The sequence below is a fragment of the Manis javanica genome, chromosome X (genome assembly GCF_040802235.1).
Source record: "Manis javanica isolate MJ-LG chromosome X, MJ_LKY, whole genome shotgun sequence".
Taxonomy (NCBI): Eukaryota; Metazoa; Chordata; class Mammalia; order Pholidota; family Manidae; genus Manis; species Manis javanica.
In genome coordinates this window covers 9,572,878-9,623,586 of record NC_133174.1, presented here as the reverse complement: position 1 = coordinate 9,623,586, position 50,709 = coordinate 9,572,878, and the positions used below count along the sequence as shown (strand labels likewise).

General features: G+C 42.8%; 1 protein-coding gene across 1 annotated transcript; it reads left to right on the top strand.

The window, feature by feature from the left end:
- The first annotated feature begins 545 nt into the window (after positions 1-545).
- On the top strand, positions 546-28,433 carry ASB9 (ankyrin repeat and SOCS box containing 9). Its single transcript, XM_017675457.3, has 7 exons — positions 546-871; positions 8,162-8,241; positions 19,056-19,163; positions 20,538-20,688; positions 22,460-22,594; positions 24,492-24,680; positions 28,241-28,433. Exons 1-7 carry the CDS (start codon positions 646-648, stop codon positions 28,363-28,365), a joined length of 1,014 nt encoding a protein of 337 aa, XP_017530946.3. The 5' UTR covers positions 546-645; the 3' UTR covers positions 28,366-28,433.
- The last annotated feature ends 22,276 nt before the right edge of the window (positions 28,434-50,709 follow it).

The window sequence follows — 50,709 nt, the reverse complement described above, 5'->3', positions numbered from 1 at the left end:
ACACCCCCATGCCACCTAGCAATCCATTTCTCTAACAGCAACCACTAATTATTTAGGAGTTAAACTACCATGTGTGGAGGAAGGGTGAAGCAGGACAGTTAATGAGATTCTTGCAGTCAGGAGAGAGAAAACAGTGCCTCCAAATGTGCATTTCTGTAACATATAGATACATTTTCCCATAAGGAACTCCGGAGAAAAATTGGAACCACATGTGCAGATGGCCAGGGCGTGCTGGGCAAGCTGCTGTGCCAGCAAATCAGCCGTGCTACAGTGAAACTAACTTTCTCAGCTCTTGAGGTGGGGGTGCCTCTCAACAAGAAGCCTCCAAATAACAGATAACAGCAGAACATGTAAAAAAAAAATGTTACAGCAGGCCTTTCCTTTCCCCACCCTGTTGTCCAGCTCTCCAAAAGTTATAAACTGTGTTTCGTTTCTGATAAACACCAAGGCTACCTCACTGACTGGTCTGTTTTGGAAAGGACGTGACATCAGCAACTTTGCAGACTTGGGGTTGGCGGGGGGGCTGTTGTGGGCTTTGGCCAACCTCCAGCCAGCTAGGTGGAGCATGTGCCTGTGTGTCTGTGTGCACACGTCTGCCCACAGGTAGTGCTCTAATTACCCTCCCTGTGCTGTTCTCTGCTGCAGATGGCTGTTTCTTACCGTCTGACCAGGACAGTGAGGCTCTGGAATTTCCCAGGAGCCGAGGGAGCATGGAATTTGGACTTTCTCAGAGCAACTAAAGTGGAGCACGCAGCTTGCCCAGCCCAGGAGGGCACCATGGACCAAGAACCGCAGTACAGGACTGGCAGCGAGCCCCTGAAGCCAGGGCACCTTCCTGATGCCAGGCCCCTTTCAAACCTGTTGATGGGGGGTAAGTCTGGGGCCTGGGGAATCGGTGCTGGGGAGGTTGGCTAACATACTCAGGGCAGAAGACAGAAGAGGGCCTGGATTTTAGAGGCTCCTCTGAGGTGTGTCCAGGGGAGACTGGACAGATGGCCATAGTTTGCTGATATATATCCTTCACACAGTTAAAAAATGTGTACACCTCTGTCTGCAGAGTCTGCTTGACCATACAGTCGACTGTCACCATTTATTCTGCAGTTAAAACCAAAACTCCAAAGAATAATTCTTCATGGTTCAAACGTGTCACTTACATTACATTAGAGGTTTGAAAGTTACTTACACATAGGACGTGTTTACTGCTAAAACATTCATGAGAAGGTCTTAGGTGTCTGGCATTTAAGTGGGGCTGGACTTATAAATGAGGTTCATAGCTTGAGCACTGATTGATTCACTTTAAACTTTTTAAAAAAACTTTTAGGGAAGTGCCTTACAGGCAGGATTCTCACCTGCCAGGTGGTGTCTTTGCTAATGTGTAGCGTCTCAGGCCTCTGGGCAACTGTCACTTCTTGAGAGCTGCCAGCAGGTGCCTGCTGACCAGACAGGTTCTGAAAACGGGTCTGCCCATTCGAGGAGAGAAGGTGGGTGGATTTGGATCCACGAAGGCAGAACCGAATCAGTCGGCTATACGGATACAAACTGGGAGCAGTAGGAAGCAGAGTGGCACCAAAAAGCACTTTTAAAAATGAACCTGATATATTTTTATAGCAGCAAACCAATCAATATGGGAAAGAATCAGTGATTGGGTTGAGTTCTGCATGAGTATTTCATAGCTAAGTATTATGTTGCTTTTTTTTCCCACCTGAGAGAGGGGCACCAGCCACTTCTTATTGTTGATGGTTTCAAAAGGTCCCGGTCCAGCTCTGGCTGGGGCGGGATGGGTGGGTGGGGATGGGCAGGTGTATATACGCTCACAGGAATGGCACTTAGAAAATGGACACACTGTCCCAACTAGAATGCAGAGGGCCTTAGGGAGTCTCATGAGAACAAGTGTGGAGAGGTGGAACCCAATAATGAAGACTGAAAAACGGGGTGGAGGGGTTTAGCTTTTGGGAGGTGGGGAACTGAGAGCCATCAATGGTTCTGGAGCACTAATGAAGAAAGTGAAGGAATCTGGAAGCACAGTCAGAATGGATTGGGATGGGATCACGGCAAGTTCCTGCACTAATCCACTGGTTCTCAAATCTCCTATGCACCAACATCTCCTGGAGAGTTTGTTAAATGAAGACGGTGGGACCCTCCGCCAGAGCTTCTGATGCTGTAGCAGGCGCTGTAGGGGGACCACACTTTGAGAACCACTGCACTAATGCGAGCATGAAGCTTACATTTGGAACAAACTTTGGAAAAGACAGAAAGGGAAAGTATGGGTGACAATTTCAAATGAAAGAGAAGTCAGGCTGTGTTGCTTAAATACTGGGGCTAAAGGAGAGAAGGCAGCCAAAAGTGTAAAATGTTCAAGCCTAAAGTACTGTCAGGAAAGAGGGCTCGGTGGCAGAGAACTGGGGGAGAGGGCCTGGCTTGGCAGCAGAGTGGGAGAGGGAGAAGCCTGGTATTTTGAACAGAAAAGTGCCAGTGTCCCTGCCCACCACCCAGCACAGCATGGTGGCATGGACGGAGGCTGTGGAGTGACTACAGCTCGGGCATGAGAGACCTCAGAATGTTCTGCACAGGGGCAGTGCTGAAATCCTGGGAAACGAGAAATGGTAGGATGGCCGAGAGCTGAGAGCCGAGCATGGAGCCTGGGGCAGGCCTTTAGTTGAGGACATAGGACAGACAAGCAGATAGAGACTCAGAGGCAGTGATTCCACAGGGGCTAAAGGAAGAGAAGTTTTCCAAGAGGGGGAAGTCACAAGGGCAGATGCCAGGACACCTCATTCTCCTACCACCTCCTCCTCTGCATCTGACTGGCAAACTCTGGTCACCTTCTGTGCCCAGCCGAGCCACCATCCCCATGTGTGCACGAAACCCTCCCAGGCTGTCTCCCTTTCCCCACCTCAGTGCCATCTTTCCCTGCTTTGCATCAGTCCTGCCCCTTGGGCAGAACCTCCGCTGTAGCTGGATTGCATTTGTTTATGCTTTTGAAGTCTTGACCTTAGAGTGTGGAATGTAAGCACTCACAATGCCTTTTCCAAGTGGCCAGGCCGAGAAATTCAGTTTAGGTGGAGCGTATCCCCTGGCACAGGACACAGGACCAGGTCAGAGGGAAAATAGTGCCCAGGTGTGGGTCGTCTGGGGGGAACATTGCTGCTTGCACTCTATGTACAGGCCTTTCTCTGCCTGCTCCTCTGCAGACAGAGAGGAAAGGAGAGGAAACTGTCAACCAACTCTTCACAGAGATTTGTCTAGTACTTGACTCCCCTGCCCCAGGAATAGGAAAAGTATGTCTTTTTCCCCCTGAAAATACCATATTAGGGGTTGAATTGTGTCCCTCTCAAGAAGTATGTTGGAGTCCTAACCCCCAGGACCCCAGAACATGACCTTATCTGCAAAGAGGGTCATTGCAGATGTAATTAGTTAAGATAGGCTTATAATTCAGAGACTAGCGTCCCTACGAGAAGAGAAGAGGAGACCAACAGGGAGGCCATGTGATGAGCGGAACAAGCCAAGAAACAGCAATGATGGGCAGCTGCCACCAGAAGATAGAAGCATCAGGGAAGGGTTCCCCTAGAGCCTGCGTAGAGAGTGTGGCCCCAACACCACCTTCATTTCGGATTTGCAGCCTTCAGAACAGTGAGACAGTGCATTTCTGCAGTAAGCCACCCAGTTTGTGGTATTTTGTTAGGGCTCGAGAACTCTAATCCATACATACCTCGTCAGTGAAATTTTGGGAAATACATTGAAGGGTTGACTAATAGCCACCCAGACTCCCCTGGGCAGGTAACCACTGGTCCCATTTTTAGTGTCTATCCTTCAGGGTTTTGTAGAGAAATTTCTTTCCTGACAAAATGGAGCCCACCCCGTGGAGAGTATTCACATGCAGAAGGCGTGGAAAGGGAGCAACATCATTCTCTGGTGGTGGAGTTGTAGGCACTGGGTCGTTGCCTCAGCAGGGGTGAGTTTTCCAGGGAAACCAGCCTGATCAGACAGAACGGGTGGTGGTGTGAGGTCCCTGTGGGGAAGGCGGCCCAACAGACAGAAGAGGCTGGGGAATGGAACTGGAGAAAGGATTGCAGTGGACAGGCCCCACTTGCCCAAGGGTTGCCTAGTGGGCCTTTCCATTGCCATTTCTGACCATGAGCCTCTGTTTCTCTTCCTCCTCTTCTTCTTTGTCCTAAAATCCACCCGCGGTCCACTGTAATCACGAACACAGCTCCCAGATCCTCTCCAGTGTTCGTGCGCACCTCTGAACCTCCCCCACCACGTCCCAAAGACTGAAGGCAAATGCCGCCCTCCCCCACTCCCCCCTCTCAGAGCAGCCCAACCTCTCTTTCTCCCTCTTGACCTTGCAAAATGTTTCTCAGGGTAGATAGATTTATGCTATTGCCTCAGAGCTTAGAGCTTCGTTAATAGCTCTTGCAGAATGTACCAATTAGTGCATTTTAAATCTCTTCTGAAATAATGGAAATTTAAAAAATCGTTCCAGAAATTGCAATGAAAATGAAATGGCAGCTTTCCTAATGTGCTGCAGGGTTTGATGGAGACTCAATTTAAAAGAAAGGTAAGTTTAATGGTGCTAATTGGAGGACTTGTGGAGTGTTTTTGTTAAAGTTCCCTGCCCCATTTGAGCCATGAGCTACGCTATTGAATCTGTGGCATTGCCAGTGACCCTATTTGACATCTATTTTTTGGCAGTAAAACCAGTATACTCTGGGTGAACAAATGTTGGGGAAGAATCCTTAATACATACCACGGGCTTCGATGATGTGTTGTATACAAATAATGGACTTTGAGTTTCAAAGACTTTGGAGGACCCTTGGCAAAGGGGATTGTGACCTTGAGTGTCCCCTTCATCGATAGTCTCCTACTGTGAGTGTTTCCATGCGCTGGCCGGAAGAGGTCCCCTTTCCTGCTCACTCCACTCTCTCCACTTCTCAGCAGGAAGGCAGGGAAAGCTGCTTCTGGGTTTAATTGCACATGTGTTGGGCCTGTAGCTCATTGCCCACTTGGGGTGTGGGCTCTGGAAAGCCCTGGAGAAAGGTCTCTCCGATCCTCCCAGGCAGGATCAGGCAAGGTGCACTTGTCAGCTCTCTCTTCAGTTTTTGCAGGAGCTAAAGAGAGTGTGTGTGTGTGGACTAATCCATGTTGCAAATTATGGCATCTCCTAAACTCTGTGTGTATGCGTGTGTATCTCCATGCACTCAATGCTAGAAAAAATGTCAACCTATCCATTGTTACAATTTTAAGTTTTTATCTAATCACTCAATTGTTCAGAGACCTGTTGAGACTTAAGTCCTTGTATGAGTTTGAAATGAATCTGGGCTTTACAAGGACCCAAGGTTTTCTTCTCGGCAGGGGTATAGGCACCCTATGATAGGCTCCCCTACCCTAATTTGAAATGACTTTCAATTAGAAAGGGAAGTCTCATACACTGCTGATGGGAATATAAAGTAGTACAGCCACTTTGGAAAATAGTCTGGCTGGCGGTTCCTCACAAGGTTCAACATTGGGTCACCATATCATACAGCTGTTGGGCTCCTGGGTGTGCATCCCAGAGAACTGAAAACATACATCCACTCAAAAATTTGTATGTGAGTATTCATAGCAGCATGATTCATAATAACCAAGAAATAGAAACAACACAGATGCCTAGCAACTGATAAATGGATAATACAATGTGGTCTATCTGTACAATGGATATTATTTGGCCATAAAAAGGGATGAAGTACTGATACACACTATAATGTGCATGAACCCTGAAACGTGCTCAGTGATGGTAGCCAGTCTCAAAAGAGCACATGTTGTGTGATTGCATTTATATGAAATGTCCAGAAAAGGCAAATCCATAGAGACAGAAAGTAGATCAGTGGTTGCCAGGGGTTGGGGGAAGCAGAAGTGGGGAGTGACTGCTAATGGGCAAGGGGTTTCTTTTTGGGGTGATAAAGATGGTCTAAAATTGTGATTGTTGCACAGCCTTGTGAAAATACTGAAAACCATTAAATTGTGCATATTTAAGGGTGCATTAGATAGTATGTGAATTATAACTCAATAAAGCCTTTAGACAGATAGAAATTGTCAGCCCCCACCATGTGTAGTAGGACCACACCTTGTACTTCTCAAAGGCACAGTCTTCACCTGCTCTGTAAATACTACATTCTAATGCAGGGGTACAAACCTCCGGGAGCCCTTTTCTTTTTTTCTCTTAGAGTAGTACCGAATTCTTTATTTGCCCTAAATAGAAGGAGTAATGATTCCATGATGAATGAATAGAAAGTAAAGCCCATTTTTTCTATACTTGATAATATGACTGCTTCATTGTTATGAAATCTGAACAGCGTTACAATTTATGACCCAAGTTACCCGCCTGGAGTGTTTGGGCTGTCAACTCTAATGGTGTGAAGTCGTTTTAAGAAAGGTAGCCGCTGAGCACTTGGAAAAAGAAATGGTTTGATCATCACACACGGTGATCCATTAGGCTACACTTGCAAATTTATTTAAAACTAATTTTCAAAACTTTCTCAACTTTTGGCTCACTCTTCTCACTCAAGATTTTGTGTGGTTGGTGTTTTACATTGGCAGCACCAAAAGGGGAGAAATTAGTTGTCCTTTTAATTGAAAGTTGGAGAGAAATCTTTCCATATCTGCAGTCTAGATTGTGGGCTCCAAGCCCTAAAAGCAGCAGTATTTTTCCTGGGAGAACCAGGAACCCCAGAGAATGCTGTGAGGACCCGAGCATAAGGTTTTGGAGGTAGGACAAGCCATTTCACTAAGCTGCCTCACGCACCTTAGGGACCCCAGAAGGAAAGCATTGCAGGAGCATGACTCAGCTTCCTCCTACCTATAAATGTTTCAGGAATCCATCTGGAAAGATGGTGATTTGCTCACAGGGACAGACTATCCAGGCCATTGATAGCTCCAGGTAGCAGGTCAACCCCAGCCAATGCATGTTAAGTACAGAGTGTTCTAGCCTTGTCCATTATGGCCTTTGAGTTTGCAAGGCATTAAGAACTACCCTGGCTCTCCAGGTCTGCTCAGATTTTAGGAGATCCCCGTTCCTTTACATGGCACAACTGGTACCAGACTCTCCTGCCTTGTCTGTGTGTAGTGTGTTTACTCAAGCAGGCAGAGGTGCAGCTGAAGCAAGTTCAGGCAACCATCCTCACATTATGACTTCCTGCATTTATTTGTTGTGGAAATTAGGTGCTGCTTGAGATGAAAAAAATTCAGATCTATGCTTCATTTAGGTTATATCCGTACTTGATTACAAAGGGAGGAAAGTATTTAATGCGTTAGGATAGGGTTTACAGCTTTCCTTCCTAAGAATGTGTTATCTTTCCGTATGGTTGTAGAATAAATTTGCTATTTTAAATAGCAGTGATTATGGGGTGTCATCAAGACTCTGTGCTTACTGTTAGGGCAGGATAATAATAGTTGCTACTAAGGACTGAGGTGTGGGTAGGTATATTGCTGTCCTCACTTTACAGGGAAGAAAAGTGTGACTCAGAGTCTGTCTAGGGACCCACAACTTAGAAGAAGCCACACAGGTCTGAGTTCAGGGCTTTCTCTTGGCCACACTGGCACGTTGCCTTTGAGGGGTAAATACTACCCCCCAAAGCCAGACTGAACTCTGATTTGTGCTTGATGTTGGGACAGAAGGTAATCCATAAATAGATATGGTTCTGTTTAGGTTTGATTCCAAGCCTAATAGTGTATGCAATTACATGATGACTATGATTAGTATATGGCACTGTTTGCTGAGGTGCCACAGTTGGCTTCTCGTGCAGGAAATGAGACTGGCAACCACAGCTAACACACTAATGCTGGTCATTAGCGAAGGTCTCACTTAGCTAAATGGACCATTTGCCTTTGAAACAGGTGTGTAAATGGAAGTACAGTAACCTACTTGTCATCTCAATCCACCTCTTTTGCCCTCAGTTTGGACACTGGCTGTAGTTCCTTCTTTAGCTGTTGAGACATCACAAATAAATGGTGTGCAGGCAATGTCAATGAAGTGGAAGTGGTGAAGTTCTGATGGGAGTTTTGGTAGATGGACTTCTGTGTCTCTGTCCACTAAGACCTGGGAGGTTCTCACTAGGGGCTGGGGTGAGTCCACGGGCCTAGTGTGTGCCAGAAGGGTGTGACCCGTTGCTCCCTTTCCATGCAGATGATGTGTCAGATTGGTCTCCTTTGTATGAAGCTGCCATCCATGGACGTGTGCTGTCTCTCAGGAATCTCATCAGCCAGGTAGGTAGCTTTTTGGAAAACAACAAAGCGAAATACTAAGAACATCCTATCAGTCACCTCACTGAGAAAAAAACCATAGCCTGGTATTAAGATAAAAATTTTCTCTTCAGCAAAATGAGGTGAATCCTATTCTGTCAAAACATTTCTGTATATAGAAGCTGGCATAACACTATAGTTTAGCACAAGTCCATGTACACAGTAGGTACTACAATAAATATTTATTGACTGAATAACAGGCCAATTCATGCATTCAAGTTGCCTTCACTGTATTCAATAGACTGTGTTCTTGAAAATTATCATGTGAAACAGTGGTTCTCAACTGGGGCAGTTTCATCCCTTAAGGGATGTTTGACAATGTCTGGAGGCATTTTTAATTGTCACAACTGGGAGCAGGGAGGGGGGAATGATACTGGTGTCTAGTAGCTAGAGACCAAGGATGTTACTAAACGTCCTACATTGCACAGGACAGCCTTCCACATAAAACAACTATCTAGCCTCACATGTCAGTAGTGCTGATGTTGAAAACACCTGATGCGAAAGAAACCCTTGAAAGTGTCTTTTTAAAATCTGTAATCGTACAGTTTCACAGACATTTTCAGTTCTGTTGAATCTCCAGCTGACAGTGGTTCTCCCGGTTTGATTCACGGGTCTCTGCTCATCAGGTGTAATTCCTAGTACATGTTAATTTGAGCTTTGCTGGTCTAAAATTACTGGAAAGTTAACCACAGGCACCTTGAAGAGAGGGTTTAAATCAGCACTCAAAATTCTAATAAAGTTTTTGCTCAGAATGTTCTGTTTCCTGAAAAGAGTGCAGCTCTTTTAAGTTAGGAGCTCTTGGCCCTTTCTGTACCGCTGACCCCTGCGGGCAGCATGGCAGAGTCTGCAGACCCTTTCTCAGACTGATGTTTTAAATGCATAAAACACAATACTGAGATGACTTCTCAAAATATGAAAACAAGTGTGACATAGTAATATATGGACTTCTTTATTAGTGCATTAAAAATGAAGATTTACTGGCAATTCTAATAACCACCATAGTTTCTAAATAGGATGACTGCATATTTTGAGATATTTTAGATATCTGCAACAATTGTAATGCAGTAAAAAAATATCTGTGATTCCTCTCAACAATAGTCCTCTGTACTGCTATTACTACTGTGGTGTGTTGTCTATATTAATAATTGAAGGACATCATAAATTTCAGGTAGTGGTTAGTGAAAATGTTTTAATTTAAAAAAATCGAAATATAGTTGATTCATGATATATTGGTTTCAGATGAACAACATAGTGATTCCACAATATAATAATTGTTCTAAATTTTTTAAAAATGCCAATCTCATGGGTGAGGCTCAGAACCTCACCCCCCCTGCTTTGAGAGAAATCTTCTGCATCCGTGGATGTTTTGCTGCCCTTGTCTAGCCTGGATTAATACTTAGTCCATAGGCACACACCTGATCATCTGATCATCTACATTTGCCTTCTTACAGCACTAAACTATGTTTTCTACCTTTATCTTGCATCTACCTACCACTTCAGCATTTTATTAAAAATAAAAATAATAATAATAATAGGAGAAATGTGGGATCAACATATAAATCAAGTACAAAAATCAAATGAATATTCATATTTGACCTGATGGTTTATAGGTCATATTGCATGATCAAAACCGAAAGTTTCTGTGATGACTGCCCTTGTACTGTTCACCATGTAAGAATTTATTCACTCTGTAAGAATTCGTTCACCATGTAAGAACTTGTTCGTTATGCTTCAGAAGATTGGAGACTGACGAGAATTAGGCTTGAGATGGATTAATGATTGTACATTGAGCATTGACCCCCCTATACTGAATTTTATTGTTGTTAACAACCATTTGATCAATAAATATGAGAGATGCCCTCTAAAAAAAAAAAAAAAAAAAAAAAAAAAAAAAAAAATACTGAATTGTATGTTTGAAAGTTGCTAAGAGTAGATCTTCAATTTCTCAATATATGAGCACACAAAGTGTAATATGTGAGGTGATAGATGTGTAACTAAACTTATTGTGGTAATCATTTCATTATATATATATATATATATATATATATATATATCAAATCAGCACTTTGTACACCTTAAAACTTACACAATATTATATGGCAATTATAGCTCAATAAAGCTGGAAAATTTTTTCAATTAAAAAAAAAAAAAAAAAAAAAAAATGCCAATCTCATGGACCTATCTAGACTAAGAAATCCCCTGTAAGAAAATTTTTAGAGAGAATTTGCAGACCACCCTAAGCCACTATCTCAAGCAGTGTATGATAACAGCAGCCTATTATACATTGAAATATAGATAGTAGCACATAATTCCAGCTACAAGAAGTTAAGCTGCTTCCCAGATAAAATAAAATATACCTTATTTTTGATAGGATGGAAAATGATCATTGCAGCTTTTATATATCACTTATTAAATTGGACTGATATTCATTTCAGTATTATAGATTAACTGAAGATCAGCTGCAACCATGTCTTTAGCTAATAAGCTCAATCACATTATTTGAGCAAGCTCTGTCTTCTCGGAACCTCAGTTTTTGCCTTCATAAAATGAGCATTCTAATACCTACCTGTAGTAGATCTTGCTGTGCAGTAGCCCACACGAAATCCAGTGGCATAATACCATAAACATTTATTTCTTGCTAACAAGTCTTTGGGTCAGCCAGTCTAGGCTGGGCTTGGCTCTAAGCTGTGCATTGGGTGCAGCTCTGCTCACATGTCTCCCATCCTTTGAGCAATGGCTCCTTAAGGAATTTTCTTTTCATGGCAAAAGGCTGGAGCACTGTAGGCCAAGCCCAACTAGGCAAGAATATTTCTAATCTGTTTATATCACATCTACTAACGTCCCATTGGTCAAAGCAAGTCAGACAACCAAGTCCAAAGTCAAGGGTCAAGGAAGTATGTTTTGTCAACTATGAGGTGATGTCAAGGGTGTGATTGTAAGCAATGCTATAGGAGAGTAAAGATTTGAGAACCAAAATTCAATCCATTATGTTACCTTATATGGTGTGAGAGAATTAACTGAGATGACATTGTGTAAATTACCTATTCCAGTGACTGTCATCACAAATGTTATTTATTCTCCCATTACAATCTACACAGCACCTCAGAGAGCCAAAGAATACTGGAAAACACTGTTGCTAAACTAAACCAAGTTATATTTTGCATTCGTAATTTTGCAAACTGCATTTGGAGATGGAAGGAAGAAGAGGATGGAGTTAGTGAAAGAGAAAGAAAAATGGCCGTCAGAGGTCAGAGATAGAGCTGCTTCTAGGTAGAGCTCTGTTTCAGAAGCCACATGAGAGGTTTTATGAGGTCAAGATGAAAACAGCAAATTCAGAGGTGGAAGGAGGTGGAAGATGGAGCAATGTGTATTGGTTTAAGAAGGAGGAACTCACTGGTGATCATTCAATAGAAAGACCTTGAAAGCCAAAGGAAAGTATGCCGGAAGAGGAGAGCGCTGGGACGCAGTGAGCAGCGCTGGGTGAGGGAGATAAGGCGTGCTGAGGGACCGGCACGGTCATGGTTGCTGGTGCCAGTGCCCACATTTCTTCCTCAAAGAAAGGAGCAGTGAAGGAAAAGAAGATCAGAGACATGCAGAGCGGTGTAGAGGTGGGGAGGAAGGGGATGTGGGAAGCCCTGCCGTCAGATGGCTTTGATCTCCTTGGTAAAGTGGAAGGGAATGTGTTCTGATGAATGTGAGATGTGCACTCATGACTTTCCTTTCTGCCGAGTGTACAGAAGGGTGTGTTCATCACAGACAGGACAAAGGAAAAAGCCTAACCTTGTAGTTGGTTCAGTCTTGGTGGGCATATGATTTGGGGCTGGGACAGAAAACTGCCAGGTACTGAGCACAGTGTCACCCATGGGTGCTCTGATAGTGCACAGCCCCATGGAACCATCAGAAAGAGCTTCTGAGTATAGGTTATGATTAGAGGACAACTGATTACAGAAAAATTAAAGATAAAGCCAGTCAATCCTGTTTTTTGTTTTTTGTTTTTAAAAAAACTGCAAACCCACTGTGGATTGAACCTTGTGTGAAGTAATGGGTTAAAAATTACCTTAAAATATTATATGATTCAGACTTGTCAAGAATTCAGACAAATCACCACAGTTCATTTAAAGTAGAACTGTAGTTCAATGATGAACTGTAAATGCAGTCTTAAATTTGCCAAGGGAACCTTGATGTAAAAGAACCTTTTTGTAATGTGAATGTGTGATGTGTGGTGTAAACTTTTCGTATTGTGAATTTTCTTTTGCATTTTCATTTGCCTGGACTTATGTGGGAGCATCTACATGATAGTGTAGAAATGGCAGTGGTGACTGGAGGATGACGTTTATAACAACAGGATAACTAATAATTCCTTTACAGCATAGTCTTTTGTCTCATGATCTGTTGCACAGAGAAAAATGCAGTTAAAAATTCGGAGTTATATGCTCTGAATTTCTGGTGTACACTGTAGCAGTATGAGCGGAAGGGATTGGACAAATACAGAGTGCTGAGGAGGAAAAAAGGATTTGAGAACACATCTTTAAAGGGATGCCACCAAAAAATAAGAAAATAATGACTAATAAAATGAAATAGCAGATGCCACATTGTAAAGTCATGGGCAGTACTTGTGAAGGGGTAAATGCGATAACTCAAATTCTTTTTGAGTTGGGGGGGTCAGTCAACATATATTAGGTGTCTATTAGGTACAGATGGGATTTGAGGTTATGAAGTAAGGAAAGACACAGTTCCTTCCCTGCCTGAAAACTGAAGAGCTGGGTGGCAAAATACTGTCCAGGACACTGGAATTTCTCATTTCTAAGCGGGTTATGTCAGGCCTCCCAGAACCCCTTCCAAGGCCCCCCCAAAGGAAGGCTCTGGGTTCGAGATCTCAGAGACCCAGGTGTATGGACAGAGTGATTGGCTATCTCAGAAAGTATGAGCTTGCCCACCAAGTTTGAAAAGCCAAAAGGCCAGGATGGTTTGGGGACTGATTTATAAAAGTAGAAGTGCTTAGGAATGATGGTGAGTGAGTATTGGAATGATTTTAGGCAAATTTTAACTATTCTGGAAAGAAAGGCACAATATATTACCAAGTCATTAATTAAACTAGCTGTACTTTTAACTGATGTATCCCAAGATAAAGAACTTTTTTTGCACCTGGTTTTCTCCTGTTAAGGATAATGGATTCTAAGATCAGGAAACCTATAGACCCTCTCCTGGAGTTTTCTCCATGTTCTGCTTGGATTGGGCTCATGACCCCTCTCCTGGAGAGCACATTTTCCTAGAGGTTGATGAACCCCAGGGCCTTTCAGATACTTGCTTCTTCAGACCTAGAGCACCTAGAGGAAGAACGTAATTGTCCATCTGCCTTGAGACTCTCTGTGTCTCTCTGTCTGTGGAGGATCACCTAATGCTTTGGCCCCGTATTAACCATCTCTTGCTGGGTCACAATTTACCCCCAAACTTGCAGCTTAAAGTAACATGTAGCTCACAGTGCCTGTGAGTCAGGAATGCCAAGACAGTTTACCTGGGTCAGGGGCCCTTAGGAGACTGCAGTCACAGTGGGGGCCAGAGCTGCAGGCATTTTAAGACTCATCTGAAGGTGGATGCAAGTCCAGACTTAACGCTGTCAGCAAGATTCACTGCCTCCACAGTGGTTGGACTGGGGCCTCAGTTCCTCGTCATGGACTTCGTCAGCACGATGATCCACCGAGAGGACAGGAGAGAGTAAGAGCGCGCTGAAGCCCAATCTTGAGTGTATATACCCAAGAGCCAAATGGCTGGGTTGTAGGTAAGTTTATCATCAACTCTCAGAGACAGTGTCAAACCATTTTCCTGAGTGGGTGTGTGGTATTACACTTGCACTAGCAGTGTGAAAGTCCCTTGTTTGTTGGTTTGTTTATGTCATTGTCAGCACCTTGGTGTACTTGCAGATTTTGAGGCAGATTAACTATTTTTTTTTCGGTATCATAACTCTACAATTACATGAGGACCATTATGTTTCCTAGACTCCCCCCATCACCAAGTTCCCCCCACAAACTCCATTGCAGTCATTGTCCATCAGCGTACTAAGATGTTGTAGAATCACTACTTGTCTTCTCTGTGTTGCACAGCCCTCCCTGTCCGCCCATCCACATTATGCATGCTAATTGTAAGGCCCGCTTTCTTCTCCCCCCCTTATCCCTCCCTTCCCACCCATCCCTCCAGTCCCTTTCCCTTTAGTAACTCTTAGTCCATTCTTGGATTCTGTGATTCTGCTGCTGTTTCGTTCCTTCAGATTTTCTTTGTTCTTATACTCCACAGATGAGTGAAATCATTTGGTGCTTGTCTTTCTCCTCCTGGCTTATTTCACTGAGCATAATACCCTCTAGCTCCATCCATGTTGTTGCAAATGGTAGGATTTGTTTTCTTCTTATGGCTGAATAATATTCCATTGTGTATATGTACCACATCTTCTTTATCCATTCATCTACTGATGGACACTTAGGTTGCTTCCATTTCTTGGCTATTGTAAATAGTGCTGCGATAAACATAGAGGTGCATCTGTCTTTTTCAAACTGGGCTGCTGCATTCTTAGGGTAAATTCCTAGGAGTGGAATTACTGGGTCAAATGGTATTTCTTTGAGTTTTTTGAGGAACCTCCATACTGCTTTCCACGATGGGTGAACTAGTTTACATTCCCACCAGCAGTGTAGGATGGTTCACCTTTCTCCACAACCTCGCCAACATTTGTTGTTGTTTGTCTTTTGGATGGTGGCAATCCTTACTGGTGTGAGGTGATATCTCACTGTGGTTTTAATTTGCATTTCTCTGATGACTAGGGATGTGGAGCATCTTTTCATGTGTCCATTGGCCATCTGAATTTCTTCTTTGGAGAACTGTCTGTTCAGCTCCTCTGACCATTTTTTAATTGGATTATTTTCTTTTTGTTTGTTGAGGTACGTGAGCTCTTTATATATTTTGGATGTCAACCCTTTATCAGATCTGTCATTTATGAATATATTCTCTACATACTGTAGGATGCCTTTTTATTCTATTGGTGGTATCATTTGCTGTACAGAAGCTTTTCAGTTTGATGTAGTGCCACTTGTTCATTTTTGCTTTTGTTTCCCTTGCCTGGGGAGATATTAATGAAGTATAGTTCATGAAGAAGTTGCTCATGTTTATGTCCAAGAGATTTTTGCCTGTGTTGTTTTCTAAGAGTTTTATGGTTTCATGACTTACATTCAAGTCTTTGATCCATTTCAAATTTACTTTTGTGTATGGGGTTAGACAGTGATCCAGTTTCATTCTCTTACATGTAACTGTTCAGTTTTGCCAACACCAGCTGTTGAAGAGGCTGTCATTTCCCCATTGTATGTCCATGGCTCCTTTATCATATATTAATTGACCATATATGGTTGGGTTTATATCAGGGCTCTCTAGTCTGTTCCATTGGTCTATGGGTCTGTTCTTGTGCCAGTACCAAATTGTCTTGATTACTGTGGCTTTGTAGTAGAGCTTAAAGTTGGGAAGCGAGATCCCCCCTGCTTTATTCTTCTTTCTCAGGATTTCTTTGGCTATTTGGGGTCTTTGGTGGTTCCATATGAATTTTAAAACTATTTGTTCCAGTTTTTTGAAGAATGCTGTTGGTATTTTAATAGGCATTGCATTGAATCTGTAGATTGCTTTAGGCAGGATGGCCATTTTGACAATATTAATTCTTCCTAGCCAAGAGCATGGGATGACTTTCCATTTGTTACTGTCTTCTTTAATTTCTCTTAAGAGTGTCTTGCAGTTTTCAGGGTATAGGTCTTTCACTTCCTTGGTTAGGTTTATTCCTAGGTATTTTATTCTTTCTGATGCAATTGTGAATGGAATTGTTTTCCTGATTTCTCTCTCTGCTAGTTCATTGTTAGTGTATAGCAATGCCACAGATTTCTGTGTATTAATTTTGTAGCCTGCAACTTTGCTGAATTCAGATAGATCTAATAGTTTTGGAGTGGATTCTTTAGGGTTTTTTTTGTACAATATCATGTTGTCTGCAAATAGTGACAGTTTGACTTCTTCTTTACCAGTCTGGATTCCTTGTATTTCTTTGTTTTGTCTGATTTCCATGGCTAGGACCTCCAGTACTATGTTGAATAACAGTGGGGAGAGTGGGCATCCCTGTCTTGTTCTCTATCTTAGAGGAAAAGCTTTCAGCTTCTCGCTGTTAAGTATGATGTTAGGTGTGGGTTTGTCATATATGGCCTTTATTATGTTGATGTACTTGCCCTCTATACCCATTTTATTGAGAGTTTTTATGATGAATGGATGTTGAATTTTGCCAAATGCTTTTTCAGCATCTATGGAGATGATTATGTGGTTTTTGTCCTTCTTTTTGTTGATGTGGTGGATGATGTTGATGGATTTTCGAATGTTGTACCATCCTTGCATCTCTGGCATAAATCCTACTTGATCATGATGGATGATCTTTTTGATGTATTTTTGAATTCAGTTTACTAGTATTTTGTTGAGTATTTTTGCGTCTACGTTCATCAGGGATATTAGTCTGTAATTTTCTTTTTTTGTGGTGTCTTTGCCTGGTTTTGGTGTTAGAGTGATACTGCCCTCATAGAATGAGTTTGGAAGTACTCCCTCCTCTTCTATTTTTTGGAAACCCTTAAGGAGAATGGGTATTAGGTCTTCACTAAATGTTTGATAAAATTCAGCAGTGAAGCCATGTGGTCCGGGAGTTTTGTTCTTAGGTAGGTTTTTGACTACCACTTCAATTTCATTGCTGGTAATTGGTCTATTCAGATTTTCTGTTTCTTCCTTGGTCAGCCTTGGAAGGTTGTATTTTTCTAGAAACTTGTCCATTTCTTCTAGGTTATCCAGTTTGTTAACATATAATTTTTCATAGTATTCTCCAATAATTCTTTGTATTTCTGTTGTATCCATACTGATTTTTCCTTTCTCTTTTCTGATTCTATTTATGTGCATATACTCTCTTTTTTCTTGATAAGTCTGGCTAGGGGTTTATCTATTTTTTAAAAATTTTCTTGAAGGTCCACCAGCTCTTGCTTTCATTGATTCTTTCTATTGTTTTATTCATCTGAATTTTATTTATTTCTGCTCTTATCTTTATTATGTCGCTCTTTCTACTGACTTTGGGCCTTTTTTGTTGTTCTTTTTCTAGTTTCATTAATTGTGAGTTTAGACTGCTTATATGGGATCGTTCTTCTTTCTTGAGGTAGGCCTGTATTGCAATACACTTTCCTCTTAGCACAGCGTTGGCTGCATCCCACAGATTTTTGTGGTGTTGAATTATTGTTTTCATTTGTCTCCATATATTGTTTGATCTCTGTTTTTATTTGGTCATTGATCCATTGATTATTTAGGACCATGTTGTTAAGCCTCCATGTGTTTGTGAGCCTTTTTGTTTTCTTTGTACTGTTTATTTCTAGTTTTATGCCTTTGTGGTCTGAGAAATTGGTTGGTAGAATTTCAATCATTTTGAATTTACTGAGGCTCTTTTTGTGGCCCTAGTATTTGGTCTATTCTGGAAAATATTCCATGTGCACTTGAGAAGAAAGTGTATCCTGCTGCTTTTGGGTGTAGAGTTCTGTAGTTATCTGTTAAGTCCATCTGCTCTAGTGTGTTGTTCAGTGCCTTCTGTTCTTACTTATTTTCTGTCTGGTTGATCTGTCCTTTATAGTGAGTGGTGTGTTGAAGTCTCCTAGAATGAATGCATTGCATTCTATTTCCTCCTTTAATTCTGTTAGTATTTGTTTCACATATGTTGGTGCTCCTGTATTGGGTGCATCTATATTTATAATGGTTATATCCTCTTGTTGGACTGACCCCTTTATCATTATATAATGTCCTTCTTTATCTCTTGTTACTTTCTTTGTTTTGAAGTCTATTTTGTCTGATTCAAGTACTGCAACACCTGCTTTTTTCTCCCTATTGTTTGCATGAAATATCTTTTTCCATCCCTTGACTTTTAGTCTGTGCATGTCTTTGGGTTTGAGGTGAGTCTCTTGAAAGCAGCATATAGATGCGTCTTGCTTTTTTATCCATTCTATTACTCTGTGTCTTTTGATTGGTGTATTCAGTCCATTTACATTTAGGGTGATTATTGAAATATATGTACTTATTGCCATTGCAGGCTTTAGATTTGTGGTTATCAAAGGTTCAAGGGTAGCTTCTTTACTATCTAACCATCTAACTTAACTCTCTTATTAAGCTATTATAAACACAGTCTGATGATTCTTTATGTCTCTCCCTTCTTATTCCTCCTCCTCCATTCTTTATATGTTAGGTGTTTTATTTTGTGCTCTCTTGTGTTTCCTTGACTGCTTTTGTGAGTAGTTGATTTTCTTTTTTGCCTTTAGTTAGTATTTGGTTTGTCTGCTTTCTTTGTTGTGATTTTATTTTCTCTGTTGACATGTATTTACCCTTAGGAGTATTTCCATCTAGAGAAGTCCCTTTAAAATACTCTGTAGAGGTGGTTTGTGGGAGGCAAATTCCCTCAACTTTTGCTTGTCTCGGAATTGTTTAATCCCTCCTTCATATTTAAATGATAGTCATGCTGGATACAGTATTCTTGGTTCAAGGCCCTTCTGTTTCATTGCATTAAATATATCGTGCCATTCTCTTCTGGCCTGTAAGGTTTCTGTTGAGAAGTCTGATGATAGCCTAGTTGGTTTTCCTTGAGGCAGATTAACTTTTGAAAGAGTTGTCATAGTATGAGGTTTGTGGCTGAAGAGCAACATTATGGAGCTGTTGCTTTGTACCCCTTACCCTGCCCATTTCCCCTCCTCCAGGGGTGGCCGGTGAACCTCCTCACGGCAGATCACGTGTCCCCACTCCATGACGCCTGTCTCGGAGGACATCCCTCTTGTGTAAACATTTTATTAAAGCATGGAGCTCAGGTAAGTTCAGCTCAAGTAACATCTTAGAAACCATGAATGCAAATGACTATTTCTATCCCTTCTGAATAATTTCTGGCATTTTGGATTAGTCTGATTTGAAATATGAAGAGAAGTGTTGTTCAAAGGTATTATGTCCATCAAGCTTATTTGCTTTCGCGATAGATGAAATACTGAGTTTTTAGCTAGAAAGTCATGGCTCAAGTTTAACAGCCACTACCAATAAATAGTGGTTAGATTTCCTGCCTTCATTCTGTGGCTGGAAGGTAGTGAAATATTGTAAAAACATAGGACATTTGCCTCCATAAGACCTGAGAAATGGTCCCAGACCATGTCTAACATTTACTAATATTGGAAACTTGGGCAAGTTGCTTAGCCTCTGAGATTTAGAGTCTGTATCTGAGAAAAGAGGAAAATGAACAAAAACGTTGCTTAGTTTGTTGCAGTGTGAGGATTGAGAGAGATTCGGTATATGCTTGTTGTTTAGAGCATGAGAATCAGGATGGCATAATGAGATACTGGAGAAGGAAGATACAAAGGCATTGAATTTGGAAGTGGGGAGCAGTAAGTCTCTTATTAACGAAGTCCTTTCATGCTCAAAAGGGATAGAAAAATCTAATCAGAAAATTGTGGGTTTCTCATATTCTCTCAAGCAGTATTTACTGAGCATTTAGATGTGCCTAACTCTAACGATTTTAAGAATTTACAAATTCCTGAAATCTCAGTAGCCTAATGCAATGAAAGCTTATTTCTTGCTCAGCTGAAACTCCAGTGTAGGTGTTCCCGCCAGAGAGGCTGTTTCCCAGAGGTGATTTGAGTACACAGGCTCCCTTCATCCTGTTGCTCTGCTGTCTTCAACAAGTGGCTTTTATGTGTGCTTGAGGGGTCATCTGTGTTCCAGGTGGCTGTAAGGGGAAGAAAACATGCAGGACTGTGAGTGGAAGAATTTTAAGGAGCAGTCTTAGCAGTGACACATATCATTTTGCCCACATCCCATTGGCCAGAATTCAGGCCATGTCTAGCTGCCAGGGAGGCTGGGGAGTGTTGTGTGGCTGTGTGCCCCAGACAGAGCAAATAGGTGGGGCAGGCTGGATCACGATGCCTTTGGCCAGGATGGCTGGGATGTCTGCAGAGACAGAAAATCTCTATGTGACCCCTCATCCTTTAGCAGGCAGCCTGGGCTTGCTCACATGGTAGCAGGGATTCCGAGAGAGCAGAAGAAAGGGCAAGCACTCTGCTTGCATCATGTTGGTGACTGTCCCATTGGCCAAAGCCTGTCGTCACGTGGATAAGCCCAGATTCAAGGATGGGAAAACTAGTCTCCATATTGTGATGGGAGGAATTGCAAAGGCTTCATACTGGAGCTTTCCTTTCCAGGTGAACGGCGTCACTACCGAGTGGCACACCCCCTTGTTTAATGCTTGCGTCAGTGGCAGCCAGGACTGTGTGAATTTGCTTCTGCAGCATGGAGCCAGCCCCAGCCCTGTGAGTGATCTGGCATCCCCCATCCATGAAGCTGCTAAGAGAGGTAAATCTGTTGAGAATTGAAGTTTTCTACTCCTCCTCCAAGGGATATCTTACTGTTGAAAGGAAGAGGGAAAAGGAGGTCTATTTTAGAGCAATAGTTGGCTATGTGGGGTCCTGGGACCAGAAACATCCACTTGACCTGGCTGCAAATGCAGATTCTTGGGCCCTACTCCAGGCCCATTATTAAATCAGTAACTCTGGGGGTGGGACCCAGCTGTCTGTGTTTTGTTTACCAAGCCTTCTAGGTGATTCTGATGCACAATAAGTTTGAGAACCATCCTTTTAGAGCATTTGGAATGTTGTTTACTGCTATCTTTTTGGAACAGGGCCTGGCACATAGAAGACTGTCAATATTTGTGGAAAATATTGTTGAATCTATGAGACCATAAAAATGAAGTTATTTTATAGAACAAATTATATTCTTCTATTTTAGGGCCTTAAAGAATATTGTCTCAGGGTCATCTAGGTTTGCTAAGTGAAGCAAACTTTTGAATTTTTAGAAATATGTTATATACACTTTGGAGTAATTCTTCCCCACCCCAAGCTTTATTGAGGTATGATTGACAGATAAAATGGTATATTTGGTATACATATACATTGTGAAATGATTACCACAATCGAGTTAATCAACACACTTATCACCTCACAGTTAACCATTTTTTTATTGAAGTATACTTGATATACAATTTTACATTGGTTTCAAGTATACAACAGTGGTTCACCAGTTACCTGTATTATTAAATCCTTATCCCAACTTATGCAGTTACTATCTGTCAACATAGGAGGAAGTTACAGAATCACTGGCTATATTCTCCATGCTGTACTGCTATTCCCATGACCACCTTATATTATGACTGAGAATTTTTGTGCCCCTTTATCCCTTCATCCTCCCTCCCTTCCCCCGCAGACCCCCCCACGTGGTAACCACTGGTCACTTCTCAGTGTCCGTGAGTCTACTGCTATTTTGTTCATTTTGTTTTGTTTGGTTTTCAGATTCCACAGGTAAGTGAAATCAGCTGGTTGTCACGTATTTTTGCGGCTTTCTGTTTCCCCAGGGACTTTTTACAGACTGGCTTCCTGTGATCCTTACAGCATGTGACACCCATATTATAATTACCTCCCCAAACATTGACATTTATTCATTAAGAGACATGCTAACTCATCATATTCATGGGATACATAGAACTAAAATGGTATAACAAGAGAAACACCAAGGAGCAGTATTTAAATCAAGACGTTCTCAACCAGGGGAGAGTGATTCAGCTTTTACCAAGTTCGGTTTACTAGACTGGGCCCCGCGCATGCTGGATGTGACAGCTTCTTCCAAGTGTCCCTGTACCCAGGGTGACCTGCTCCCCCTGGGGCCTGCCCTTGGTGGGGTCGGAAGTTTCCATCCCGCCCCATGGCCCACACTGGGCCCCTACTTGTACAGGACCACCTCCAATCCCTGTTCCTCTGTGCCTCTCCCAACTCTCACTTCAATTTCTGTCCCCAGACTGAGTACAAAGCTACAGACAATTGAAAAAGGTGGATGGTTGCTGACTGTGGCTAGTCAACTCCCGTGGCGTTCCTTCCAGAGCTGCAGAGCGCATCTCACGATCAAGCTGTTAACTGATGGCAGAGTTTACAACCATTCCCTAGTCAAACTAAAGGAAATACCTTTCCTTAGTGGATAAGTTGGTGGCAAATTTCAACACAAAAAATGGGGAAGTGTTGTTTCCCTAGCTAAGAGAATTTGTGCTGTAACCGTTTTCTTTTGCTTTGGGCTGCAGGCCACATGGAGTGCATCGAGTCCCTTGTTGACCATGGAGGTGACATTGACTGTAACATCAGCCACCTGGGCACACCACTGTATTTGGCTTGTGAAAACCACCAGGTGGCCTGTGCCAAGAAGCTTCTGCAGTCAGGTAAAACATAAAACAAAATGAAACAAGGAAAGAAAATGAAAAGTAAGTTAAATGTATTGTCAAGCTCTTTGTATTGCAGCAGAAGGAAGAGGCGGGCAGTGGAGTTGGGCAAGATCTGGGTTCACATGGGCTGTGTTTACAGGGGGAGTTATTTTACTCTGTCTGCACTTTAGGTTTCTCACTTATCGGGAAGGGTGAGGATCACGATGCTGGCATCCCCTCCTAGGGTGGGCCTTGGTGATGCCCTCCCTTCCCCCCGCCTCACTCCTCCCGCCAGCCACATTATTAGCCTGCATTCCTCTCGCAGCTGCTGGATTAGGGCTGAGTTTCCCTCCATAACCAATTCTCTTTACCTTAGAAATGAACTTGTCCCATTTGTAGTAAATTCGAGGTTTTCTTTGAAGAGGCATATGTGGCATCATTCTTTCCTACTTCTCTGCTCATGTCCTGTCCCTTCTTCAGTGTTGGAACACCATTTCATCACCTCTAATTATTTGAATCCTGGTTATTTTTTAAAACTCCAGTAATCTTTCACCCCTTGAATGTTCTTGTAGTTCTTTTTGCCTTCTACTGACTTGGTAGCCATTGCCATGAGTTAGGAGATCTTCTCTTTCTCTCTCTTTTCCTCTTTCTCGTGCCTCTAAGTATATTTTAAGCTTCTTAGTCAGGAAAGGGCCAGGTTTGGCATTCAAAAGGGCCAGGTTCAGTGTCCTGCACAAAGCCAAGAACAATACAAGAACAATTCAGGTAACATTTGTTGAGTAAACACGGATGCCCATTTTACTAGAGGGACAGCCACTCAAGCCAAGCCACATGTCCCCTTATGTCCCAGTGGGAGCCAGCATCCAGGCTGCAGTGGGGATTTGTTGAGAATACACAGATGGAACTGGCTGGGTCTGGTCCTGGAAACCCACCTTACTCCTGAAGAGGATTTTGTCATGTTCCCTGTGGTCTCAGGATTGCCCACCCCAATCTAAGAGATGCTTCCCAAGTTGATTACTCTTCACAGTCCAGATCATAGTCCCAAATCCCAGGTTTTAAACCACGTGGCAGTTGCTCAGTGTGTGAATATGGCTGCTTGCTATAGACGGGATTTCACCGTCTAACGTCACTTCCGGTCTGTACTGGCTAATACTTTGGCTCCATTAATAATGAGTGTGCCATTTTCATGCCACCAGGATTTTTCTTACATGTATCACATCTGTGCATAGTGTTCAAAGGTGAGGTTTTATTTTATTTTTTTATTAAAGTGTCATTGATATACAATCTCATGATGGTTTCACATAAACAACACAGTGGCTTCAACATTCACCCATATTATCAAGTCCTCACCACCCTCCCATTGCAGTCACTGTCCATCAGCGTAGTAAGATGCTATAGTCATAGAGTCATTACTTGTATTCTCTGTGCTGTACTGCTTCCCCATGACCTGCCTATATTGTGTGTGGTAATTATAGTGCCCCTTAATCCCCTTCTCCCTCCCTCCCCACCCACTCTCCCCAGCCCCTTCCTTTTGGTAACCGCTAGTCCCTTCTTGGAGTCTGTGAGTCTGCTGTTGTTTTGTTCCTTCTGTTTTGCTTTGTTGTTACATTCCACAAATGAGGGAAATCATTTGGGATTTGTCTTTCTCCACCTGGTTTATTTCACTGAGCATAATATCAAAGGTGAGGTTTTAAACCTCATATGCTTATAGCTCATGTTGTACCTTCAGCCACACTGTCAAATGGTATTTTTCTTGTATTATTAAGTGGAATCAAGTCGTCTCCCATTTCTCCGGAGAACTGCTGTGTCCACTATGGATGCCCTTTTGTTAGGGCATTTTGAGGCATCGTGCTTTGACAAGAGGGATGCTTGGGCTCTGCTTCTCGCTGACCCTGTTGTTCTCATGACTGCTTAGGAGCAAGTGTGAACAGAGGTCGAGGTCTGGATTCCCCTCTTCATGCTGTGGCCAGGGTGGCCAGTGGTGAGCTGGCCCACCTGCTCATGGACTTTGGAGCAGACGTCCAGGCCAGGAATGCTGAAGACAAGCGGCCCATGGAGTTGCTGCCTCCAGGGAGCTCTGTGATCCAGCTCTTGCAGAGAGAAGGTGCTTCTTTTTGCCTGAACCTAAGCCCCAATCTGTAGAGACTCCTGCAGGACCTAGTGGGGAGGTACTTACAGAGTTCTGACTTCCAGCACTCTGAGAAAGCTCCTTCTCTGCCATCAGCAAGTATGGGGAACGGAGATATTTAGTGTTCAAAGTACAGCGCTGGTTATGTAGTCACTGACCATCATGCTTTTTGCAGGTTGGAGACAGGCTATTTGGGGTGATCTCATATTCATATATAGGGTGGACCAGCTTTCAAAAATTTTAAATGTTATTATTAAAGTTATTTAAAATGTACTTTAGAATGATGCAACAGAAACCTCTTTGGGTTGTATAAAGAAGAGGGGGTGGAAGAACTCAGGGGTCCTTGGTTTCCAGAGGTAGAATGCAGCTCATGAAGTGTCATAATGATGCACAGCAGTCTGAAGACAGGCACTCTTGTAAGCCAATCAACACGAAGTCTGCCCTTCTCCGTAAGTGGGAAGTGACGGCAATGACTAAACATTGTAGTTGGCCAGCAAGCAAGGGGGCAGGGCCGCGAGGTCGGGGCTGGGCTGCCGTGGGAGCAGAGGTCCCTCAGATTGCATTCTTACTCGCCCCTAGAGGTGGAGAGCAGTTTTCTCACCAGTGTGGACTTTGTTAAGTTTTAGGGTTTGCAGGACTTGGAAGCCAGCTTCCATACCGGAAGGATTCTGATGTTAAATATGCATTTTTTCCTGACGCACTGAGAATTAAGCCTGGCTCTCAACAGAACTGTAAAGTGGCCACAGAGTCCTTCCTCCAAGTCCCACTGCCCCAGGCTGCTCAAGGCCGAAGCCCTGCCTCGGGGCTCCCCACACAGGATCTGTGCTTCCCCAGCTGCGCCAGCCGCCCTAGGGAAGCCTGAGCCCAGGCACAGGGAGAGCAGGTCCAATAGAAAGCCATTTGCATTAAGCAGGGGAATAACCCCCAGGCAACTCTGCCTACAGTTTGACCATTTCTTGTTTCCAAAACATTCTATCTATATATTCAGGGCTGACTTCTCCAGCAGGCATAGATGGCACAAGGCTTGGGGCCCCCCCCACAGAAGTATTTTAATTTCTTTTAAAAGCACAAGGAAGAAAATGTGTAAAACTCAACCTGGATTATGTTCATCTTTATACTGACACAGTTGTAAGATGTCACTTTCTTTACTTGGGAAGGATGCGCAAAGGCAGCATTGCCTCAGCCGCTGAAGCCAGAGTCTCACACCCACGCCCACACCTGCCTGTGTATATGATCCCCCCCGCCGCATCAGGTCATCTTCCTGGACGTTCAGACTGTCTCCACTGACTCTTCCTTCCACTTCAGTTCCCAAAGCCATTCTTTGGATACCTACGTTGCCTTTAATGTCTTTAATTCACATTTTGGCAACTGCAGCCAGTGACTCCACTGGCTTATAAAATGTCACTTGCCTCTGGAGAGAATCACCCCTTCTTTTGCCTCCATGAGTCGTTTCTGGGGTTTTGGTGAGGTCACCTCCCAGCAGCCTGGCAGCCCACAGGACATGGGGCCAGGCCAGCGCAGAAAGCCAGCCCTGCGGATTTAACACAGCGATTTAGGTCTCTGGGTGTCCCTGGCAAGGAATTCAAGAATATTACCACCACCACTCCCTAAAAAGCATGTAAGGCAGTGTTTACTCATGGCCCATAATGAAAACTAAAAGCGACTCTGTGAGCCTAGCACGACCGGAGCCGCCCGAGTGCACTTTGGCCTGAAAGCATTGTGAATGTTGCTGAGGGAAAAAAAGAAATCGAGACCCAAAGCAACATGCCAGTTCACGAATATAGATTCAGCGGGTTTTATCGTGAAGTGAGGCAAACCCCCTGTGTCCTTACAGGCGCCAGCAAGTGGCGACATAGCTGCAGTGGCTTTTCAGCTCTATTTACATGGAATCAAGGCTACGGTGGTTGTATGTCTCCCAGCTTGCACTAACCACCAGCTACTCCATTTGCACCACTAGTTACATGAAGCTTACTCTGACGTCCTGCTTTTAATTCTCCAGCAGCCTTGGCCTGACGTTTCTTGCTCTTCATAAGTCTCTATCAATATCTCCTACAGTTGTCCTGCCAGTGTATCTGGCTCACAGGATTAGTCACATCCTTCTCCAGCCCTTGGTGAGATGAGACGACGTTCCGTTTCCCCACAGTGTACTTTGCTCAGCTTGTTACTATTGCCTGGAGTACACCGGGGAGCAGCCTGGTAATATATACCCTGAGTGCTCTGGGCAGCAGCTGGAAGGTGCCCTTATTCCATCAGGGGCCTTCTCAATGGGCTGTGAGGGCCTGACGGCGAAGGCTGCCTTCATTGCTTTAACTATTTGTGTCTATGTCCACTTCTTATCTGTGTCACCTGAGGAATAGACAACCCAGTTTATCCTGTAGCTTGTGGTGACACCAGGAAATGAGAGGCCACCGGATCCTTTGGGTTGTATTCTCAGCCCTGGCTGCACAGTGAAATGACCTGAGGCACATACCTTTAAAATAATCCACAGGCACGGGCCCTATAACTGAAGCAATACCTGTGAGGTGGGGCCTGATGTCGTGATGTTTAACCCCCTCCCCCCACCCCACCCCAGGTGATTCCGAAATGCAGGCTGCATTGAGGATTGCTGGTTTAGGGGATTCCTGAGGGTATATAGCTTTGCTTTTGTGTGTGTTTTTAATAACCAAAAGGGACTTCCCATTACAAATTGGTGTGGGGGGTTTGGAGTGGATCATTTCACATCCTTTTCCCCTTAAATGGGTCTCAACCTCAGCACTGTTCATATCCCTTGCCAGTAGGGGGCTGTCCATGCACTGTAGGATGTTAGCAGCCCCCGCTGCCCCCCGACCTCTACCTGCTGGATACTAGTAGCTCCCCCAAGTTGTGACAACCAAAAATGTCTCCAGACATTGCCAAGTGTCCCCCAGAACGGCCCTCCTTTTTCCTTACCCCCAACCCCTGTTGAGAACCACTGCCCTAAAATGTATACTCTTGGCTGGTTCCCTAAGCAAGATTTGATTCCCCAAGCTAGTTCACTTTTCACCTATGAGTTGAATCATTGGGAAAGCTCTGAAGGCAGAATATAAAAACAAATTTGACTTAATAAGAACGTACACGTATGCTTCACTGAGAGCTCGCTTGAATACCTTAAACTTTCTAAGTTATAAAAATATTTGCATCTAGAAACAACGACCTTTTTTTTTTAAGGTTGAGGACAAAGCCATTAAACATGAACTTTATTTTCATTATTGGGGAATTTTCTGTAGCTCTGTAGTTCCGAAATGAGCTTCTGGAAGCCTCTAGTAGTGAGACTCAGCTTTGAATTTTTTTCAGTCTGTTCTAAGTCAAAACCTAACAAACCCATTTCATTTAGATACCAGAAAAGGGAGATCATGGCCTAAAAATGCTTCCTACAAAAACTAGAAGATGGTCTGAAACAGTGCCATATTATTTCTTTGTGATATTGCAATAGCTTGTGTGCGTTTTAACAGAAGGGAGGGAGGGCAGCCTTAGATTAATGAGACCAATGTGTGGCTTATCTTACGCTCTTTCTCCAGGGCCCCCTTCTCTGATGCACCTCTGCCGCCTTAGAATTCGGAAGTGCTTTGGGATCCGACAGCATCATAAGATCGCTGACCTTGTCTTCCCCGAGGAGCTGAAACGGTTTCTGCTCCACATTTAGATGTGTCACAAACAACAGGCAAACATTATCGAGTGTTGTAGTTGCTGGAATTTACGAATAAAGTCAGGTTTATAGAGCTTGCCTAGTTTTTTCCATTAGATTTTTATTCTCAATGGAAACACACTGGGTACTTTTGTATTGTTGGTTGGGAGGCACAGAGACCTTTTCCTTCCTTCCCTGTAAGAGGGCAGCTAAAATAACAACTACTGTTGGAGCATCTACTATATGCCAGGCGCTGAGCCAGGAGCATATTACGTGTCAAATCATGCGGCCCTGGCAGGAACCTATCCCAGGGGTGCTGGTCCCTCCCCTTTCTCCAGGGAAGACACCCAGACTCAGCGAGGTACGTTTGTCTGGTTATCCACGGGACAGACTCGCGTGCATATAGGTTTTCTGGTGCTAACCTGGGGACTTCGGAGTGAGGCAGAATTTTCCAGTATCACCATGTTGGCTCCATCTCTGTGAAGTGAGAAGGAAGATAAGACATTTCTTTGTCTACATCTGACTTTCTTTTTAACCTTCCTTGTTCTTATGACAAAGCCACTACTGGCCTAGTACAGTATGGGGGTCAGTTCTTTTTCTCAGCCAAAATGTCATGTACATGTTAGGCACATTCTAGAACCATGCTGTCCAATACAGCAGCTACTAGCCCCGTGGTTCTCAGCTGGGGGTTCTCAGCTACCCCCTGGGGACATTTGGCAATGTTAAGATTTTCTTGGTTCCTCACTGTCATTAGCCACATTTCAGATGTTTAAGAACCATGCATGGCTAGAGGCTACTGTGTGGGACAGCACCCCCACATACAGATGATCACAGAAAGTTCTGGTGCTCCATTGTTGCCAAAATTTCTGTTGGACAGCCCACTTTGGATGCTTGACACATAGACTTGAACTGCCTCTCAGCTTCTGATTCACATGAGGCCTGTAATACAACTTAGCAATGATGGCTGTAGTTTCAGTCTTTACTCTGAAAGATGAAAATTCCGGGCTCCATTGCATCAATAGAAAGAAACTATTTTACCTACTTATGGCAAATTCTTACCTATAAGATGATATATGGTCTAGATGATCTCTAAAGGTATTTCTGGTATAATTTCTGTGATTCTAAGTTCAATTTGTTATTATGACAAAAAGGCTCTAGAATATTGTTCTAAAATGCTCAACTAGTTACCCAGCAGATGGCACTACTGCCACATAGCCACTTAGGCAAAAGGGTTACTCCCCATAAATGATCCACTGTAAGATGGTTTACAGTATAGGCTCTGGAAATTTCCATTCTGGAATGAAAACTTTATGGTGCTAAATTCCATTAACACCAGGTTTCCTCCTTTTTTTCCAATGTACCCCAAAATTCCAATGCGACTACAGAACCTCACCTCCCTGCTCCTTTTTTGTCCTTGATCTGATCATGTTTACATTTTTAGCTGCTCAGAATTTAGACAGGAAAGGAACACCAGCATCCTGCTACTTGCTAATTCATTAAATTTTGTTAGTTCATTTGTTCAGTAAGTGCTTAGTGAGGGCCTGTGTCTGTGCCAGGCACTATGCTAGGCACTAGGCTGGCCACACCGAAGGAGCCGGGAAAAGATAGACTACCTGGATCTTAAACTCTAGTCGGGGGCATCATTTGCTAAGGAGTGAGGAGCTGTAGGCATTTTGCTATTGTTTTCTTTCTGAAAACACTAGTTTAAAAAAATAGCCTGGTTTCTCTTATAAAATGTATTAGACAGACTCTTGCTTATGTTAATCTTCCCTTAGCCAAATCCTCTGAGTTTAACCAGGACTGTACAGAATTAAAAGCACAGCATTTTTCTTCTTACATCTTCCAGACAATTAACCAATTTGCAAATCCATGTAATAGATGGTCATCTCACAAAAGAGGAAAATACTGCCACCACCTCCCTCACTGCAATTTAGGAGAACTTCAAATTACCTCACTTAGCAATGCTCATAAAGAAGATTCTATTTAAATAGGAAGACTATTTTTATGAGTGTAGATGTGATTATATTTACAGCAGCATAGACCTTTGCTTTATCTTCACAGTCTGGCTCAGCCTCATAAAGTCTCCTCAAAGCTGGTTGGGTGACATTTCATGGACCCCCACACCTTCATGAATGAGGGATGTAAATTTTTAGGCTTGTGAAACCATCTTTTGAAAATGGTAATTACTTTGTCTGTTTTAAGAGTGCAAACGTAACATGTTGATTGTGGCCCAGTCTCATACTGTTGGCTTGCTGCATTGCCTTGGTTTTATCCAGTAGAAGCGCTGACCAGGTGGTGCCTATGGCTAGCACAATTGGTGTTACAGTGACAGAAGGCCAGGGAAGGGAGATGGCTCTCTTCTCGGTTTGTATTGGGGCTGATGGATGTGGCCTGATACTCCACACACCAGGCTGGAGTGGTTAGTCATTAAGCAGACACTTGGGGCTCAGAAACCAGGAACCGGGCACTCAGCTGTCCATTCTGGGGCACTGGGGTGGGCATTTGTCGCCCGAGGGCAGCCCCAGGGAGGGCTTGAGTATAAGACCCAGTCAGCATTAAAAGCACTTAAACAACAACCCAGTTTAGAGGGCTTGCTAATGGCGAGCCCCCCTGTGCACAGGTGATTCAGAAGCCTTACCTCAAATCTTCACAATTCTTATCCCCATTTTCTAGATGGGTATGCAGATGGCTAAGGAATTTGCAAAAAATCCCAGATAGTAGGTGGTGGATCCAGAGTTTAATGCAGAAGCCAGGGCTCATAACCATTACACTCTGCCTTCTCATTTCCTTCCATCAATCCCAACGCTCTGGTCCCTGGGTCCTAAAACCCCTGTGAATTCCCGGCAGGTCTTGCAAGTGGAGGTGGAGTTGGGTCTGTCGGTCAAAGGTCGACATGAGGTCAGGTTGAGGCTGGCCCTCACACAGTCCTTCTCCTGGCCCCCTGAACAAGCCTGGGAGCCCCCAAACTTGCTGCCACTTGGGGCAGGTGGGTCAGCCTTGCCCTGCCATTGATACAGGTGTGTGGAGAACAACGCCTTGCCAGGGGACCAAGCCCAGAGTGGCAACTGACTTTTTTCTGAACTGTGAGTTATCCTGACTTTGTCAGTGACAACATCTTTATCTGTAATCTGGCAGGGTTTAAAGGAAGTTGCCTGGTCTTTGAACAAAGTTGGCTGCTCATTTGCTAGCTGTATATGTTTTTTTCTTTTCTTTCCTGTTGTATTAGTGTTCTATTGCTGCATAACAAATGATCACAAACTTGGTGGCTTAAAGCAACACAAATTTATTATCTCACAGTTTCTGTAGGCCTGAAGTCCAGGCATGGCATGACTGGATTCTTGGCTCGACTGGGTCTCTCAGGGTTGAAATCTAGGTTGTGGCTGAGGCTACTGTTCTCATCTGGGGCTTGGGGGGGGTCTTCTTCCCAGATCACTGGTTGTTGGCAGAACCCTGTTTCCTGCTAGCTGTCAGCTGAGGACTACTCTCGGCATCTAGGGACCATCCACAGTTCTTGCCACATGGCCCCCGTCATAGGAAGTGCACGACACAGGTGCCGGCTTTCTGCAGGCCAGATGGAGTGCATCTCCTGGAGTCGGAGGAGACTCTGTGGCCAGGTGGAGGAAACTGTGCTTCAAAAGGGTTCACCTGATTAGGTCAGGCCTTTTGGGACCTTAATTATACCTACAAACTCCCGTCAATGAGTGCCTAGATTAGTGTTTAATTGAATAAGTGGCACAAGGGGTGTATATACCTGGGGCCCAATTTAGGGGCCATCTGAGAATTCTGCCTACCATATCTGCTAATGGCTAATGACCATCACTTTTGTGTTTTGTCTGAAGTCCGATATATAATAACATGATAATGATTATTTTTGTTATTTAATCAAACGTGTATAGTGCTTAACTCTGCACCAGGTGTGGCTCTTAAGAATTTCACAAATATCAACTCATATGATAATCCTATGATATAGGTGTGTTATTGTATCCAATTTACAACTAAGGGAACAGCCACAGAGAGGTCAAATAATTTACCCAAGGTCATACAGCTCAGTCAGGGACCACATAGGTCCTTTAACCACAGCAGTTTAGATCAACGTTTGGCGATGGCAAATGAGGGTCCAAGATGGGGCCAAGAAGTGGGGATCCTCAGCCTTGAATCTATTCCCTTTGGAGCCTGCCCACTAAGTACAAGGTCACTGGCATGCCTGCCTAGGGGGTGAGCACCGTTCTCTCTTACACTGGCCTTCATGACTCTTCTATAAATCTAGGTATGTCATGGACTGTGTCCCCCAAAATTCATATGTTGGAATCCTAGCCCTAGACAGGCCTACCTTCCTTTCTGTGGTTTCCTGTCTGATTCCCTGGTGATGTCACTGGGAGTCACCAGTCCCTACTCACCAGCGGCCTTACTATACAGCCGCTGGAGGTCTGTCTGATCCGGTGGCCCAGAAGCCCCGAAAAGCCAGAGGCGCCCACTGAAAGCAGGCTAAGGGAGGAGGGTGTTCTGTTGACGTAATCTGAAGGCCAGTTCTGGCGAGTCAAGAGCAGGCACTTCCAGGACCTGGGGTGTCTTACTCCAGTCCCACCATCAGGGTGTTTGAGCCGGGACTGAGGAAGTCACCCTCAGGCTTGGCTTCCGCTGTGGGCTCATCTTGATGAGGAGCACGACAAAAATCCTTGGCACAGTCCTTTCAGTACAGGAAAGGGCGCAGCCTTCATGCTGTATCCTCCATGATGTGATGGAAGAGAACATCCTTCTGCCTAATTCACCCTCCACGAGCTTCAAGTGTATAAATTCTCACTCATTTGCCAAGATTGGTTTTCCACCCTTTACTTTGCAAAATCCATTGTGGGGCCAAAGCAAGTAGAATTGATTTGCTCCCACTTTCCTCCCCATCCAAGGCCTCTTTGCTCACTCCCAGTGATAAGACATTTTTTCACTTTTTGTGCCCTTTTTGAAAGCTTGGTTTTTTGGAGTACACTGAAATCAGGTGGTTCTACAAGCCAGTGGGAAGTTTAACACAGGTTTTAGGTGGGTAAGCTTCATGGGCTTAGAAGATACCTCTGTTGGAAGACTAAATATTTACATTTTAAACATTGGGCTATGACCATAAAAACAGGGACGGTATCACCGTTTTTCATCCAATTCACATTTTGTGCATTTTCCTTAAATAAGAATGCACTTCAGAAAGCCACCAGGGGACATTTATTTCTTTGAGTTGCATTGTACAGAATCAAATGTAGTGGTGTGCATTTTATTCCTCATCATAAAATAAAGGAATGGCCCATTTCTTTGAGTTCTCTGAAGTGAATTCAGTTGGTCCCAGACCACTATCAGCCTGGCTGGAAATTCAGCCTCAGTCACAACGTGGACCCCACTGAAGGGGTCCACTGAAGCAGTGACCTCAAGGGTCTTATGTGGTCCAGAACACGCAGGGAGTACCTCCTGGTCTTTAGTTGAGGTGGGTGCTGATAATGTTCGTTGTCTAGGCCCACGTACAGGAATCACATAACAAAATGCCCGGAACAAGGCTGGGAGCCCTGGTGCCTGGGACCCTAGGGCGATTCTCTTTTAATGCCGTGCCGCTTCCCCAAGGTGGTGTGTGAGAAGAGGACCTGAACACCTGCTTCTGGCACCTGCCCTAAAGCTGCACACCCTTTCGGTCTTGGGAAATTAATGTCTCCCCATGTTAGCAAATTCCACCCCAGCTCTCCAACTGTTCCTCTCCCTTCCAGCTCTGGGAAAACCTAGTGTGATCCCCTCAGTGACTTTCAGAAACTCAAACCAGGAAAGTGGGCACTTAACATAGTAGGTGCCTGCCCTCAGGGAGCCCCAGCCTTCAACCCCACACCATAAGTGTTCACGTGCCCAGGGAAGTACAGGCTTGGGTAGTTCAGTTTTCCCAACGAGACAGGAAGTACAAGTAGGAGGAGGTAACCTGGGACATTAGAAGATGGAGAAGGTGTAAAGCAGTTGTCTCCAAGAGTGGAGAAGTTGACTCTACCAGAGAAATGTGGTGGGCCTGTTGGGTGTGCAGAGATTCCACTTGAGATCTGTGGTCATGACTGTGCTTCTCCTCCAGCCACACTCAGCACTCAGATGCAGCCGTGCCATGGGTGCAGAAGTGGGAGAGGGGCAGGGGAGTTCAGGGAGTATACAAGGGTGTGACTGCTGTCCAAACTGGGCAAGCAGGGTTAGGAGGACAGGGAGGCAGGACTGGTGGACAGCAGAAAAGTGGAAGGGCCAAAGGATTGGAAGTCCCAGGACCTCAGTGAATCAAAGGACTGTCAGTGTCTAGAGTAAGTGGGTTTGAGCAAGAGGTGTTGATTGTTAGTGAGAGTCTTGAAATCAAGATTTTAGAGGTAGTTTGGTTATTGGAGATGACAGACCCTAGGAGAAAGCGGGCAGATTGAGGAAAACCTCATTGGAAGTAAAGGCTTCCAGGAGCTGAGAAACAAGGATGTAGGGTGAATGATCTTCTCCCCAAGGGAGAAGTTGCCGAGATCAATGACAAACATAGCCAAGCCTGAAAGCTAGACATTGGTTGATGGCCATGACAAGGAGGAGGAGTGGGTCGCATCCTCTGATGGTGTACATTTAAAAGGGAATAGAGATTTGAAGAGGGAGGAAGGGAAATGATCTAGAATAGAGGTTGGCAAACAATAATTAACAGACCCAGTCCATCTTGCCTCCTGTTTTTGTAAATAAAGTTTTATTGGAACACTCGTTCATTTACACATCATCTGTGTCTGCCTTGGCTAGTCTATGTCAGAGTTGAGTAGTTGTGACAGAGACTATAAAGCCTGCATAGCCTGAATTATTGACTATCTGGTCCTTTTCAGAAAAAAGTCTGCTGACCCCTGAACTAGAATTAGCAATGAAAAACAGTGAGAAGTAAGCACAATTAACATCACAATAACTTATCTTGCCACACAAATGTCAAATCCCTGTCCTTCCAATCTGGGTGAGCTCTAGATCACCAGCTCAACCATTTTGACTCAGATGATTTTTTTTTCACAGTGAATCATCCCATTGGATGGCTGAAATGACAGAATGGTTGGCTACTTGAACTTTGTACATAGATATATTTTTCGATGTAAGTTGGAGCCAGTGTACATGATGGTAGTGTGTGAAAGTTACAGAGGTGAATTTTATCATGTGCAAATCCAGATTACTATTCATTCAAAAATAAACTGCAAGCTATATGGCACTACTCTATGACTTGTTAGGATACTGAGTAAAGATGCTAGTGGATCTGTTTTCCATGGCCAGTTTCCTGTTCTAGCTTACCTTGTTCCTTGCTATTAACCTTAAGAATGGGAAACTGTCCTACATGGCTTTGCCCAGTATAATGAGACAGGTATGGGCAGCATTCCCAAAGTCATCAATCTGAGGCTGGCTGGTGGTGGCTTACATTCCTTTTCTGCAAAATTTTAATCAAGCACTACAAATACTCAAAGTGGTCCACTGAGTCAAGTAAATGGTGGGACACCAGAGTAAGTATTCATGTATATCTAGTGTTAAGCTTCTCAAAACTTTCTTTTTTATTTCTGTTCTTCCTTGAACCTGGAATCTATACAGCTTCCTCTCCCATGAGAGCTTTATCCTTGTACTTAAACTAGCTCGAGTAGATTCTATTCCTTAGAACCAGATGATTATTGAAACAGTCTGAGTGCCAGGATTTTTGTCATCAGTGGGTCCACTGTCTTGTCTCTTCTAGGATATTAGATAAGATGTGTTCCCCAGGCTAGAAGTCCTTTATACCCTTTTTCATAAGGAGAAAAGCCTGCTGGAGGAGCAGCACAATTGCAAATCACCTTTCCTCTTGGGAAGCCCACCTGCTTACTGCACAAGCCCAACAGGGGCAGAGCTAAGAGGTACACTTGCTGTAACAGCCATACCTTTCTAGTCTTAATAGGGAGGATTGAAACTTGAATAGCAAGAGCCACTGGGGTTATCTGTCACCCAAAGACAGCCTAGGGATTCTCTCAGACAAAGCTAAGAGTGAGCATCTGAGGTATGAATGGTTTCCTTGGAAGACTATTAACTAGAGCATGACCTTGGTCGTTTTCCTCCCTGCATTGCCCAGAACTGACATTAACTGTGGTGTTTATAGAAATGTTATTTCAAATGTGGTTGTATCAGTTCTGCTCTGTACCTGTGAAACTACAGTGATGGAAAAAACCTTAAAAATTCTGCACAGCCCCTAGCTACCGAGAGTTAATAATGGAAACAGGCCCTGTTGTGCCCTTTGGCTCATTAACAAGTTCTTCTGTTCCGATCACGTCCATGTTAGGTAGGTTTAGTGAACATGTACCCTACTGTTTGGGGATTTAGCAGCAGAAGAGAGGAAGAACCAGGCAGGTGTACTAGTACCAGGCAAAGCGAAACCAGTGCGCCAGAGATTTGGAAAGATTTAGCCCAGTGGACATCCGACTGTCTCAGGTGCCAGGGTGCTACAGGTCCCCTCTTTCCTATGCCTGGTCAATGATGACTCCTTTCCCTCTGATTAATGAATAAGCAATTCTCTGTCTTTAGTTCAGTAAACTGTGGATTGAAGGCAGCTGTTCTGTGGAGCCCCACCAGTTGTGGGGATGCCAAATTGGTTGTTAAATGAGGCTGGCAGACAGTTTTCCTTGGGCTGTGAATTTTTGTGTCTCCTGTTACCACTGTCGGTCAGGACTGGAGACAGCTACTGTACAAGGGAGAGAAAAACTTGACTTTGATTTGAGACTTCCAACTGTTCTGTGCTGGAGGAAGCCATCAAAACAAATGACTTTTTCTCTCAGCATCATCTTAGGCCTGTGATAGGGGCAATGGACCTTCTTTGAGTGGAGAGTCATGGCATAATAAGCATCTCTCTGAATCATGAGAAGAATGACTCAGAAATTAGTGAGGAGGCTTGTTTTCCCTGGATGGGGAAAGACAGGACAATATGTGATATTTGGCTCCTCTCAATATAGAGGGTCACCTTAGCAAACACTTTACCTGATGGGTGGAGGCAACATAATGACATCTTAGTTTTGTATGTGGTGGCATGGACAGCAGCCTTTGAGTGGTGTATGCTGATAAATGTTTAACATCTGGGTCTCCAGAAGGAAATACATCAGATTTATAGTGTTTACCAATTTCTCTGGTATAAATATGTGCACTGTGGCCAATTTCAGGCTATCACCCTGATGCCATTGAATGCAGAGTTGGGAACAGATGTGTACAGTTAGCTTTTAGGAGCCAACACCAACTGCCTCCAGCCATCACACTTTCTAGGAATGGTTAGGCCATGTACAGTGAGGCTGGTTCCCGTCAACTGCTTCAGAAGAATATCTGCTGGAGAGGAGCATTAAGGATGTTTTTGATGATGTCACCTGTAAGTGTGCTTCACCTTTATGGCCTGAGCACAAGCTGAGGAGAATCTGTCTAACCTGGTGCAGATGCATTTGGCCACTCTAGGTCAATTGAAGGTGACCTCTGGCTACTTCATGATTTCATCGTGGCGGTACAGAACTGTGAAAGAACTTTATACTGGAGCCTGGGTGGACACATTGGGGAAAAGGTCTTTCTTCTAGCTCCAGCTCTTCCAATTATGGACTGTTTCACTCTTGGACAAACCAGGTGTCATCTACCCCTTTCTGCCTCCCCAACAATTGATGAATAACAACCAGGCACCAGCTTCTTCCCAACCAACTGAGTAGCAAACCTATAGGGCTATGCATTTGGCTCTTCATCTTCTCTACTCTCTCTCTGCAAGTTCAAATAAGAGGACAATAAATCGAAAGCTAGAAACAAGGTGTCCACAAACTCCTGAAGCCCACAGCAAAGCACACTGTCACCTCTGAGAAGATTTCACCACTTTGACACTTAAAAATGTAATGTACAGCATGGTGACAGTCATTACCAATATAGTGTTATGTAGTTGAAAGTTGCTATGACAGTAGATCTTAACAGTTCTCATCACAGGAAAAACAATTGTAACTGTGTGAGATGATGGATGTTAACTAGATGTATGGTGCACCTCTTGTAAGAAATAATACATCAAATCAGTATGTTGTACACCTTAAACTAATACAATTATATGTCATTTATAGCCCAATATGACTGGGAAAATGTTAAAAAATAAAAACCAATAGATTCCTTGAGAGAAAAATGAACATGAAAAAGGGGAGTTTTCCCCTATATTTCAAAAGAAATAAATATGATTTGCTCATTGAAATCACTAATTATGGGGCAGGGGGAAAAAGATGGCAGCTTGAGAAGTGAGGCAGAAACTTCTCCCCCAGAACCACATATAACATGAAAATATAGCAAATAGAAGTAATCCTGAAAGAATGACCCAAAGACTGCAGAACAGACTGCCTACATCTGGGGAAAAGGTAAAACCTCATGGAAAAGAGTAAAGTAGCAAAGCTGTGATCCGGTGGGACTCAAGTCCTCCCCCAACCCCAACTCACAGGCAGGAGGAAGAGAAATGGAGCAGGGAGGGTGTAGAAGCCCAGGACTGCTAAACATTCAGCCCTGGAGATCTGCTCTGGGAGCATGAGCCCACATTACATGGTACTCTGGAAATTAGTGGGGTTGGAAAGCAAAGACAGGCAGAATACATGGAGAGGCTGAGATTCCAGCTACTTGTTGAGAACAGATACACACAACCAGCTGATCCAGTACAAAAGAAAGGTGGGCACTTTGAAAGACTTCCCAACAGTGAGATGGGTGCTAAAAGGGCAAAGATTACACAGAGCTTGCTGCTCAGAAGAAAGGGCAGGTGAACAAAATCATCCCAGCACACCTAACCCAACAGTTTGGGAACCTTCAGGAGCTTCAGATGCTCCAACCCCCTGCTGGCAATGCACCTCCAAGGATCCCCACTGCAATAAGCAGTCTGCCACTCCTTCCTCCCAGCAGGCACCAGGTGAGCACATCTGATGCCCCTGCCATCACAACAAGCCAGCCAGAGGGTGGCCCCACCTATGGCAGCTACAGGGGCATAACACAGAGGCACCTTCCTGTGCACTTGGCCTACTGGACCTGGCAATGGAGGCAGGCACTGAAACTGGGAAGCAGGAAACAGCACTTTCCTCCTGGTAGGCACCAGTACAGCTCGAGTGCCACCCCTGCCATTGCTCTAGGTGCTCGGCAGCTCCATAGAGTAGAGATTCTGGGCACTAGAGGGCGCTGCCTACACAAAGCTATTATTCCATAGGAATCACTAGAAAAACAAAACATCAAATAAATTTTATACAAACAAAAATTTAGGGAACACCAGAAAGAGGGATAAGAGAAACTGAAATCATCAATATTCTTGATAAAGATTTCAAAATAAAAATCATAAACATGTTCACGGAGCTACAGAAAAATATTCAAGGTCTCAGGGAGGACTTCAAGGAAGATAGAAACTGAAAAGTACAGTATCTGAAATGAAACATACAATGGAGGGATTTAAAAGTAGATTAGATGAAGTAGAAGAGGCAGTAAATGAAATAGAAATTAGAGAACAGGAAAACAAAGAAGCTGAGGCACAGACAGAAAAACGGATCTCCAGGAATGAGAGAATAATAAAAGAACTGTGCGACCAATCCAAATGGAACAATATTCACATTATACTGATACCAGAAGAAGAGAGAAAAATGGGTAGAAAGTTTCTTTGAGGAAATAATTACTGAAAACTTCCCCAATCAGGGGAAGGAAATAGTCTCTCAGGTCATGGGAGTGCACAGATCTTCCAACACAAGGGACCCTAGGAGGAGAACACCAAGACATATAATAATTAAAATGGCAAAAAGCAAGGACAAGAAGAGAGTATTAAAAGCAGCCAGAGAGAGGAAAAAGATCATGAACAAAGGAAAGCCGATCTGGCTATCATCAGATTTCTCAGTAGAAACCTTACAGGCCAAAACAGAAAGGCATGATATATGTAATGCAATGAAACTGAAGGGCCTCCAACCAAGAATACTCTACCCAGAAAGATAATCATTTAAATTTGAAGCAGGGGTTAAATAATATCCAGATAAGCAAAAGTTGAGGGAATTTATCTCCCACAAACCGTCTGCTATAAAGGAACTGCTACAGATGGGAGTGCTCCTAAGGCTAAATAGGTGTCATCAGAGAAAATGAAATTGCAGTAAAGGAAGTAGCCCAATTAATTACTAAGCAAATGCAAAATTAAATCAACTACCCCCAAAGTCAGTCAAGGGATACACAAAAAATACAGAATATGACACCTGATATATAAAGAGTGGAAGAGGAAGAAGAAGGGAGAGAAAAAAGAACCTTTATATTGTGTTTAAAATAGCATAACAGCAAGTTAAGTTAGACTGTTAGATAGTAAGGAAGCTGCCCTTGAACCTTTGTTAACCATGAATCTAAAGCCTGCAATGGCAATAAGTACATATCTATCGACAATCACCCTAAATGTAGATGGATTGAATGCACCAATCAAAAGACACAGTTACAGAATGGATTAAAAAACAAGACCCATCTATATGGTCCTACTGGAGACTCACTTCAAACCCAAAGACATACAGACTAAAGTGAAGGGATGGAAAAAGATATTTCACACAAATAATAGGGAGGAAAAAGCAGAAGTGGTGGTACTTGTACCAGACAAAATAGACTTCAAAACAAAGAAAGTCACAAGAGACAAAGAAAGACATTACATAATGATAAAGGGGTCAGTCCAACAAGAGGATATAACCATTATAAATATCTATGCACCTAACACAGGATCACCTACATATGTGCAACAAATACTAACAGAATTAAAGGGGGAAATAGAATGCAATGCATTCATTCTAGGAGGCTTCAACATACCACTTACTCCAAAAGACAGATCAACCAGACAGAAAATAAGAAAGGAGACAGAGGAACTGAACAATGTGTTAGAACAGATGGACCTAACAGACATGTACAGAATACTCCACCCAAAAGCAGCAGGATACACATTCTTCTCAAATGTACATGGAACGTTTTCCAGAACAGGTCACATACAAAGACACAAAAAGAGCCTCAGTAAATTCAAAAAGATTGAAATTGTGCCAATTAGCTTCTTAGACCACAAAGGTATGAAACTAGAAATAAATTACACAAAGAAACAAAAAAGCCCATAAATACATGGAGGCTTAACAACATGATCCTAAATAACAATGGATCAATGACCAAATAAAAACAGAGATCAAGTATAGTATGGAGACAAATGAAAACAACAACTCAACACCCCAAAACCTTTGGGATGCACCAAAGGCATTTTAAGAGGACAGCATATTGCAATACAGGCCTACCTCAAAGAAGAAGAACAATCCCAAATGAACAGTTTAAACTCACAATTAATGAAACTAGAAAAGAAAAGAACAAATGAGGCCCAAAATCATTAGAAGGAGGGATATAATAAAGATCAGAGCTGAAATAAATAAAATTGAGAAGAACAAAATAGAAAGAATGAAACCAGGAGCTGGTTCTTTGAGAAAATAAACAAAATAAACAAAAACCCCTAGCCAGACTTATCAAGAAAAAGAGAGAGTCTACACATGTAAACAGAATCAGAAATGGAAAAGGAAAAATCACTAAGGACACCACAGAAATATGAAGAATTATTAAAGAATACTATGAAAAATTACATGCCAGCAAATTAGATGACCTGGAAGAAATGGACAACTTTCCAGAAAAATACAACCTTTCAAGACTGACCCAAGAAGAAACAGAAAATCTGAACAGACCAATTACCAGCAATGAAATTGAGTTGGTAATCAAAAAATGACCTAAGAACAAAATCCCTGGACCATATGGCTTCACCACTGAATTTTAGCAAACATTTAGAGAAGACTTAATACCCATCTTCCCTAAAGTTTTCCAAAAAGTAGAAGAGGAGGGAATACTCCCAAACTCATTCTATGAGGCCAGCATCACTCTTATACCAAAACCAGGCAAACATACCACAAAAAAGGAAAATTACAGGCCAATATCCCTGATGAACATAGATGCAAAAATACTCAACAAAATATTAGCAAGCTGAATTCAAAAATACATCAAGAGGATCATACACCATGACTAAGTGGGATTTATCTCAGGGATGCAAGGATGGTACAACATTCGAAAATCCGTCAACATCATCCACCACATCAACAAAAAGAAAGACAAAAACCACATGATCATCTCCATAGACACTGAAAAAGCATTTGACAAAATTCAACATCCATTCATGATAAAAACTCTCAACAAAATGGGTATAGAGGGCAAATACCTCAACATAATAAAGACCATATATGATAAACCCACAGCTAACATCATAATGAACAGCGAGAAGCTGAAAGCTTTTCCTCTAAGATAAGGAACAAGACAGGAATGCCCACTCTCCCCACTGTTATTCAACATAGTACTGGAGGTCCTAGCCACGGCAATTAGACAAAACAAAGAAATACAAGGAATCCAAATTGGTAAAGAAGAAGTCAAACTGTCACTATTTGCAGACAACATGATATTGTACATAAAAAACCCTAAAGACTCCACCAAAAAACTACTAGAACTAATATCGGAATTCAGCAAAGTTGCAGGATACAAAATTAACACACAGAAATCTGTGGCTTTCCTATACACTAACAATGAACTAACAGAAAGGGAAATCAGGAAAACAATTCCATTCACAATTGCATCAAAAAGAATAAAATACCTAGGAATAAACCTAACCAAGGAAGTGAAAGACCTATATCCTGAAAACTACAAGACACTCTTAAGAGACATTAAAGAGGACACTAATATGTGGAAATTCATCCCATGCTCTTGGCTAGGAAGAATTAATATTGTCAAAATGGCCATCCTGCCCAAAGCAATCTACAGATTCAATGCAATCCCTATCAAAATTTCAACAGCATTCTTCAACGAACTAGAACCAATAGTTCTAAAATTCACATGGAACCACAAAAGACCCTGAATAGCCAAAGCCATCCTGAGAAGGAAGAACAAAGCTGCGGGTATTATGCTCCCTAACTTCAATCTGTACTACAAAGCCACAGTAATCAGAACAATTTGGTACTGACACAAGAACAGGCCCATAAATCAATGGAACAGACTAGAGAGCCCAGATATAACCCCAAACATGTATGGCCAATTAATATATGATAAAGGAGCCATGGACATACAATGGGGAAATGACAGCCTCTTCAACAGCTGGTGTTGGCAAAACTGGACAGCTACATGTAAGAGGATGAAACTGGATTTTTGTCTAACTCCGTACACAAAAGTAAACTCAACATGAATCAAAGACCAGAATGTGAGTCATGAAACCATAAAAGTCAAAGAAGAAAACATAGGCAAAAATGTCTTGAATATAAACAAGAGCACCTTTTTCCTGAACCCATCTCCTTAGGCAAGGGAAACAAAAGCAAAAATGAACAAATGGGGTTACATGAAAGCAAAAGCTTCTGAACGGCAATGGACACCATCAGCAGAACGAAAAGGCATCCTACAGTATGGGAGAATATATTTGTAAATGACTTATCCATTAATGGTTAACATCCAAAATATATAAGGAGCTTACATACGTCAACACCCAAAAAACAAATAATCTGATTAAAAAATGGGCAGAGGAGCGGAACAGACACTTCTCCAAAGAAGAAATTCAGATGGCCAACAGGCACATGAAAAGATGCTCCACATTGCTCATTATTGGAAAAGTGAAAATTGAAAACAAAATGAAATATCACTTCACACCAGTTAGGGTGGCCAACATCCAAAAAACAAGGAACAACAAATGCTGATGAGGATGCGGAGAGAGGGGAACCCTCCTACACTGCTGGTGGGAATGTAAATTAGTTCAACCGTTGTGGAAAGCAATATGGAGGTTCCTCAAATAACTAAAAATAGAAATACCATTTGGCCCACGAATTCCACTCCTAGGAATTTACTCTAAGAAAAGAAGACCCCTGATTCAAAAACATATTCACCCCTATATTTATTGCAGCACTATTTACAATAGCGAAGATATGGAAGCAACCTAAGTGTCCATCAGTAGATGAACGGATCAAGAAGATTGGTTCATATATACAATGGATTATTATTCAGCCATAAAAAGAAAAGAAATCTTGCCATTTGCTACAACATGGATGGAGCTAGAGGGTATTATGCTCAATAAAACAAGCCAGTTGGGAAAAGATAAGTACCAAATGATTTCACTCATTTGTGGAGTATAAGAACGAAGCAAAACTGAAGAAACAAAACAGCAGCAGACTCACAGACTCCAAGAAGGGACTAGCGGTTACTGAAGGAAAGGAGTTGGGGAGGGGGTGGCAGAGGAAGAAGGGGATTAAGGGGCACAATAATGAGCACGCACAATATAGGTAGGTCATGGGGAAGACAGTACAGCACGGAGAAGACAAATAATGACTCTGTAGCATCTTACTACGCTGGTGGATGGTGACTGCAATGGGGTAGGGAGGGACTTGATAATATGGGTGAAGGTTGAAACCACAATGTTTCTCATGTGAAATCTTCATAAGATCGTATATCAATAATACCTTAATTAAAAAAAGAAATCACTAATCACTTTTGAAATTACCATTTCTTTATAATACAGCTCAGAGAAGATATTCCCCAACTGTGAAATTACACACAGAGGTGCTAAAAATACTGCTTTCCCAGATCCCACCTCAGACCTAATGACTTAGAGTCCCATTTAGGGGGGGAAGTGAAGAGGAAGGGTAAACCCTGTATTTCAAAAAACGTTGCTCAGATGATTCTGATGCAGGTGAAGATTTGGAAATCACTGCTGTTCACCAAGAAAGGACTGTTAGTGCAGCACTCAGCAGCTCTCAAAGTTACGCTTTGTTTTCTAGATCAGCAGTCTAAATGGGAGACCAGAAAGACTGGGCATTTACAGATTCGTATTGCCAGTGGAAGGTAGCCAAACCTCTGTAGCAGTGATCCGCTGAAACAGCTCCCCGTCACGCCCTTAGATCCCCAGACTTCACTGCTCATTCCCCTGTCTGATGAGCCCTGTGGCGTTTGCCAGCTGCCCACCATTTCGTTCCCCCCACCCCTGGGACAAAGCCCCTAAGAACACAAAAGCCTCTGAAACTATTAGAGAAACTGGGTGACTGTTGCCTTCGGAGGCTGGAATAGCTGCCGGGGAGACAAGCTCCTTGCCACTCACAGCCCTTCATGGACAGCGGTTTTTGGTCTTTGAGTCAGTGTAGATTAGGTGCCTCAATTCCTATTGCACCCGACTGTCGGGTAACATCTCTGTCCCTTATGATAACTGACTTGAGTATAATCAGCAGGTGAACACACTCTTTATCACTGTCCATCTTTCTAAGCTTTTGTGTGCTGATTTTCAGCCCTCAGAGCTGGGCCAAAATAGCCTTGAACTCTAAGTGATTTTTCTACTCTGCTTCTTTCTTCAGTTAATTCATTTGTTCATCAAATAATAAATGTAGGAGGTCTGCTATGGTCCAGAGATACTGCAGCACAAAAACCTGGACCAGAAGCCCTGCCCTCATGGAGTGCCCCAGTAGGAGGACAATAAACAATAATTAGCAAAGTAATAAATAAATGTGTTAATGTAATAAAATCAATAAGTAAAATATACTGTACATCGGGTGATGGCAAGTGCCATGGACACAAGGAAACCAGAGACGATGAGGATGGAGAGTTGGGGTCGAGACTGTGCCCTGATGGTGCCAGTCACCCAGGCTTTGATTGCTGAGGAAGACTCACAGGCCCTGAGATAACAGTGCTCACAGATCTGGAGTGGATTACAGGGAAGGGGGCCAATAGAGAAAGAGCACTATAGTGAGGCTGTGCATCACAGCCAAGGACTGTCTTGTAGCAAGGGGTCTGGAGAAGTCAGGGCTGGGCATCTAGTGTCCTCTGTCTGTGAGGGCTGTGGCAGGGCGTGCTCCTGCTTTCTGATCACAAGCCATAGAGGTTTCGTGGTACCTCAGGGAACTAGTGAATCTGAAATGGAATCTTGGCTGGAGATTTCTATAGTTTGCTAGTTAACATAGCATATTTCTGCTGTGTACCCAGCCTTCACAGCAGAGACCCCTGAGGGGCTCACCCTGACCAGGTGCAGATCATCAATCTCACTGTTATCAATAAGCAGTACTGACAAGCTGGCCCAAATCTCCTCAGACTCCTCAAACCCATGGTCACACAGATACACTATTAATGAACAGGTTTCATGCCTTGGCCAGGGGTCAGGGCCATGCAGATGCATTTTTTATCTCAATGGAAGAGTGTAGGCCAATTCTAGGCATGCTGCAATGAACTCTCAGTGCACATATTGCAATTCTAAATATTAAGTCAGGGAGAGCTTAGTTGAGAAGGTGACATTTACGGCAAGAGCTCAAGGTGGTGGCAGAACTAGCTCTGTAGAAGTCTAAAGGCTGGTCCCCCAACCTTGGGCCATGAGAACAGCAAGTGCAAAGGCCCTGAGGTAGGATTGTATTCAGAGAAAAGCAAGGGAGTCTCTGAGGTCAAGGATGAATGAATGATGGGGAAACTCAGTAGATAAACTCAAGGAGGTAAGGAGCAGATGCTGAGCTGAGTGGGGCAACTGAGTCACATGGTCTTTCAAACATTTCTGGACTCTGCCTTATTTTTTCCCTCCATTTTGCAATGTAGTACATCAGTCCATTAGAACATGAATTCTTAACTTGGGAATCTAAGGGCAGAATTCAAGAGGCATGTAAATTTATATTAAAAAATGTGTATAGTAAAAAAATTGAGCATTTCTTTCAATTAGGAATTCAGGCAACCAGACTAGTATACCAGGACTTGTTAACTCTGCTGTCCATAGATCTCACATATATTTTCATATCACATTATAGTTGTAGCAGATATTATGAAATATCTTTTATGCTCCTCCTTCTTTAAAATTACTGCTGTAAGATTATACATGACATTGATCTTCCTGTCTCTGAATCAAATGATGAAGTTGAGTATTTTTACAACTGGCATTAAACTTAGTTCTAAGAGAGTAGATTTGAAAGTTGCAAAGATAGTAAATCTTAAAAGTTCTCATCACAAAAAAAGAAACCTTAACTATGTATGCTGACAGATATTAACTGAACTTACTGTGGTGATCATTTTGCAGTACAGGCATCACTGTGGCAATACTGTAGGCTCAGTTCTATACCACTGCAATCAAGTGAATATTGCCATAAAGCAAGTCAAATGAATTTTTTGGTCTTCCAGTACATATAAGAGTTGTGTTTATACTATACTGTAATCTAGTGTGAAATAGCATTATGTCCAAAAAAACCCAATGCACATACATTAAAGTACTTCATTGCTGAAAAATGCTGACCATCATTTGAACTTTCAGCAAGTCATAACCCTTTTGCTGGTGGAGGGTCTGGCCTTGATGTGGACGGCTGCTGACTAATCAGGGTGGGGGCTGCTGAAGGCTGGGGTGGTTGTGGCAGTTTCTTTTTTTCTCTTTCTTTTTCTTAAGGTATCATTGATATACACTCTTATGGATGTTTCGCATGAAAAACGATGTGGTTACTACATTCACCCATATTATCAAGTACCCCACCCACCCCACTGCAGTCACTGCCCATCAGTGTAGTAAGATGCCACAGAGTCACCACTTGCCTTCTCTGTGCTACACTGTCTTCCCCATGACCCCCCACACCATGTGTACTAAACATAATATCCCTCAATCCCCTTCTCCCTCCCTCCCCACCCACCTTCCCCCACCCCTCCCCTTTGGTAACCGCTAGTCCCTTCTTGGAGTCTCTGAGTCTGCTGCTGTTTCCTTCCTTCAGTTTTGCTTCATTGTTATGCTCCACAAATAAGGGAAATCACTTGGCACTTGGCTTTCTCCGCCTGGCTTATTTCACTGAGCATAATGTCCTCCAGCTCCATCATTGTTGTTGCAAATGGAAGAATTTGTTTTCTTCTTATGGCTGAATCATATTCCATTGTGTATATGCACCACATCTTCTTTATCCATTCATCTACTGATGGACACTTAGGTTGCTTCCATTTCTTGGCTATTGTAAAAAGTGCTGTGATAAGCATAGGGGTGCATATGTCTTTTTGAATCTGAGATCTTGTATTCTTTGGGCAAATTCCTAGGAGTGGAATTCCCAGGTCAAATGGAATTTCTATCTTTAGTTTTTTGAGGAACCTTCATATTGCTTTCCACAATGGTTGAACTAGCTTACATTCCCACCAGCAGTGTAGGAGGGTTCCCCTTTCTCCGCATCCTCGCCAGCATTCTCCTTCAAGAACTTTTCCTTTGGTTCACCACTTGGCTAACTGTTTGGCACAGGAGGCCTAGATTTTGGTGTGTCATGGCTTTTAATATGCCTCCCTCACTAAGCTTAATCATTTCTAGCTTTTAATTTAAAGTGAGAGACGGATGACTTCCTTTCCCTTGAACACTTAGAGGCCATTGTATGGTTATTAACTGGCCTAACTTCAATATTGTTGTCTCAGGTAAGAAGGAGGCCCTCAGGAGAGGGAGAAGGTGGGGAACAGCTGGATGGTGGAGCAGTCAGAACACACACCCATGGATTGACAAAGTTCACCATTTTATATGGGTGCAGTTTATGGTGCCTCAAAACTATTACAGTAATAACATCAAAGATCACTGATCACAGATCAACGTAACAAATATAATAATGAAAAAGTTTGAAATATTGTGAGAACTACCAAACTGGGATCCAAAGACATGAAGTAAGCGAATACTGTTGGAAAAATGGTGCCAGTGAGCGTGCTTGGCTCAGGGTGGCCCCAGATCTGTAGTTTGTAAAAAACACAGTGTCAGTGAACAGCAGTAAAAGAGGTATGCCTGTACAATGGCACATGTCACTTATACCTCAATATTTTAAAAACCTAACAGCATCACCATCAAAACAAAGCAAAAAAAAAAAAAGAAAGAAAGAAAAAGAAAAAGAAATAGAGATTAGAATTCCTATTTAAAAAAAAAGCTCTGTAGAATTGTGATGTCCTTGAGAGAATATAATGTTTACCTTGTAAAATGAGCTTTAAAAGTTTAATTCCATTTGCTACAGTGTATCTCAATCCATCAATTGACTTTTCAACATTGGTAACCATTAAAAGAAAAACCAGATGTGGTGGAGGACCTGGACAGATGTTTCTCCAAAGAATAAATTCAGATGGCCACCAGGCACAGGAAAAGATGCTCCACATTGCTAATTATAAGGAAAATGCAAATCAAAACCATCGTGAGATATCACCTCACACCTGTCAGAATGGCCACTATCCAAAAGACAAGAAATAACAAGTACCGGTGAGGATGTGGAAAGGGGAACCCTCCTGCACCGTTGGTGGGAATGTAATTGGTGCAGCCACTATGGAAAGCCGTATGGAGGTTCCTCACAATACTAAAAATAGAAATACCATAGGACCTAGTAATTCTGCTCCTAGGAATTACCTGAAAAAAACAAGACCCTAGATTCAAAAAGACATATGCACCCCTACGTTTATTGCTGCATTATTTATAATAGCCAAAATATGGAAGTAACCAAAGTTTCCATCAATAGATGAATAAAGAAGATGTGGTACATACACACAATGGACTATTATTCAGCCACAGAAAAGAAAGAAATCCTGCCACTTGGAACAACATGGATGGAGCTAGAGGGTGTTACGCTCAGTGAAATAAGCCAGGTGGAGAAAGACAAAGTGCCATATGATTTCACTTATTTGTGGAGTATAAAAAGAAAATAAAATGAACAAAACAGTAACAAACTTATAGACACTGAGAGGTTACTGGTGCTTACCATGGGGGAGAGATTTGGGTGAGTAGGTGAAGGGAATAAAGAGGCACAAAATCTCAATATATAAATGAGTTACGGGGATGAAAGTGCAGCATAGAGAAAATGGTGAATAATTCTGGAGCACCTTTCTCTGTTGACAGAAAGCAACTGCACTAGTTGGGGTGAGCATTTATAAATGTAGATAACTGTCAAATCACTATGTAGTATACTTGAAACCAATATAATATACAATTATATATGGACCATACTTCAATAAAAAATATATTAAAAAACCAGATATGATCAGTTATCCGATACATTGTGTCTCCAACCCTATCAGGGGCCAGTCCACAGTCCAGTGCTCTTTTTGAAACTAAGTGACAACAGCCTTCACAAAAAATGTCTTTTAAAAAAGTAGTCCTGTGACTTGCATATATGTGTTGTGTTTGTTATTTTATTTGTTGTTATTTAGGGTGATAATAAAGAGGCACTTAAATTACTATGCCATAAATTTATTTTATTTTTTAAGATTCATCAAGGTATAATTTACACACAGTTCATAGAATTTTACCAGCTGCAAAGAAAAAAAATGAGCTCAGCAAGAACATTTCCTATTAGCTGTTCTAAACAGATATGCAAGGTCTCC

Coding starts and splice junctions, on each gene's coding strand:
- ASB9 (XM_017675457.3), top strand. CDS start 646: ATGGCTGTTTCTTACCGTCTGACCAGGACAGTGAGGCTCTGGAATTTC. Junction 872..8,161: donor TTCAAACCTGTTGATGGGGG/GTAAGTCTGGGG, acceptor CTTTCCATGCAG/ATGATGTGTCAGATTGGTCT. Junction 19,164..20,537: donor TATTAAAGCATGGAGCTCAG/GTAAGTTCAGCT, acceptor TTTCCTTTCCAG/GTGAACGGCGTCACTACCGA.